Source organism: Cajanus cajan, chromosome 6, assembly GCF_000230855.2.
Source record: "Cajanus cajan strain Asha chromosome 6, NIPB_CcT2T_4, whole genome shotgun sequence".
Classification (NCBI taxonomy): domain Eukaryota; kingdom Viridiplantae; phylum Streptophyta; class Magnoliopsida; order Fabales; family Fabaceae; genus Cajanus; species Cajanus cajan.
The window spans coordinates 24,751,073-24,823,161 of NC_138522.1; the positions used below are offsets into that span (position 1 = coordinate 24,751,073).

Consider the following 72,089-nt stretch of genomic DNA (forward strand, 5'->3'; position numbering starts at 1 on the left):
TTCCCCAAGCGGAATTCGGCATCTAGCCAAACCACTAAACATCAAGATGATTTACCTAACAGAAGAGGTCAATCAAAAATCAACATCCAGAATCCCCAGCGGATAACAGCCTACACAGAGGCAGCAAAAATCAGAAAATCCAAAAGAGTCACCCGAATAAGGATAACCGGGATACTCCACAACGTCGAAAAGACGTCAGCCAATCATAAGGCATCGCTCACATCAGAAAGAGCATCTTCGTGTCTACACCCCAAGGAAACAGAAATTCCTCAATGGGCACCAACTATGCAAAGGGAAGTTGGGACACAAGAACCTATGAGTAACTGCACATCCTCTAGACGGATCCCTGCGTTATCCAGCCCTCAGCGGCGCCAAAATCAAAAACAAATCGTCAAAGCAGCATCGTGGACTGTGGAGACAAAACCATCACAGATCCCTGGAGAGGGCAAACTCACATTGCCAACGTCGTCAAAAACACGGAGGCAGACCCTGGGGAGGGCAAACCGCAGACCCTGGAGAGGGCAAACTCAACTGCCTAGGTTGTCAGAAACACCAAAGCAGAGCCTGGAGAGGCGGTACTCACGCTACCAAAGTGTTCAGAAGCGCGGAGGTATGCAGCTTCTAGCTCGGGCGGCGAGCGAAGCAAAGCCTGGAGAGGCAATACTCACAACTTCCAGCTCGGGCGTCGAGTGAAGTTGAGCCTGGAGAGGCGGTACTCACAGCTTCCAGCTTGGGCGGCAAGCGAAGCTAACCCTGGAGAGGGCAAACTCAACTGCCTAGGATGTCAGAAACACCGAAGCAGAGCCTGGAGAGGCGGTACTCACAGCTTCCAGCTTGGGCGGCAAGCGAAGCTAACCCGGGAGAGGGCAAACTCAACTGCCTAGGATGTCAGAAGCACCGAAGCAGAGCCTGGAGAGGCGGTACTCACAGCTTCCAGCTTGGGCGGCAAGCGAAGCTAAGCCTGGAGAGGCAGTACTCACAACTTCCAGCTCGGGCGTCGAGTGAAGTTGAGCCTGGAGAGGCGGTACTCACGCTACCAGAGTGTTCAGAAGCACGGAGGTATGCAGCTTCCGGCTCGGGCGACGAGCGAAGCAAAGCCTGGAGAGGCTACTCAGCAATTTTCCACCGGAAGACACTACAAGTCGGAAGGATGGCCTTATTCCCCGGACAATTGGGTCAACTCCTTTACTTATCAACCGGTACACTAAAAGGCCGTTTGACTAAGTAAAGGGGGGGGCAGCTGTAGACCCCTAAAATTGTCCGGGTCGGAAATAAGACTCGAAGACTCTCGAAGATCAAAGGAAAGTCACCCGGAAGGACTCCTGGAAGACCCTGGAAGACCCTAGGATGACAATCTGTAGGTTTAGAGGTCTTAGAGTAGCAAAAAATAAGAAAGTGGAGGGAATGAAGCCCAATACGGCCTCCCAGAAGTTCAATACGGCCGTATTGAAGTTTCTGAACTTCAATACGGCTGCATTGAACTCAATGCGACTGCACTGAACTTCAATACGGCCGTATTGAGGTTTTTGAACTCAATACGGCTGCACTGAACTTCAATACGGCCGTATTGAGGTTTTTGAACTTCAATACGGCCGTATTGAATTCAATACGGCCGTATTGTAGTTCAAAACTTCAATACGGACCGTATTGACCCTCATATACCGTATTGAGCCTCTTCCCTATAAATATGACGTCAATGGGACGTCATTCTACACTTTTGGACTGAGTTTTAACCCTCTTCTTGAGTATTCTGGGTTTTTTTTTTAGCAGTGCTCTGCCTAGAAATCACTCGGAGAGTTGATCTGACGAAGTTTTTGAGTTCTGAGCATTTTGCTTGAGTCTCAAACTAAGTCGAAGGGAAATCCATCGGATTTCCAAGTCAAAAATTATTTTTTAGGAGGGAGTGAGCAGTCTTGTAGAGGGAGGGAACGCCAAAACGCTTCCCAATTTCTGTCAAGATATATAAGAAAGCACGCTTCAAAGGTTTATCTCTTTAAAGTCCCTTCTTTTACCGCTTTTTGTGTGTACATATTTAAACTGTCATCATGTAGATAGTTAATTTATAATTGCTTAGAATAAATAGGGGTAATTTAGTAATTTCGCACTATTATTTTTAAATAATCTGTCATAGGGAACCCGAAAGGGGCGCTGTGGGGTGCTAACACCTTCCCCACGCGTAACCGACTCCCTTACCCGACTCTGGTTGTAGTGGCCGAAGTCGATTTTTGAATCGATTGCCTTAAACTTCTTTTTCCAATGTTTTGAGTAAAACATTGGTGGCGACTCCATGAACCCTTCCTTTTTATGAAAACCGCTAATCCATGGAGGGTCCCGCTTGGGATTAACATGGATTGGTGAGCCTTTTAATAAAATTGCTCGTTTGACGAGGTCTGAGTTTGAGAATAAGTCATTCTATCAATCCATATTTTTAAACAAACAAAAGAGTCCAACCATCCCTCGCGAGTGCCGAAAAGCCCGTTTCGGGCCGGTGGCGACAGGGTGCCCAGTGATCTCATCTATATCAACATGTATCCTCTGTCCATTGAGGCGTTTGGCTGCAACATTTTTCATTCTAGTGGGACCTCTAACTTTCTTCTTGGTTGTAGATTGTGTAGAGGATGTAGACTGTGTAAAGCCTGAAGTAGAGTCTTGAGGTTCATCCATATTTACCTATTAACACAAAAATAAATTGTAAGTCATTAGTATAAATTGAATTGATAACATGTAGTATAAAAATAGAAGTTAATAAAAATACAAAATTATAATAACCTATTTCAGAAATATCATGAAGTTGGAATGTTTTCCCATATTCCTTCCTGATGATCATCACGAGTGACATGTATATCGTCCACATCATCATTTTCATTAAAAGTTGGCAGACATGTTGAGAAGGAAGGAGTATCCATAATATCAATTGAATCCCCAAATTCGTCACCGATATTGTTACTCCTACCTTGCAAAACAACTGACCACCTATTATTAGATGGATCAGTGACATAAAATACTTGTTTTACTTGAATAGCCATGATGAAAGGCTCTTCTTTATGACCAACTTTATTAAGGTCCACCAAGGTAAATCCAAATTCATCAATTTTGACACCACTATTACTATCAACCCATTTGCATTTAAATACAGGTACTCGGAATGGACTGTAATCGACCTCCCATATGTCTTCAATAACTCCGAAATAGCACATGGACACTTTGATAGGGTTCTTATCATTTTTGGTTGAGAAATGCATAGATTGAGCAACTATCATAATCCCACTATTTTGCATGGTACTTTTGTCATCTTGTGCCTTTGTATAAAATGAGTAATTGTTAATGTCATATCCACAAAAAGTAAACACATCAAAGTTAGGTCCTTGAGCTAGGCGTTGTAAAGTTTCAGAAACATTTAAATCTGTCCCAACATTCTTTTTGAACCACTCGGTGAAAGTCTTGTTATGCTCATTCAACACTCATTTTTCAGGCATTCGAGGGTTGTTTGCCTTCACTAAGTCTTTATGGGCATTTAAATAAGGAAGAACCTCATCGGTGTTGTTCAATATATACAAACGTGCTTGAAGCACTTCTTCTCGTGGCATGCTTTTCAATTTTGTGCCTATCGTACCCTTCCCAGCAATTCGTTCCTCATGACAAGTCTTAGGAATGCCTATTGATTCAGCTTGGGACATGTATTCAGAACAAAACTCAATTGCTTCCTCTGCAATATACCTTTCTATAATGGATGCTTCTGGACGATGTTGGTTCTTCACATACCCCTTTAATATCTTCATGTATCGCTCAATTGGGTACATCCATCTCAAAAAGACAGGACCACACAACCTAACCTCTCTGACCAAGTGGATGATTACACTACTAGAAAAGGATTCATCAACATCGCCAATTTTACATCGGTTTTAGTATAACTGATGTAAAAATAAATTGTGGTGGTATTTTACATCGGTTTTAAAAGAAAACGATGTAATATTAAGTATTTACATCGGTTTGTTGGAGGACCGATGTAGTACTGAAAGCACGGTGGCAATGTCGTAAATAAGAAAAAAACATAAATATATCTACATCAGTTCACTTTAAGACCGATGTAGAACTGAATAGCTTTCCTCGATTGCATATGCCACCACCAAAGAAAGCCCTCGCGCTCGTCACATCTAAAGAACGCCTTCGTCGTCTCTGAACCCTTTGCTTCCCATCGTTCTCCAAAGCCCTTTTGTTTTTTTGATTTTGATTCTGCGAGAAAACCCACAACCAGATGACGAAGAGGACGGCGCAGACGAACAAATTGAGGAGGAGGAGGACCTAGATCTGCTTCTTCCAGACGTGTTTGGGGCTTGTGGTGGTGGTGGAGGGGCTTGAGGGAAATGACGTCGTCAGAGCCCACCGCCACTCCACCTTCAAAACGGGCCTCAGGCCCACCCCCACCTTCGTCCCTTCTGTCGTCGCCACGCCCAATTCCTCCCTCCTTAGTGAAGAAGCCTTCAAAGGACTAAGCCAAGGCTTCGACCCAAACGACCACGACTTCGACCAAAATTCCCATTCCGAAACTGCCAAGCCCGACAAACTCGACATTTCCAAGCTCCACTTGCCCACGCACCTTGTCAAAACCCTCCGCACCCGAGGGATTACGCACCTTTTCCCTATTCAGGTTCCTTTTCTTTTTTTTTCTTACTTGTTAGGGTTACATTACGCTACCGATGTTTACCTTCATTTCCTTCTTTATGCATCATTAGAGAGCTGTGTTAGTACCTGCACTTGAAGGCAGAGATATCATTGCTCGAGCCAAGACCAGCACCGGTAAAACATTGGCGTTCGGGATTCCAATTATTAAAGGCCTCACTGAAGATGAACTTGCACCTTCTCACAGGTAATCAATCATCCTTCATGTTCTGCACTTTGCTTTATGTATATATAACACCAATTGATTTTTAAGTGTTTCGATTTTTTATTCTAAAACCAAGTTAGCAGTAAAATAATTATTTATCCAACTCGAAAAACTATTTAGAATTGTTTCAACTCAAAGTTAAATCAATTTTGGACTTGAAAAATTAGTTTCTCAACGTGAAACCTTACAACATGTGGACGTTTACTTAAAATTTCACTAGCTGGTAATTTTAACATGATTTTAGATCATCCAACATGAATCCGGACATACACATGATTACATATCATGCTGATGGTCATGCATTTGATTCTTTGTTGCAGGCGGTCTAGTAAGCTTCCGAGAGCTTTGGTGCTTGCGCCTACAAGGGAGTTGGCCAAGCAAGTGGAGAAGGAGATAAAGGAATCTGCGCCTTATCTCAACACTGTTTGTGTCTACGAGGGTGTTTCTTATGTTACCCAGCAGAGTGCACTTTCACGTGGTGTGGACGTGGTGGTTGGGACTCCAGGGAGAATAATTGACTTGATAAATGGGAACAGTCTTAAGCTAGATGAAGTTATCACTTAATTTTTTCACTTTCTTTTGTGATTTAAAGTTCAAATTCAGAAGCTTATCTTTTCTTTCACGAGCAGGTAGCCAAGGAAACAACTACCACGAATGTTGTTGGGGAAAATTTAGGAAACTGTTCGGAGGATTTACTTGCGGCTAGAGATCTTGATTAAGCCTGTTTTGTTTCTTCACTCAACAAATAGATTGAACTAATATTAAGATTTAGAGATTTAGTACACTCCATTTATATTTATGCAGAATATATTCTTTCAAACAGTTTGTGGATGAATTGTGAGGCTGTGGATGGAGATGGAGGTGGGTCATTGTCTTATCATAAGCAAAGAAGAGGTGGGGAGTTAGTTAATTGGGTGAGGGAAAGAAAGAAAAACACTTCAAATTTCTGTCCCATACCATTTTCATTGGACTAAAGTCCACACACACTGTGGAAAGAATCATCATGGCAAGGGTGGTTGCACTCCAACAGAACCAACTTTCTTTCTCTCCCTTAGCTTCCTCTCTTTCCGACTTCAGTGGAACCAGACTTCAAACTCAACTTCAGGTCCTCATCTCTAACACTTTTTCTCCCTCCTCTTTTATGTAACACTAACATCACTATCATTTCATACAATACCCGTCTCTATTTTAATTCCAAATTCAATGCTACCACGTGTATTTGTACTTTGTATGTGTGCATTTAGTAGCAGATTCTGAACAACATTGTGTATTCATGTATTACTAATCTGGAACAGTAAGCTGCCTAATCTGTCTTTGATGTATTTTAGAAGTCTAATCACCTATAAAAGAAAATTATCGCTGTTCAATTCTTTAATGAATTGCATAGTCGACTGAATTTAAGAAGGAATTTTACACTTGCAAAAAACTCCTCACACAATTCTTGAAATCTAGTTCGTTGTATTTAACGATTCAATATAGAAAATCATTTGTGACAGGTATATAGAGTTCTCCAATTCTTAGCAGTAGTTGACTCATTAAAATAAATCTGAAATCTAGATGAAACTATCTATTGTTCTATTCTGGCATGCCCTTCATTTTCTTTGATATGTAGATGGAATATGCCCTTCATTTTTCAATTATTAATGGATTTAGAGTTAATGCCTTAATGTTGTAGTATCTTATTCAGATTTCAAACATATTGCAAGTCTATACAGTGTGGGTTATTTTGTTGGTAAGATGATTTTAAAAGAAATAAAGCTTGCACTTGCCATTTTTTTGTCCACTTTAGAAAATTCTGATGTGTATTTATTTTAAACGGGTCAAGCATGGTGAATTGCTTTTTGGGCGTAATAAGCTTTTGTCTCTTATGGTCGGCAAGAGTCAAATGTCACGAACCGGAGGTATCACATTGTTCATATTCCTTGATACAATAAAACGTATTTGTTGTGTTTGTTTAGTATACCTTTGTGTGTGTGTAAAATATACTAAACTGTATATTTTCTCTGATCATGAGTAATATCATCAGATGGGCTTTTGACCATTAATTATAAATGTCTTTAATTTTACTTATTTTATTTTTGACCATTTATATTTAACTTGTGTTTATAATCTTTAAAATATATGTCATCCCACCATGTGTTATCCACTATAATGATTTTGGGGATGGCTGCTCTGCACTGCAACATAATGGTTTTTATTTAACTTGTATAATGGTTTTTATTTAACTTGTATAATGGCTGCTCTGCACTGCAACATAATGGTTTTTATTTTCATTAACCACCTCTGTGAAACATAAAAGTCAGTGTGGTTTACTGATTATGTTTTGGGTGGAAGTTGAATTTCCTGTGATGACTGGGAAATATGCATGGATTAAAATTGTATATATAATATATTTAATTGAAGATATGTCATGTGTTTCAACTCTGCTACAGTTTTGGCATTCCTTCATTTCTAAAATGGTTGTGTGCCAAATGTGTTGTTCCCTTTATTTGTTTGGCTCTTTGCATAGGGTTCTGATAAAGTTCTGTCAGTGGCTCAAGGCTAGGCTAGCAGGTGCGTTGTGACCTTTGTTTTTTATATTGTTAAGTTTATTTACTACTGCAATTACTAATATAATTATTTACTGATGTTTATTGTCATGTCAACTCTTGGATTGAATATGACAGTGTCAACACTTCTGTATGTTCAGGACCTTGCTCAAAATTTTGTTGTGTAGTTTGGAAATGAAGGAATGAGAATCAGACTTGTTAAATTAGCGCACTGAATACTCATAAAAGTTTATGTTCTGTTCTCAGTTTTAACAAATTCATGACTAGTTCCTTAGACCTTTTTGGTTGTCCTGTATGTGAACCAAAGTATGACAATAGAGGATTCTTTTAAAACACTTTGTGTTGGAAAGAGTTGGACCTGAAATTCAAAATGTTTCGACCTAAGTGTGTTTTTGTTTTATAGTGGAACCTTAATATGAAAATACTACTTCATTCTATAGATCCTCACATAGTTGTTTGTCATGGTTTTCTACTTGCCTAATTGAATTCAAATGCTCATATTTTGCCTCACTCTGCTGCTTTTGATCTTGTAGGTTCATAGAGAATTCCGTAAACCTCTCATTGTAATGTCCCCCAAGAAACTGCTTTGTAGCAAGGCTTGCAGATCAAATTTATCTGAGTTTGATGATGTCCAAGGCCACCCAGGTTTTGACAAACAGGGAACCAGATTTAAGCGCCTCATAAAAGACCAAAATCTCTACTCAGATGTTGAGGAGGGTATTAGACGTTTAGTACTTTGCTCTGGAAAGGTATGTGGTTCTCATTATAAACCAGCTATCTTCATGTTATTATTAACCAGTTTTCATGTTGTTACATCTGGTGGATTTTATTATTCCGTATATATGAATTTAAGTGGTTCTTCAATTACATCAGACTAGTATATATCCATTGTTTTCTAAATTGCTGTATATGAATATAAAATTCAACTACCACTTGCAGATTTACTATGAACTTGATGATCAACGAAGAAAGGTTGATGCAAAGGACGTTGCAATATGTAGAGTGGAACAACTTTGTCCTTTCCCTTACGACCTTGTCCAACGAGAGCTTAAACGATATCCAAGTATGTACTTTGGAAACAAATTCTGATTTCTTCTATGTTTTTCTTGTTGAAGGTGTGAATGGGGTATAATTTATCTTTTTTTCCTAGCATCTAATTCTCGTTTGTCCTTCTGTTATAGGCAGTATTTAAATTTTCTACTTTTATCTTTGCATCTGTTACCCAAGAGTTCTCCCCATAGGGATATAATTTCACTTTTTTCTGTTAAACAGGACTAACTATTTTGCAATAGCAGTATATCTTCCCCCCCCCACCCTCACATGGATCCATCTTAGCTAGATAGGAAAAATTAGATCTGGTTAAATTCTGATTGATCCATGTTACCCAATTGTTTAATGCATTGAGATGTGGGGAGAATAATGCAACATGAAATTTTATAAAATATGACATATTTTACATCAGTTATGTCAATAACCGATGTAGAAATGATACTTTTTACATCGGTTTTGGAAACCGATCTAAAATGTCTTGCACTTTTTACATCGCTTGAATCTACATCGTTTTCAAAACCGATGTAAAATGCCTAAAACAACCGATGTAAAATGTGCCTTTTGTAGTAGTGTTAAGTGAACCATAATGTCAAAAAATGAAGGAGGAAAATACATCTCTAATTGACACAATATTAGAACAGCTTCATTTTCCAACTCATCTAACTTATGTGGATCAATTACTTTGCTGCATATGCCATTGAAAAACAAGCAAAGCCTAGTTATGACTTGTCTCACATTTTTAGGTAAAACGTCACGTATCGCGACAGGAAGAAGTTGTTGCATTAGTACATGACAATCATGAGACTTCAAGCCAACTAATTTCAAATCTTTCATTGATACTAGACTTTTTACATTAGAAGAGTAACCATGCGGCACTTTAACACCATGTAAGCACTCATAAAAACTTGTTTTCTCCTTTTTTGACAATGTGTGACATGCTGGGGGAAAATATGTTCGCTTACCCTTAGGTTGTGGATACAATTGTTGTCGTATTCCCATTAGTTGCAAATCTAGACGAGAGTTGAGTCCATCTTTTGTCTTGCCTTGAATATTGAGAAGTGTGCCAATTACACTATCACATACATTTTTCTCAACATGCATGACATCAATGCAATGTCTAACATCAAGAACTTTCCAGTATGGAAGATCAAATAATATCAACCTCTTCTTCCATATGCTTCTTTCTTTGGGTTGTTTTCCCTTCTTTCCAAGTGTCATATTTAAATTCTTCACCCATTCATAAACTTGCTCACCAGTTAATGCAGTAGGAGCACTATCATATTCTTGAAATCCATTAAAAGCTTTTTTTAACCTTCGATATGGATGATTAGGTTTAAGAAATCTTCGATGGCCAATGTAAACTGTCTTCTTCCAATTAAGTAGTTGATGGTAACAAGTGTCCTCTTCACATATAGGGCAAGCTTTATGCCCCTTAACACTATAGCCGCACAAGTTTCCATATGTTGGAAAGTCATTGATTGTGCAGAACAACATGACACGCAACCTGAACAATTCACCTGAATACCCGTCAAACACATCAATTCCCTCTTCCCACAACATCTTTAAGTCTTCCACCAATGGACTTAAATAAACATCAATGTCATTTCCTGGTTGCCTTGGACTAGAAATCATCATAGATAACATTAAATATTTGCGTTTCATGCACAACCACGGAGGTAAATTGTAAATTGTCAATAAAACAGGCCATGAACTATGCTTAGTACTTAAGTTACCAAACGGATTCATTCCATCCGTAGCTAGTCCAAGCCTCACATTTCTTGGCTCCTTGCCAAAATTTGGAAACATAGAATCAATTTTTTTCCATTGCAAAAAATCTATTGGATGCCTAAGACTTCCATCACACTTCCTTTCATCTTCATGCCATCTCATTAGCTTTGCGTCATCCGCATTAGCAAACAAACATTTTAATCTCGGAACAATTGGCAAATACCATAAAACCTTCGCTAGAGGACCCTTAGTGCTCACATCATAATCAGAATCATCTTGTTTCTTTTTATATCATGACAACCCACATCTTGGACATTGATGCAACCCTTCAAACTCACCATGATATAACATACAGTCATTTGGGCACGCATGTATCTTCTTATACTCCAAACCCATAGGACACAACACCTTTTTTGCCTCGTAGTTACGATTAGGCAATGTGTTACCCTCTGGAAGCATTTCTTTCAGTAGCTCTAACAATTCTGTGAAGCTTTTATCACTCCATCCATTTCTTGCCTTCAAATTGAACAATCTTAATATCGCTGAAAGTCTTGTGAATTTTTTACAGTTTGGATACAACGGCTTCTCCAAATCATTGCACATAGTTTCATACATATGTGCACGCTTGAATGCTTCTGGACCCATATCACGAAGCATCTCCTCTGACTGATCATCCATATCTATCTCTTGTGTAAATGTTTGAGTTCGAGTTTCGACTGATACACTTGGAATGTCAACATTTTCACCATGCCATATCCAACGTGTATAACTCTTAAGAAATCCATCACACAAAAGATGTTCTCTTATAACATCAAGTTGTAGGCGAGTCGCATTACAACAATTAACACAAGGACAAAAAAACCTTCCATTCATATCATCATTAACATTTCGTATTACATATTCAATAAAATATTCTACTCCAGTCTCATACTCATCACTTATACGTGATGCATGTATCCAACTTCGATTCAATAACCAACTTTTATCCATAACTTCTGTTCTTCATAAAAAAAAATAAACATAGACCATGAATGTTAATCTCACTATTTTAATCATTTGTATTAAATTTTAAATGGGAAACTAAGGCTCACTCAATATGTGAATAAATATAACATCATCATAATAATTTATAAAAATCAAATAAAGCAACTAATTTTTATAAACACTAAATTACTAGGTAGACATTAATTATATCACAAATTATTAATAAAATACAAATATATAACACATACATACAAAGGGTCTAATTTTCTAAGTTGGGTACCTAAACTGGAACAGCCTGTTCCGGAATTCAAAAAATGCCTAAATGAACGGCCCCAGAACGGCCCGTACTGCAAGCAGAACGGCCCGTACTGCAAGAGCAGAACGACCCGTACCGCTTGCAGAACAGCCCGTTCTGCAAGCAGAACGCCCCGTACTGCTTGCAGAACGGCCCGCTCTACAACCAGAACGGGTTATTCTGGGGCCGTTCCACACACAAATTTCGCCAAAAAACAACAAAACAAGAGACAATAGAAGACAATGTTACCTTGATCTTGTATTATTCTGAAAAACTGAGAAGCTGCACACTTTAGATGAGAGTCCGAGAGAGTAAAGAGAGGAGTATAAGAACTTATTGAAGGCAAAGAGTAGAGAATATGGAGCTAGGGGGAGAATGAGAGAATATAGAAGTTTAACTCTGCGATAATACTTTTAAAATCGGTTATAACGTAACCGATTTTAAAAGTAATGCCATTATTTACGAAATTGCCATCGCATCACTTTTAAAATCGGTTACCTTATAACCGATTTTAAAAGTCATTTTTGTACTAGTGGTAGTCTTGTAGACTACTCTATTATAAGCAAACTCTATGTGGGGGAGGCATTCATCCCAAGTTTTCTTGTTCCCTTTTAAAATGACCCTCAACAATGTGGATAAGGACCTATTCACTACTTCGATTTTCCCATCAGTTTGTGGGTGGCAAGTAGTGGAATAGACAAGCTTTATTCCTAGTTTTTCCCATCGGACACAATAGTCTTGGGTAACCCATGCAAACGGACCACCTCTTTGAAGAAAAGTTTTTAGCAATATAACTAGCATCATCTACTTGGTGGCATGGTATAAAATGAGCCATTTTGCTAAAACGATCCACAACCACAAAGATAGAATCAAACTTCCTTTGGGCCCTTGGGAAACCAAGCAAAAAATCCATACTAATGTCAACCCAAGGGGAGCTAGCTATAGGAAGAGGGGTGTAGAGTCTATGAGGCATTACTCTTGATTTTGCTTGAAGGCAAGTGATACACTTGGTGATGGAAAACTTGTTGGAGACCCGGATTGATGTTGAGTTTCCTTCAAGCTCCTCCCTAGATCTTGAACTCCTTGATTCTTCCTATGCTTGGTTAAGGCTTCCTATGGAGGAGGAAGCCTTAAGACCACCACGGTTGGTGGAGGAACACTCCCAAGAGGCGCCACTCCTTGTTGAAGAGATAAGCCCCTTCAATTCTCACCACACTCTTCTATGAAGGGATAAGAGAATTGGATGAACTCAAAGAGGTTTAGGGACTTTTGGAAGAGAGAAATCTGAACTCTATTCAGAATATACAATCTCAATTACATCAAAAGTGTTTTACAATGAAGTAAAAACGAAAATATAGGAGTAGGAAGCTTAGAGAGCAAGCTAGTCTTAACCATGGTTCACTAGGAACCATGGTTGGGTCTAGCTAAACCTTCCAAGGTCAAGAGGCTTAGAGAGCAAGCTTCTCTCTTAGCTTGCTTGGTAAGCTTACTAAGGAGAAGCTTGTGCTTCAAGCTTCCAAGCTTGAGAAGCACCAAGCTATTTGGCCAAGTGTGAACACAAGTGTGAACACAAGTGTGAACACATCTAGGTGGGCGGCTCTTTGGAATTATTTTACTCCAATCACGTTTTAAAATTGTTAATTTGGTTTAGTTAGGTTCATCCAATGTGAATGGAACCTAGCTAAATCAAATCTATGAAAAATTAGGAGTAAAATGAGTCCAATATGTAAATTTTAGCCTAGGACCACCTTTGGCTAAATTGCTAGGAGCACACTCTAGCTTACTAAGGACACTCTCTATTTTGCTATTGCCACTCCTACTAGAAAAACTAAAAAGGAATGTATTTCTAGGTTAGGTTAAATGGAGTCAAAGTGTCCAAGTAACCTACCCTAGAATCCATGTACAAAAGCTACTAGAAAAGAAAACAAAGTGCCTTACAAATACAAAGGCAAAAATGCACCTATACAAGTATCTACTATATACAAGGTACAAAAAGACAACTATACAAGTATATACAATGGAAACTTAAGGGACTAATAAGAGGAACCATAATCAATGCTCATGATGAGCAAAGGTCTAAGAAGCACCTCCTCTTTAGAAGCCTCCTCTAGCTTCCTAACCATGGACCTAGTTAAAGGCCCAATGGTCTTCAAGTGTGAGCATCCTTGGATCACCCTTCACCCTTCTTGGTCTTACCTCTTCCAAAGGGATCATTAGGGATTAGATTTCCATCACTTGGAGAAATCCCTTTGAACGTCTACTCTCATGTGTTGCCAATAAAATTTAGATTTCAAAAGGCTTAGGGTTTTATCAACCCCAAAATGGCCCATGAGACCTCCCTCATGACTTTCCTTAACCAAAAGCTTTCTAATGGATCCTTGGGGTATACAAAGTTTTCCCATTTTAAAAAGGTACCCCTCAAGAAGATAGAACCCATCAAAAGGCTTTTGTAGGCATTTGGTGAAGGTGGATTGGAAATCTTGATCATCCTCATACAACTCCTTTATATTGTCAAAACCAAGAATTTGAGACCCCAAGGAAAAGAGTAATGAGTGCCTTATAGATAAAGCATCCGCCACCACATTATTCTTTCCCTTCTTATATTTGATAATATAAGGGAATTGCTCAAGATATTCAACCCACTTGGCATGTCTTTTGTTTAACTTCCCTTGCCTTCTAATGTACTTAAGTGACTCATGATCGGTGTGTATGATGAATTCCCTAGTCACTAAGTAATGCTCCCAAACTTGGAGGGCTCTAATTAGGGCATAAAGCTCTTTGTCATAGGTGGGATAATTCAAGGTGGCCCCATGAAGTTTTTCACTAAAGTAAGCAATGGGGTGACCTTCTGGAAGTAACACGACACCTATGCCAAAATCGGATGCATCACATTCTAGCTCAAAGGTTTGAGCAAAGTTTGGAAGGGATAGAATGGGTGCATTGGTGAGCTTTTCCTTAAGATCACTGAAATCTTTTTCTTGGGCTTCACCCCAAATGAAAGGAAAATCCTTCTTAACAAGCTCATTAAGAGGGGATGCAAGTGTAGAGAAGACTTTCACAAATCTTCTATAGAAGCTTGATAAACCATGGAAGCTCGTCACATCTCCCACACATTTTGGGGTGGGCCAATCTTGGATGGCTTTCATTTTCTCGGGGTCAACTTGCACTCCCTCTTTGCCAACTATAAAGCCCAAAAAGTTTACATTCTCTTTACAAAAAGTGCATTTCTCCAAGTTGGCATAGAGGTGGTTGTCCCTATGAGTTATTAAGACTCCTCTTAGATGTCCAAGATGCTCATCTAAGGATTTGCTAAAAACTAGAATGTCATCAAAATAAACAACTACAAATTTCCCTATGCAATCCTTAAGTACATGATTCATTAGACGCATTAAGGGGGCATTGGTGAGACCAAAAGGCATCACTAACCATTCATACATACCAAACTTGGTTTTAAAAGAGGTTTTCCATTCATAACCCTCTTTGATTCTAATTTGGTGATAACCACTCTTAAGATCAATTTTGGAGAATATGATGTCCCCATGTAGCTCATCTAACATATCATCTAGCCTAGGGATGGGGTGCCTATATTTTATGGTGATGTTATTGATGGCTTTACGATCCGTGCACATCCTCCATTTGTCATCCTTCTTAGGCACCAAAAGATTGGGGACGACACAAGGGCTAAGGCTCTTTTGAACCCATCCCTTCTTCAACAAGTCCTCAACTTGAGTTTCTATCTCTTTGGTTTCTTGGGGATTAGTCCTATAGGCGGGCCTATTTGGTAGACTTGCTCCCGGAATGAGGTCTATTTGATGTTCTATTCCTCTTAAAGAGGGAAGTCCACTTGGAACCTCTTGGAGGAATAGATCATCAAATTATTTCAAAAGTATTTGGACCTCTTGAGGCAGAGACTCAAGTTCAAGACTAGTGGCAGTGAGTGTCTCTTTGAAACAAAGAAGGTATAAAGGTTGTTCAAGCAAAAGTGTTTTCTTAATATCATTTTTGAGAGATAAGTGACTCTTGTGAACAACTTCTTTAGAGGGGACACTTGCCACTAAACTTGATACCTCCTCTTCTCTTTCTTTAGTCCATGAAGGAGGAACTTTTTTTTTCCTTTTTTTGATTTTTGTTTTTGTTTTCTTTGTTTTTCCTCTTCTTCCCTCTTAGCTTTCATTTTGGTTTGATCCTCACTCACTTGAGAAGGTGATAGAGGACACAAAATGATTTTTCTTCCCAAGTGTTGGAAACTTATCTTATTAGTGAGGCCATCATGGATGGTTTTCTTATTAAATTGCCAAGGCCTCCCAAGCAAAACATGACTAGCCTCCAGTGGCACTATATCACACAAAACTTCATCCTTATATTTGCCAATGGAGATTGGTATGTTTTCTTGTTGGTTGACTACAATTCCTCCTTCCTCATTAATCCATTGCAATTTATAAGGTCTAGGATGGGGTATTATAGTGATGGCTAACTTCTCAACCAATCTAGTGCTACAACAATTGCAAATAGACTCATTATTTACAATGAGAGAAAAAGTATTTTCTAAAACCTTGCATCTTGTGTGAAATAAGTTCTCTCTTTGAGATTGGTCAATATCACTAGTTTGGTTGTTAAGAAGCCTCCTAACCATGAGTAAGACTCTACTACAAGGTAAGATTTCTTCTTCCAAATCTATGGCTTCATCCTCACTACTCGAAGTAGATGAAAAAGAAGTAGCTTTATCAAGGCTACTATAGTGGTCTTGGCCTCTTAAAATCATGGTTTTCTTTGTGGGACATTGAGAAGCAATATGTCCCCTTCCAAGACACTTAAAGCACTTGATGTCACTTGAATTATATTCTTTAGAAGGAGCTTTAAGAGAAGATTTTTCTTTCTCATGCTCTTTTTCTTTTTCTTTGAAATAAGGTTTGGAAGAGGATCCCTCCTTCTTGAAATTCTTGTAATAAGAGGGAGTGGAGTCTTTTCTAAAACTTTTCTTTTTGAGTTGATGCTCCACTCTTGAACAAATTTGAACAAGTTCATTTTAAATCTCTATAAGGCAAAAGTTTAACTTTGTCTCTTATTTCAAGATTGAGACCACTTTGAAATCTAGAAATGGTGGTTCTCTCTTCTTCCCTTATTCCAGCCCTCATCATGAGTAACTCCATTTGTTGCCTATATTCCTCCACACTAGATGACCCTTGTTTCAACCTTTGAAGCTTATCCATAATCTCACAGTCATAGTATGGGGGAATATGCCTCTTTCTTAAGGCACTACACCTCCTTGTCGCCACCGGCCCGAAACGGGCTTTCGGCATTCGCGAAGGATGGTTGGACTCTTTTATTTGTTTAAAAATATGGATTGCTAGAATGACTTATTCTCAAACTGAGACCTTGTCAAACCAGCAATTTTATTAAAAGGCTCACCAATTCATGTTAATCCCAAGTGGGACCCTCCATGGATTAGCGGTTTTCATAAAAAGGAAGGGTTCATGGAGTCGCCACCAATGTTTTACTCAAAACATTGGAAAAAGAAGTTTAAGGCAATCGATTCAAAAATCGACTTCGGCCATGACAACCAGAGTCGGGTAAGGGAGTCGGTTACGCGTGGGGAAGGTGTTAGCACCCCACAGCGCCCCTTTCGGGTTCCCTATGACAGATTATTTCTAAAAATAATAGTGCGAAATTACTAAATTACCCCTATTTATTCTAAACAATTATAACTTAACTATCTACATGATGACAGTTAAATATACACACAGAAAGCAGTAAAAGGAAGGACTTAAGAAGAAACCTTTGAAGCGTGCTTTTATATTCAAGTAAAACTGGGAAGCTTTTTGGCGTTCCCTCGCTCTACAAGCCCGCTCGCTCCCTCCTAGAAAATTTTAACTATGGAAATCCGGAGGATTTCCCTTCGACTCAGTTCGAGACTCAAGCAAAAAGCTCAGAACTCGAGAACTTTGTCGGATCAACTCTCTGAGTGATTTCTAGGCAGAGCACTGCTCAAAAAAACCCAGAATACTCAAGAAGAGGGTTAAAACTCAGTGTAAAAGTGTAGAATGACGTCCAAATGACGTCTTATTTATAGGGAACAGGCGCAATACGGGCCCTGAAGTCAATACGGCCCGTATTGAAGTTTTGAACTACAATACGGCCGTATTGAATTCAGTACGGCCGTATTGAAGTTCAAGAAACCTCAATACAGCCGTATTGAGTTCAGTGCGGCCGTATTGTAGTTCAAAATGTTCAATACGGCCGTACTGAACTTTTGGGAGGCCGTATTGGGCTTCATTCCCTCCACTTCCTTATTTTGAGCTATTACAAGACCTCTAGACCTACAGAGAATCCTCCTAGGGCCTTCCATGAGTCCTTCTGGCTGACTTTCCTTCAGTCCTCAAGAGTCTTCAAGCTTTATTTCCGACCCGGACAATTTTAGGGGTCTACAGCTGCCCCCCCTTTACTTAGTCGGACGGCCTTTTGGTGTACCGGCTGACAAGTAAAGGAGTTGACCCAATTGTCCGGGTGATGTGCCATCCTTCTGACTTGTAGTGTCTTCAGGTGGGAAAATTGTTGAGTAGCCTCTCCAGGTTGGTGCATACCTCCGCGCTTCTAGTCACTTTGGTAGCATGAGTCTTGCCCTCTCCAGGGTGAGTTTGCCCTCTCCAGGGTGAGTTTGCCCTCTCCAGGGTGAGTTTGCCCTCTCCAGGGTGAGTTTGCCCTCTCCAGGGTGGCTGAGTTTGCCCTCTCTAGGGTGAGTTTGCCCTCTCCAGGGTGAGTTTGCCCTCTCCAGGGTGGCTGAGTTTGCCCTCTCCAGGGTGAGTTTGCCCTCTCCAGGGTGAGTTTGCCCTCTCCAGGGTGGCTGAGTTTGCCCTCTCCAGGGTGAGTTTGCCCTCTCCAGGGTGAGTTTGCCCTCTCCAGGGTGGCTGAGTTTGCCCTCTCCAGGGTGAGTTTGCCCTCTCCAGGGTGAGTTTGCCCTCTCCAGGGTGAGTTTGCCCTCTCCAGGGTGGCTGAGTTTGCCCTCTCCAGGGTGAGTTTGCCCTCTCCAGGGTTTTGAGATAAGTTTGTCTCCACAGTCCACGATGCTGCTTCGACGATTTGTTTTTGATTTTGGTGCCGCTGAGGGCTGGATATCGCAGGGATCCGTCTAGGGGATGTGCAGTTACTCATAGGTTCTTGTGTCCCAACTTTCCATTGCGTAGTTGGTACCCATTGAGGAATTTCTGTTTCCTTGGGGTGTAGACACGAAGATGCTCTTTCTGATGTGAGCGATGCCTTATGATTGGCTGACGTCCTTTCGACGATGGTGGAGTATCCCGGTTATCCTTATTCGGGCATCTCTTTTGGATTTTCTGATTTTTGCTGCCTCTGTGTAGGCTGTTATCCGCTGGGGGATTCTGTCGTTCAATTCTTGACTGGCCTCTTCTGTTAGGCAAATCATCTTGATGTTCGGTGTTTGGCTGGATGCCGAATTCCGCTTGGAGAATATTTATTGATATTTTTTTTTTATTTTTCTCCTTTTGTAGGGGTGCCTCTTGAGTAGGCGACTGGGGATTTGGGGATCTTATGTATCCCAGAGTATTATTTACGAAGCCTCTGCAGGCTTAGCCTCACTCAGCGCTTGAGTCAGAGAGCTATCTTCCACTGAGGAAGTTTCAAGTCCTTTGACTGAATATTTTGCTTGGATGATCGCGCTTCCATTGGGGATTTTGACGATCTTGCTTTGATAGCTCTCGCTGGGGATTTGTTCCATGAGCTTAAGCTGAGGTTTCTCTGGGGAGTATTATTTCTGCGAGCCTCTCCAGGCTCAGTTATTCTGAGAGAGTATTATTTCGGCAAGCCTCTCCAGGCTCAGTTATTCTGTGGGAGTATTATTTCGACAAGCCTCTCCAGGCTCAGTTATTCTGAGAGAGTATTATTTCGGCAAGCCTCTCCAGGCTCAGTTATTCTGTACAATTTGTTGGGTTATTTTGCCTTTTTTGTTGATTTTTGGCTTTTTCTGTATTTTTGCCTTTTTTGTCGATTTTTTGGCTTTTTCTGTATTTTTGCCTTTTTTTCGATTTTTCGGCTTTTTCTGTTGGAGGGATCTCAAACACACTCACAGATGAAGTATGCAGAGGAATGAAGATGTTGTGATGAATGAGAATGGACCAATACGGGCCGTATTGAATTGAATACGCCCGTATTGGTGTGGACGTTATGGCCAATGCGGTCGTATTCATTTCGGTATGCCCGTATTGAGTTGAAAATTTGTTCATAACCCTGATTTTAGTACGGGTGTACTGAACATGATACGGGCGCATTGTTTTTTTTGAAGTTTATATTTTTTTGTTTTTTTGTTTTTTTTTTGTTTTTTTTTGTTTTTTTTTGTTTTTTTTTGTTTTTTTTTGTTTTTTTTTTTTTTTAATAAACAGAGAATAAGTGATCTTCCAGTACACCTATCATCTGTATGCATGTATGCGGTATGATGCACCTAATTCTATTTGATTTATTTTTTCAAAAGAATTAACCGATGCGTTTCTTTGTTTGGATCTTGTCATTCCTCTAGACGGGCTGTGCGCTGCCGATTTATGTAACCGAGAAATGATGCGTGTTATATCAAGATGGGCGTCATCAACCCAGTGATTCTTCCCTTCCTTTAGAAGACATGTCAACCCTCCTATTGACCACTATATCTCCATGTTTCCACTAGATTATCCTAAAATCGTTTGGGACAAGAGAGAAAAGAAGGGAAGGATATTTTTTGTTCTGAAGTTTGTGTTTTAGAGGGGTTTTATTTTTATTTTGAAAAATGGTTTTTGTAAGAATGGCTGGCCAAGGTAGGCTTATTGTGTTTAGGCTTGTTTGATTAAACACTTATGAAGTTAAGAAAATCTTTGTTTATTGACGTTGTGATTTTGACAACTTAGATAGCTTCCCTTGAACCTTTCTTGAATTCGGCTCGTGGTACCATCATGGATTTCTTTTGTTTTTTTGATTGTCCTTATTTTTGCCTAAAACACCCTCTTGTGGCGTTTTGGCGGACTTTTGTTTTTGTTCATTTTTGCAACCCTAACTTTTGCCTAGGTCACCCTTTCGTGGGATTCCTAGCGGGTCTTTTGCTCTTATTTTTGCGCAGCCCCCTTTTTGGGTTTCCTGCCGAGCTTCTTTTATTTTAAAGGATTTATTTTTATCCATGATGGCACTTGTCGAGGCCAAGGGAAGGTGCTCTAAGTTGTCGCGCACACTTCCACATAAAAATGATGCGGGTTTATTGTTATTAAGACAATTTTAACCTCATTCATGCTTATTCAAACAGGGTTAAAATAATGTGGTCTAGAATTTTATTATAAGCAAGAAAAGAAGCAATGAGAAAGAATAAAGAATGATTTTATTATAATCATAATGGAAACATGTGCCCTATCGAGGCTCGGGGGTCGGGCTGTCCCCGAGGAGTAATCTCTAATAGTCATCGGGTCTATACATCCCTATCGGAAGAAGAAGAGCACTTGATGACGATGACCGGCCTTGACGCTTGTGAACCGGCCTTCCTAAAGATCTGGCTTAAAGAACGTCGAGAAGGATCTTGGTTCCTCTTCGTCCTTTGATCTTTATTAGGGTTGTATCCTAACCCTTGTTTCCCCGGATTGTCCTTGATAATAGGTAGCTCGGGAATTCCTTGGGAATCCTTGCCAAGTCTTTGTCTTGGCAAGTATCCGTTCTTGGTGAGCATGGAGGCTACCTTCTTCATTTCTCGGGGAAACGTTTCAACATTGGCGATTTCCAATGCTTGGAAGGCGGTTTCTAAAGCTTCCTCCGCTGTATCCACGTAAGGTATGGTGGATGGTTTGCTGATGAGTATGTCGTCTTCAGCTTGTACAGTCACCAGCTTGTCACCCACAATGAATTTGACTTTCTGGTGGAGCGTAGAAGGAACAGCTTTTGCATCATGGATCCAAGGTCGGCCAAGGAGACAGCTGTATGCGGGAGTAATGTCCATCTCTTGGAATTCGACATTAAAGATAGTGGGTCCAATTTGGATTGGAAGATTGATCTCTCCCACCACTTCTCTTTTAGAAACGTCGAAAGCTCGAACGATCATGTTGCTCGGGCGCATTTGGACTCCCTTGATTGCCATTTGATCGAACATTCTTTTTGGCATCACATTCAAGGAAGATCCATTATCCACCAAGACTTTAGGGATGTGGTATTCCTTGCACTTTACAGAGATGTGCAAGGGCTTGTTGTGGTTTGATCCCTCAGCGGGGATTTCTTCATTAGTGAAAGAGAGGTGATCACTAGCCGTGATGTGACTAACAATCCCCTCAAATTTGTCTTGGGAGATAGTGTGCGACACATATGCCTCGTTCAAGACTTTCAACAGAGCTTGTCGATGCGGTTCGGAGCTTAGGATCAACGACAACAGAGTGATCTTTGCTGGTGTCCTATGAAGTTGATCCACGATGGAGTACTCGCTCTATCGGATAAACTTTAACAGCTCGTCTGTCTCCTCCTCGGATTCTTTATTTTCCTCGGTTTTTTCTTCTTTTTCTTTCCCTTTATTCTTGGGAGCTTTATCATGAAGATCTTCGGGAGTGTAGATCCTGCCACTCCTAGTCATGCCCCCAAGTCCAGCGATGTTAGAGATATCGCTGTCGGGAGAAAAATGGATGTCGTATATCCATGGCACAGCCTTATTTGATTCGTAGGGAAAAGGCCTTGGAGTAGTGATCCTTAACGGTGTCGGACCTTCCCCTTTGTTTGTCTTGATTACCAACAACGGAATTGACGTGTGTTCGCTTGACGCGGTTGTTGGCTTGCATTTAATAACGAACGGCGTGCGATCCATTCTTTGAACATACGCATCGCTTAATCCTTTCTTTTTATTAATGTTTATTAATGAATTACTAGGAGGGATGTATGAAATGCAAATCTAGATCCCTCCATGATCTTTGATAAGAATGCATGATATGAGATGATGACGTTGAATATGCATGCATTGTGTTTATTCAACTAAGCATTATCATGTTTTTAGGATGTCCCTAAGATGATGCATGATATTGCTTGGTTTGGATAAATAACCCCTTTTTTCTTTTTTTGGGTATTTTGTTTTTTGTATATTTTTTTGGGTGAAAAGGGAATCTACCTATATGAATGTGATGAAGGTAGATGTTAACACCATGTAAAGGAAGATTCTTATTCCTATTTATTCTTTTTTTTTTTTTAAAAGGAAATGTTGTATGTTTCAAGAATGCAATGTATGCTCAAACAATGTCACATAAACAATGCACAAACAATTCACTCATCCACGAACAGTCACGAGCGAATCACGAGGTAGGGGTATCCTGCAGAAAAGTGCATATTCAAGGTGGTTCTAACTGTTCTCACCGGTCTGAGGCCCCCAAGGTGCCCCCATTATAGGGACCCAATTCCTCTCGTCGTAAGCCGATGGAAAGCTCCAACGCACTGTCGGACTCGAGTTCATGGTTATCACCTTGAGTGATGCTTTCCGACAACGGTCTACGGGCACCTATAGACCCATTCGACAACCGGCCGTACTAACATCCACTCCCTATGGCTTACCACTCATGCCCCCGGGTATAGAGGGAACTGTTGTGTGCAAAGGTTTGTGTGCAATTTATATTTCAAACAATTGCGGAAAATTAAACAAACAACAGTTATTAAAGCCAAATAGATAAACATGTTATCATACAAGTGAGGGGTAATGAAGTAATTTTAAACTATTATTTTAGGAATAATCCATCACTAAATGGGACTGACTCTCGAGGCTTCCCCAGTGGAGTCGCCATCTGTCGCCACCGGCCCGAAACGGGCTTTCGGCATTCGCGAAGGATGGTTGGACTCTTTTATTTGTTTAAAAATATGGATTGCTAGAATGACTTATTCTCAAACTGAGACCTTGTCAAACGAGCAATTTTATTAAAAGGCTCACCAATCCATGTTAATCCCAAGCGGGACCCTCCATGGATTAGCGGTTTTCATAAAAAGGAAGGGTTCATGGAGTCGCCACCAATGTTTTACTCAAAACATTGGAAAAAGAAGTTTAAGGCAATCGATTCAAAAATCGACTTCGGCCATGACAACCAGAGTCGGGTAAGGGAGTCGGTTACGCGTGGGGAAGGTGTTAGCACCCCATAACGCCCCTTTCGGGTTCCCTATGACAGATTATTTCTAAAAATAATAGTGCGAAATTACTAAATTACCCCTATTTATTCTAAACAATTATAACTTAACTATCTACATGATGACAGTTAAATATACACACAGAAAGCAGTAAAAGGAAGGACTTAAGAAGAAACCTTTGAAGCGTGCTTTTATATTCAAGTAAAACTGGGAAGCTTTTTGGCGTTCCCTCGCTCTACAAGCCCGCTCGCTCCCTCCTAGAAAATTTTAACTATGGAAATCCGGAGGATTTCCCTTCGACTCAGTTCGAGACTCAAGCAAAAAGCTCAGAACTCGAGAACTTTGTCGGATCAACTCTCCGAGTGATTTCTAGGCAGAGCACTGCTCAAAAAAACCCAGAATACTCAAGAAGAGGGTTAAAACTAAGTGTAAAAGTGTAGAATGACGTCCAAATGACGTCTTATTTATAGGGAACAGGCGCAATACGGGCCCTGGAGTCAATACGGCCCGTATTGAAGTTTTGAACTACAATACGGCCATATTGAATTCAGTACGGCCGTATTGAAGTTCAAGAAACCTCAATACAGCCGTATTGAGTTCAGTGCGGCCGTATTGAAGTTTAAGAAACCTCAATACGGCCGTATTGAGTTCAGTGCGGCCGTATTGTAGTTCAAAATGTTCGATACGGCCGTACTGAACTTTTGGGAGGCCGTATTGGGCTTCATTCCCTCCACTTCCTTATTTTGAGCTATTACAAGACCTCTAGACCTACAGAGAATCCTCCTAGGGCCTTCCATGAGTCCTTCTGGCTGACTTTCCTTCAGTCCTCAAGAGTCTTCAAGCTTTATTTCCGACCCGGACCGTATTGAAGTTCAAGAAACCTCAATACAGCCGTATTGAGTTCAGTGCGGCCGTATTGAAGTTTAAGAAACCTCAATACGGCCGTATTGAGTTCAGTGCGGCCGTATTGTAGTTCAAAATGTTCAATACGGCCGTACTGAACTTTTGGGAGGCCGTATTGGGCTTCATTCCCTCCACTTCCTTATTTTTAGCTATTACAAGACCTCTAGACCTATAGAGAATCCTCCTAGGGCCTTCCATGAGTCCTTCTGGCTGACTTTCCTTCAGTCCTCAAGAGTCTTCAAGCTTTATTTCCGACCCGGACAATTTTAGGGGTCTACACTCCTTCTTAAGGCACTACGTAGTTCATTCCAATATTGTATTGGGGGCTCATGATGCAATCTTCTTTCTTTTTCCAAGGATCCACCAATACATAGCATGCCCTTGGAAGCTAAGGGTTGCCAAAGAAACTTTTTTCTCTTCACTTATTCCATGGCAAGAAAAAAGTTGTTCAACTTTCATTTCCCAATCTAAATATGTTTCAACATTGTCTTTGCCATGAAATAAGGGAAGAGTAATATTAGGTTCCTTATTGGAAGACTCCCTTGGTCTTTGTGTTCTTGGTGGCCTTTGATAGTGATCATCATTGTGATGACTACTACAATGGTTATCACTTAGGGGGTTTGTAGGGTGTTGACTACCCTCATTTTCACTTCTAGGGGTTCTCACCCCATTGCTTCTTTGAGGCCTAGTTGGGGGAACCCTTGGGTTGGATCCCCCAACTTCCCCCCATGACTAGTTTTGCTAGCATATCTTTTATTTCCTTATTATTTTTCTCATTTTCTCTCTCTTTTCTCTTATATTATTCCTTTCTTTTTCATTTTCTTCTTCTTTTCTTTTTATGTATTCCCTAAGTTCTCTATTCATCCCTAAGACTATGTCTACTACTATGGGTATTTTGACCACGTACACTTGAATGATCACTCATCTTTGATCAAGAAAGGTTTTCACAAAGTGGTTCTTGAAAATATTTTCACAAAGAATGAGTGATAAAAGGTTTTCACAAAAGATTTTGAGTGCAAGAGTAGTGATAGGAGGCCTAAGTTCACAAAGTGAGCTATCAAGGGAGGTGAACTACAAAGAGTCTCTTAAAAACCAAGCCTTTTCAAGTAGAAATCACTAAGCCTATTTTCACTTTTCTCACAAAAACATTTTTAGCACAATAAGAGTGAGTATGTGTTCGGACCCTTAGTAGGAAAATTTGGAAGCCTCTAAACGAACATACAACAACCTAAGGAATTATACTAACAACTAAGAGAATTAAAGGAAAACAATAAAGCATATACTAGTCAAAAGTCCTTGGACGGAAGCTTGAAGTGACCTTGGGGTTTTCAAGACACTTCCACAAGTACTAAACGAAACTACTCCTAAAACTAATTAATTTAAGAGGCAAATTACAACCCAATTGAATGAATAAGGACCAAGATACAAGTGGTCCACTAAAAACAAACACAAATAGGCGCAAAAACAAGAGTAAAGAAATAAGCCAGAAAAATTCTTCAAACTCCAATTTGGTGCTCCCTTCACAATGAACAAACTTGGTTAGCTTCCTTCCAATGTGTTTGGCACTCTATGTTTGTAAGAAATTCTTCCCAAAGTTCTTTGAAATTCACGACCAAATCCTCCAACTCAATCTTCCCCAAAATTGCTTGGAAATGTGGAAGTAGGCTTCATCTACACCAAGTGAAACAAATCACCAAGAGAAAGAAAGAAGGCCAAAGAAATGAAAACTAAAAATGCTCAATTATGAAGGCTAAACTCAAGAGGAATATTGATGAGACAAAACACAAGGAGTTCCAAGAAAGACAAGCAAAAAATTAAGGCACATTTATGAAGGCAAGCACTCAAAGGGAAATCTTAGAAGGGTTCTAGAATAGAATTAAATGTTTGATGTTCCTTGTCCTTAAAAATTAATGTGAGGTCTCTTCCTTAATGTCCAGCCACATTTTTTGGTCTCAAAATGGGTACAAAAATGGTCCAAGTCCACTCTAAGTGTGCAAGGGTAAAAATGGTAATTGTCCACAAGTCTATCAACAAATTCCCTTGAATTTTTCTTTTCTTTTTCTCTTGTATTTTCATGCCAGCTTTTGGCAGCCCCTTGGCTAGTTTTTTTTTTTTTTTTTTAATTTTAATCTTGTTAAGTTGCTTGGTTTTTACACTTGTGGGAGAATTAAAAGTAGTACAAAAAAGTAGGAGACAAAAAGGACAAGTGGCATGCAAAAAAACAACTTTTGTAACGTGGAATGTGTCTTGTACTATGTACTAATTTGGTGCAGATTTTTCAGCAAGCACACACACATTCTTGACAGATTTTTCAGCACAAAAACACTACATGGTTGTCATACAAAGGACAAGGGATAATCATGTAATGATAAGCATGTAGGAGTGGCTAACCATGCATGTATAGGAGACAAATCCACTTGGAATTCAACAAACTTTTGGAACATGTTGTAGACACCTAATTTCGTCCAGGGGCATACAAACAAGGAAATAGACCTCTGTTATGAAGGAAAGGAACTCTCGAAGCATGCAAACAACAAGATAGGACATCAGAAGGCCTAAAGCCCAAATAAATTGGTTTTAGTGGCCCGGAACGGGCTATTCCAAAATCGAAACGAGCCGTTCCAAGCCACAAAAAAGGCCTAAAAACCTAGTCTGGAACGGGTCGTTCCAAAACCAGAACGAGCCGTTCCAAACCAGGCAAAAGATCTAAAAATCTTAGGCTGGAACGGGTCGTTCCTAAACCAAAATGGGCCGTTCCAAACCACTAGATAGCCTAAGAAACCTAGTTAGAACGGGTCTTTCTAGCAATGCATTTGTGTTAATCTCAATCCCAGAACGGGTCGTTCTGGTTTCAAAACAGGCTGTTCCAGGGTAAGAATTTAACACAACGTTCAAATCTAGAATAGGCAGTTCCAAATTTGGAACGGGCCATTCTGGCACCCTTCTTATGCATATGAATAGACAGCTTGGGCACAGTTCCCAGTGGCCCCAAAATTTCGTCCAAGACTCCTTAGAGCTCGAAATTTCTCTCTCTTTCTCTCCTATTGTATTTCTTGAGTTTTGTGAGGCTTATTGTAGTGTGAAAGGTTGCCACAAAGCACCTAAAAATCTCCATATTTGAAGATTCAATAGAGCTCGTTCAAGAGGTATTTCAGTCAATCTTCTTCTCTCCCCTTTATTTCTTATCTTTTATAAACATTATTATAATAAAAGCAATCATGTAGAAATTTTAAGGTTAATTGTATAATTTAAATTTCAAGCATGTAAATAGTCATCAATAAAAGGGGATTAAATATTTATATTATTATTGTTTATAATACTAACTTCATCATAGGATACCAATTAAGGGCGTTGTAGGGGTTCTTAATACCTTCCCTACACGTAACCGACTCCCGAACCCAATTTTGGTTATCAAGGCCATTATTGGACCTTTAAAAACCTTTTATTTTTTCAATGTTTTGAGTAAAACATTGGTGACAACTCCATGAACCTATTTTCAAAAACCATTAATTAAGGATTAGTCTGACGTTTGGGCATTCCTTAATTGATGAGATTTTCAAAAGGATGTATAAACCATAGGTCGCGAGATCAGAAATTTTCGGGTTGCGACAGATGGCAACTCAACTGGGGACGTTTTAAGAGGGTCAGTGATGGAAATCTAATCCCCAAGGATCCCTTTGGAAGAGGTAAGACCAAGAAGGGTGAAGGTTGATCCAAGGAGGCTCACACTTGAAGACCATTGGGCCTTTAACTAGGTCCATGGTTAGGAGGCTAGAGAAGGCTTCTAGAGAGGAGGTGCTTCTTAGACCTATGCTCAATATGAGTATTGAGTATGATTCCTCTTTTTAGTCTCATAGTCTCTATTGTACATACATTGTATAGTTTCATTTCTTGTACCTTGTATATAGTAGATACTTGTATAGGTGTATTTTTGCCTTTGTATTTGTGAGGCACTTTATTTCCTTTTATAAGCTATTGTATATTGTTTCTAGGGTAGGTTACTTGGACACTTTGACTCCATTTAACCTAACCTAGAAATACACTCTTTTCTTAATTTTCTAGTAGTAGGATTGGGAGTGGCATTAGCAAGCTAAAGAGTGTCACTAGCAAGCTAGAGAGTGTTACTAGCACTTTAGCCAAGAGGTGGTCCTAGGCTAAAATTTTCATATTGGACTCATTTTACTCCTAATTAATTTTTCATAGATTTGATTTAGCTAGGTTCCATTCACATTGGATGAACCTAACTAAACCAAATTAACAATTTCAAAACCGGTTGGAGTAAATTAAGTCCAAAAAGCCGCCCACCGTAGTTGTGTTCACATTGGCCGGATTGCTTGGCTCTTCTCAAGCTTAGAAGCTTGAAGCACAAGCTTCTCCTAAGCTTGCTTACCAAGCAAGCTAAGTGAGTAGCTTGCTCTCCAAGCCTCTAGACCATGGATGGTTAGCTAGACCTTACCATGGTTCCTAGTGAACCATGGTTAAGGCTAGCTTGCTCTCCAAGCTTTCTACTCCTATATTTTCGTTTCTCCTTCATTGTAAAACACTTTTGGATGTATTGAGATTTCATTTCTGAAATATTGTTCAGATTTCTCTCTTCTAAAAGTCCCTAAACCTCTTTCATATTCATCCAATTCTCTTATCCCTTCACTAGAAGAGTGTGGTGAGAATTGAAGAGGCTTATCTCTTCATCAAGGAGTGGACCCTATTATGACAAGATGATAGGGAAAACGTCGTCCCTTTTTTCTGACATAGTCACCATAGGTGAAAGGGTTGAGCAAGGCTTAAAAAGTGAGAAGATAGGGAAGGCTCCGACAAGTTATGACCCCAGGAAAATCTATGAAAAGAAGAGGGAAAAAGGGGTTCACGCCGTCATCTTTACTCTAAAAAGTCAAGCCACACCACAGGCAAAGCCTAGAGATGACAAGGTAGTAGACAAAATCCCCACCACATACACAGAGCTACTACCTCAACTCTTAGAGGCTTCGATGTTAGTCTGACTTCCTCCAACGAAGAAGATGGACCCTCCTTACCCGTCGTGGTACAAACTCGAGGAAAGGTGTGACTATCACTCTAACTCTCCGGGGCACTCCGTGGAACGATGCAATACCTACAATTCCGTGTGCAAGGACTTATAGATGTTGGGTGTCGCCACCAGCCCGAAACGGGCTTTCGGCGGTCGCGAAGACGGTCGAGCTCGCTTTTATTTTAGTTTTGAAAATGTATTGGATTATTAGAACGACTTGTTCTCAAACTGAGACCTTGTCGATCTTATCCAATTTATTTATTAAATGTCTCACCAATCCATGTTAATCCCAAGCGGGACCCTCCATGGATTAGCGGTTTTCACAAAAAGTAGGGTTCGTGGAGTCGCCACCAATGTTTTACTCAAAACATTGGAAAAAGGGATAAGGCAATTGATTTTATAAATCAACTTTGGCCATTACAACCAGAGTTGGGTAAGGGAGTCGGTTACGCGTGGGGAAGGTGTTAGCACCCCACAGCGCCCCTTTCGGGTTCCCTATGACAGATTATTTCTAAAATAACAGCGTAAAATTACTAAATTACCCCTATTTATTCTAAGCAATTATAAATTAACTATCTACATGATGACAGTTAAATATACACACAGAAAGCAGTAAAAGGAAGGATTTAAGAAGAAACCTTTGAAGCGTGCTTTTATATATTTCGTAAAACTGGGAAGCTTTTTGGCGTTCCCTCGCTCTACAAGCCCGCTCGCTCCCTCCTATAAAATTTTGACTACGGAAATCCGGAGGATTTCCCTTCGACTAGGTTCGATCCTCAAGCAAAATGGCTCGGGGCTCAAGAACTTCGTCGGATCAACTCTCCGAGTGATTTCTAGGGCAGAACACTGCTCAAAAACCCCAGAATACTCAAGGAGAGGGTTGAAACTATGTTCCAAAGTGTCTAATGACGTCCAATTGACGTCATATTTATAGGGAACAGGCGCAATACGGGCTACAGAATCAATACGGCCGTATTGAAATTTTTGAACTTCAATACGGTCGTATTGAAGTTCAATACGGCCGTATTGAAATTCAGAAATTTCAATGCGCCCGTATTGAGTTCACTGCGGCTGTATTGAAGCTTCAATACGGCCGTATTGATTTCAGTACGGCCGTATTGAAGTTTCAGAAACTTCAATACGCCGTATTGAGTTCACTGCGGCCGTGTTGAAGCTTCAATACGGCCGTATTAAGTTTAGTACGGCCGTATTGGGCTTTATTCCCTCCACTTCCTTATTTTAAACTACTCTAAGACTTCTAAACCTACAGATAGCCATCCTATGGTCTTCTAGGAGTCCTTCTGGCTGACTTTCCTTCGATCTTTGAGGGTCTTCGAGTTTTATTTCCGACCCGGACAATTTTAGGGGTCTACAGCTGCCCCCCCCTTTACTTAGTCGGACGACCTTTTGGTGTACCGGCTGACAAGTAAAGGAGTTGACCCAATTGTCCGGGTGATGTGCCGACCTTCTGACTTGTAATGTCTTCCGGTGGAAAATTGTTGAGTAGCCTCTCCAGGTGGGTGCATACCTCGGCGCTTCTGACATCCTCGGTAGCTGAGTTTACCCTCTCCAGGGTCAACTTCACTCGACGCCCGAGCCGGAAGTTGGACATCAACGCACCTCTGATGACGCTGATGGTTGAGTACCGTCTCTCCAGACCTAGCCTCACTCGACGCCCGAGCCGGAAGCTAGACACCAGTGTGTTAACATCACCCTGATGATTGAGTACCGCCTCTCCAGGCTCTGCCGCTTAACATTTGGCAGTTGAGTTTGCCCTCTCCAGGGTCTGCGTCTTAACATCGGCAGGTGAGTTTACCCTCTCCAGGAACTGCGTCTTAACATCGGCAGCTGAGTTTGCCCTCTCCAGGGACTGCGTCTTAACATCGGCAGCTGAGTTTACCCTCTCTAGGGACTGCGTCTTAACATCGGCAGCTGAGTTTGCCCTCTCCAGGGACTGCGTCTTAACATTGGCAGCTGAGTTTACCCTCTCCAGGGACTGCGTCTTAACATCGGCAGCCGAGTTTACCCTCTCCAGGGACTGCGTCTTAACATCGGCAGCTGAGTTTGCCCTCTCCAGGGACTGCGTCTTAACATCGGCAGCCGAGTTTACCCTCTCCAGGGACTGCGTCTTAACATCGGCAGCTGAGTTTGCCCTCTCCAGGGACTGCGTCTTAACATCGGCAGCTGAGTTTGCCCTCTCCAGGGACTGCGTCCGTGTCTTCTGATCACTTCGGCAATGCGAGTTTACCCTCTCCAGGGACTGCGTCCGTGTCTTCTGATCACTTCGGCAATGCGAGTTTACCCTCTCCAGGGATTTGAGGTAATTTTTGTCTCCACAGTCCACTATGCTGCTTTGACAGTTTTTCTGATTTTGTGCCGCTGAGGGCTGGATAACGCAGGGATCCGTCTAGGGGATGTGCAGTCATTCATAGGTTCCTGTGCCCCAACTTGCATTGCATTGTTGGTACCCATGGGGAATTTCTGAATCCTTGGGGTGTGGACACAGATGCTCTCTCTTTGAGTTGAGCGATGCCTTTTGTTTGGCTGACGTCCTTTGACGTTGGTGGAGTATCCCGGTTGTCCTTATTCGGGTGACTCTTTTCAATTTTCTGATTTTGTAGCCTCTGTGTAGGCTGTTTATCCACTGGGGATTTTGTCATTCATTTCTTGACTGGCCTCTTCTGTTAGGCAAATAATCTTGATGTTTGATGCTTGGCTGGATGCCGCATTCCGCTTGGGGAATATTTATTGAGATTTTTTATTTTTTCTCCTTTTGTAGGGATGCCTCTTGAGTAGGCGACTGGGGATTAGTTCAGTGTTCGGCTGAGTGCCAGATTCCGCTTGGGGAATACTTATTGATATTTTTGATTTTTCTCCTTTTGTAGGGATGCCTCTGAGTAGGCGACTGGGGAATGGGGGATCTTATGTATCCCAGAGTATTATTTAGGAAGCCTCCGCAGGCTTAGCTTCATTCAACGCCTGAGTTGGAGAGCTATCTTCACTGAGGAAGTTTAAGTCTTTTTGACTTGGATATACTGCTTGAATGATCATACTTCCATTGGAGATCTTGACGATCTTGCTTGATAACTCTTGCTGGGGATTTTGAATCCAAGAGCATGAGTTGAGGTTCCCTCTGGGGAGTATTATTTCTGCGAGCCTCTCCAGGCTCAATTATTCTGTTTACTGAGGAGTATTGTTTCGGCAAGCCTCTCCAGGCTCAGTTATTCTGTACAAACTGATGAGTATTGTTTCGGCAAGCCTCTCCAGGCTCGGTTATTCTGCGGGAGTATTATTTCGGCAAGCCTCTCCAGGCTCAGTTATTCTGTGCAATCTTTTTGTTGGATTTTCTATATCCTTGCCTTTTTCATTTTCGGCTTTTTCTGTATTTTGCTTTTTTTTCAGATTTGGCTTTTGCTGACTGCTGTCATACACAAGCAATTTTCTATTTTTCTATTTTATGCAATTGCTTCATGATAAGGTCTTTGAATGTGCAACTAATGTGTGTGATGCACGAAATGCAAGCTTTATTATTTGTTTATTATATATATTTTTTTTTTTTAGAAAGATGAATGGCTCTCCCTATCCTCTTCTTCTATTTAGAGGAACTTCTGTCATTGACGCGAGGGAATATTTTCATGAGCCTTTGAATGCAGGAGTTTAAAGATTTTATAGGAACCCCTCCAGTTTTCTTTTATTGACCGATTATTAAGAGTTTCGTACAATTTTTAGAAACATCAATTTAAAGGCATAATCACAAGGTCAAGAGAGAAAAGAAACAAATGGATATTTTATTGATATTCAAATGTTTGTACAGAAAGATTTACAAAGGGATTTTCTGAAGAATGGCTGGCCAGGGTAGGCTGTACATTTTTTGGCTTAAACAATTACATCTGTGATTGCTGCCCTTCCCGTTCCCTAGTTGCTTCGGGTGAGATGCCTGAGCCAGGAGTGTAGATGCTGCAAGACGCTTGCTTCTAGAAGATTATCACTTGAAACGCCTTTTCGGTTTTCGATTCAAGTGATCGTTGCTTGCTTTACTTTTTGCATCTTATTCTTTTGCCCCTAATTTTTGCCTAGGACATGTCCTAGCGGGGATAATTTTGCCTTTGTTTTGCCTAGTACCCTTGTATTGGCGGGCTTTTCGTTTTGCCCTAACTTTTGCCTAGGATGCCCTTTTTGGGTTTTCATCCTAGCGGGCTGATGCAAGCAACGTCTTCAAGCATAATACTTCTTTACCACGTCAGCGTTGACTGGGTATCGAAGTTCTTCTCCATCCATGTCTGTGAGAATCAATGCTCCTCCAGAGAAGGCTCGCTTCACCACGTATGGTCCTTCATAATTTGGGGCCCACTTTCCGATTTTGTCCTTTTGAGCTGGTAGCAATTTCTTCATCACCAGCTCTCCCTCATGGTAGATTCGAGGATGGACTTTCTTGTCAAAAGCCTTTTTGATCTTCCTTTGGTAGGCTTGACCATGGCATATGGCGTTCAGTCGTTTTTCTTCGATAAGGTTCAATTGGTCGTATCGACTTTGAACCCATTCTGCCTCAGAAAGTTTTGCTTCCATGATTACTCTCAGAGAAGGTATCTCGACTTCAACCGGCAGAACTGCCTCCGTTCCATAAACAACGGAGAATGGAGTAGCTCCTGTGGATGTACGTACTGAAGTCCTATAACCATGGAGAGCGAAGGGTAGCATCTCATGCCAGTCTTTGAATGAGACAACCATCTTTTGTACTATCTTCTTGATATTCTTATTGGCTGCCTCGACTGCCCCATTCATCTTTGGTCGATATGGGGAAGAGTTGTGGTGCTGAATTTTGAACTCTTTGCACAGTTCTTCCACCATCTTATTGTTCAAATTGGATCCATTATCAGTGATGATTTTGTCGGGAATACCGTATCTGCATATGATATTCTTTCTGATGAAGGATGTTACCACCTTTCGGGTCACATGAGCATACGATGCCGCTTCTACCCATTTGGTGAAATAGTCAATGGCTACAAGGATGAACCTATGTCCATTGGATGCCTTTGGCTCGATGGGTCCAATAACATCCATGCCCCACATTGCGAATGGCCATGGTGAAGCCAACACATTGAGTGGCGTTGGTGGGACATGAATGTTGTCAGCGTATGCTTGACACTTGTGGCATTTCCGGACGTATTGGTAACAATCCCTTTCAATGGTTGACCAATAATATCCTGCTCTGAGGATTTTCTTAGCCATTGCAGGCCCGGGAATATGGGTACCGAAAACCCCCTCATGTATTTCTTTGATTACATTTTGAGCTTCGACTTGGTCTATACATCTCAACAAGACCGAGTCATAATTCTTTTTGTAGAGGGTTTCTCCAATCAACAGAAATCCCATGGCCCTTCTTCGGATATGCTTTTTATCATTATCGCTAGCCATATCAGGATATTCCCCTTTTGACAGATATTGTTTGATGTCATGGAACCATGGATGAGCGTCAACAGCTTCATCTATCAGTAGGCAGAACGCTTGCTTATCGTGCCGCCGGATATTGATGATGGGCATTTCATGCTCCTTATCCAAGGCGAACATCGATGATAGTGTGGCAAGGGCGTCAGCGAACTGATTTTCCTCCCTTGGGATATATTCAAAAACGACATTTTGAAAGAATTGTATCAGGTCTTTGATATGCTCAACATATGGTATCAGCTTGGTATTTCGGACTTCCCATTCACCTCGCAGTTGGTGGATGACTAAAGCCGAATCTCCAAATACTTTGAGCTTTAGGATACCATTGTTGATTGCTGCTTGGATTCCTAATGCGCAAGCCTCGTATTCGGCCATGTTATTTGTACAGTCGAAGTTGAGTCTTGCCGTTAAGGGGATATGCTTTCCTTGTGGGGAGATTAATACTGTTCCAATCCCCTGTCCAAGCATGTTGGAGGCTCCATCAAAGTACATGATCCACGTATCATCCTTAGGATCTTCATGTTGTAAATGCATTATATCCTCATCGGGGAAATCTTCCTGAAGGGATTGATAGTCATTGGTCGGCCCGTGTGCTAGGTAATCAGCTAGGGTACTACCCTTGATGGCCTTTTGTGTGACATGTATGATGTCAAATTCTGATAATTGCACTTGCCATCGGGCAATCTTCCCAGTGATTATCGGTTTGTCGAACACGTACTTAATTGGGTCCATTTTGGAAACCAACCAAGTAGTATGCCTAATCATATACTGCCTGAGCCGTTGTGTTGCCCATGCTAACGCACAGCACGTCTTTTCTAGTGGCGTGTAGCGGGTTTCATAATCAAGGAACTTTTTGCTCAGGTAGTAGATGGCTTGTTCTTTCTTCTTTGTTTCATCTTGTTGTCCTAGCACAGCTCCCATGGACTCATCAAGTACCGTTAGATAGAGGATTAATGGTCTTCCCTCGACAGGTGGCACCAACACTGGTGGATTGGCCAAGCACTGTTTGATCTTATCGAAAGCTTGTTGACAATTCTCATCCCAAGATTCGGAATGATTTTTTGCGCAACAGCTTGAATATTGGCTTGCACGTGTCAGTCAACTGTGCAATGAACCTTGCAACATAGTTCACCCTGCCAAGGAATCCTCTTATTTCTTTCTCAGTTTTAGGAGGAGGCATTTCCATTATTGCCTTTATTTTATCGGGGTCCACCTCTATGCCTTTTTTGCTGACAATGAACCCAAGAAGCTTACCCGACCGAACTCCGAAAGTACACTTAGCCGGATTTAGCTTAAGCTGATACTTGCGAAGCCGATTGAATAATTTTCTCAAATACTGGATGTGGTTCATTTCGTCTTTTGACTTTGCGATCATGTCATCCACGTATACTTCAATTTCTTTGTGGATCATGTCGTGGAATAACGTCACCATCGCTCGTTGGTAGGTGGCACCCGCATTTTTCAGTCCAAAAGGCATTACCCTGTAGCAGAAAGTTCCCCAGGGTGTAATGAAAGAAGTTTTCTCGCGGTCTTCTTCATTCATCTTGATTTGATTATACCCCGAGTATCCATCCATAAAGGAATAGAGTGTGTTTGTGGCAGTGTGATCCACAAGTGTATCGATGTGTGGCAAGGGAAAATCGTCCTTTGGACTGGCACGATTCAAATCCCTATAATCAACACACACTCTAACCTTCCCATTCTTTTTGATGACTGGCACAATGTTAGCCAGCCATTCAGGATATTGGGATACGACCAAGAATCCCGCATCTAATTGCTTTTCTACCTCCTCCTTGATCTTTAAAGACCATTCGGGTTTGATTCGTCGAAGCTTTTGCTTAACGGGTCGAAACCCTTCTTTTAATGGCAACTTATGCTCGACGATGTTAGAGTCCAATCCGGGCATATCACGGTACGACCATGCAAATACGTCCTTGTATTCCCTTAATAATTGGATCAACTGTGTTCTTATTCCATCACTGATATGGGTCCCAATGTTGACCTCTTTCAATTCTTGACCCTGCCCCAAATTCACGGTCTCCAATTCTTCTTGATACGGTTGGAGTAGACGAGCTTCTTGATCTAGCAGCCTTTGCAGATCCGGAGAGATGGTCTCCTCCTCACTGTCCAACTCAACCCATTCATCCTCGGCTTTCGGATTCCGGTCAGAGCGAGCAATCACAGACATAATTATTTATTGGTTCTGTTTAGGTTTAGAGTTTATTAATATTAATGAGAGAGAGAGAATAGAACAAAATGAGAGAATAATGTGTGAAAAATGCCTCTTTATTGATATATGTATGATGTACAAAACCCTTATTTACATGAAAGGTCCTCATGATCTCGGGTACTGATCATGAGTCCCTAAAAGAAAATTAAGAAAATTAAGGAGAGGCCCTATTGTGGCTTGCCCTTCTCTCTACTCCTGCTTCGGCAGAGGGTTCTTGCTCACGTCGGGCGCTGTCGAATCGAAAGTGACCCACCCAGCATCAATAAGGCCTTGGACCTTGTGTTTGAGAGCTAGACAGTTCTCTGTTGAATGCCCTGGTGCTCCCGAATGGTATAGACATTTGTCTTGAGGCTTGTACCAATCGGGGTAAGGTGGGTCGATCTTTCTTGGTGGAATATAGGCTAGAAGTTGGGCTTCTACTAGCTTCGGCAGGAGATCGCTATAAGTGGTCGGAAGTTTGTCAAACTTCTTCACAGAGTTGTATTGCGATTTGCCTGACTTCGAAGTGGAAGAAGATGGAGAAATGGTTACAGCGTTGACTCCTCCCTCTTTCTTCTTCCCGAAGGCCTTCTTAGCTTCATATGGTTGGGTAGGCTTAGCCAGCTTCCCACTTTTGAGTCCTTGTTCCACTCTTTCCCCAATAGTGATGATGTCCGAGAAGAGTGTCGTTGTGTTCCCTATCATTTTATCGTAATAGGGACCAGTCAACGAGTTGATGAATAAGGACACCGTCTCCTTATCCGACAGCGGGGGCTCTATCTGGGCCGCCAACTCTCTCCAACGTTGGGCGTACGCCTTGAAGGATTCATCATTCTTTTTACTCAAGGCTTGAAGATCTGACCTATCGGGTGTTAGGTCGATGTTGTATTTGTAGCGCTTGAGGAAGGCGTCGGCCAACTGCCTCCATGTGTGTACTAGATTTCCATCTAGCTGCATATACCAGTTGAGCGCGGTATCAGCTAAGCTCTCTTGGAAGCAGTGGATCAAGAGCTTTTCATTTGTGGCATATGCAGCCATCTTGCGACAGTACATGGTGAGATGACTTTTGGGGCAAGTCGATCCCACGTACTTTGGGAAATCCGGCACTTTAAATTTAGGAGGGAATTGGATGTCCCTCACTAAACACATGTCGGCGGCATCCTTGATGTCAAAATCATGCCCCTCCATAGCCCTTAGCCGATCCTCGAGGGCGTGGAATTGTTCCTTTGATACTTCGGGCTCTTTAATCATAATTCCAGCCCCAAGGGGTACAGCGTGTGGAGGATCTTTTTCATGCTCTTCCTCCTCTCCCTCATGATGGGACCCATGATCACTGTGATGAGATCCATGGATATTGTGATGACGCATGAGTTCCATCATTTGCGCCATTTGGTCTTTAAGTTGTGAAAGCTCGGTTGTGAGCTTTTTGTTTTGCTCCTCCAATGCTTCCATTTTCTTGATCTTCTTTGCGCGTGTGAGGACAGAGAGATGACCAGCCACTTTCTAAAATGAATTTTTTAATCTAATTAGTTTATTCATGAATACGCTCTTGACATGGGTTTGATAACCCTCCATTTTTAAGGCGCTGCCTTTTTAAAACAGAGTGTTACCACCCTCCTTGACTTATGATCTCTCCTCAACGGAGAATCTCGATAATTATGGGTCTCTTTTACTCATGTCAAGAGGTATTGGTGAACCTAAAATGCATGGTCTATGAGGATGCATGATGTCTTATTGGTAATGATGTACATGCTCCTCACTTTTATTATATTTCCACACATGGTCTTTCCTCTCATGTCATGGTATTTTCATGCATGGAGATTATTCTTTAGACCTTATCACGAGGTTATTTATTAATGCACAAACAATTGCACATAAGCATTTACACAAACAATTCACTCATCCACGAACAGTCACGAGCGAATCACGAGGTAGGGGTATCCTGCAGAAATGGTGCATATTCAAGGTGGTTCTAACTGTTCTCACCAGTCCAAGGCCCCCAAGGTGCCCCCATTATAGGGACCCAATTCCTTTCATCGTAGGTCGATGGAAAGCTCCAACGCACCGTCGGACTCAAGTTCATGGTTATCACCTTGAGTGATGTTTTCCGACAACGGTCTACGGGCACCTATAGACCCATTCGACAACCGGCCGTACTAACATCCACTCCCTATGGTTAATCACTCATGCCCCCGGGTATAGAGGGAACTGTTGTGTGCAAAGGTTTGTGTGCAGTTTGTATTTCAAACAATTGCGGAATTTAAACATACAACAGTTATTTAAAGTCATATAGATAAACATGTTATCATACAAGTGAGGGGTAATAAAGTAATTTTAACTATTATTTGTTAAAAACAATCTGTCACTAAATGGGACTGACTCTCGAAGCTTCCCCAGTGGAGTCGCCATCTGTCGCCACCGGCCCGAAACGGGCTTTCGGCGGTCGCGAAGACGGTCGAGCTCGCTTTTATTTTAGTTTTGAAAATGTATTGGATTATTAGAACGACTTGTTCTCAAACTGAGACCTTGTCGATCTTATCCAATTTATTTATTAAATGTCTCACCAATCCATGTTAATCCCAAGCGGGACCCTCCATGGATTAGCGGTTTTCACAAAAAGTAGGGTTCGTGGAGTCGCCACCAATGTTTTACTCAAAACATTGGAAAAAGGGATAAGGCAATTGATTTTATAAATCAACTTTGGCCATTACAACCAGAGTTGGGTAAGGGAGTCGGTTACGCGTGGGGAAGGTGTTAGCACCCCACAGCGCCCCTTTCGGGTTCCCTATGACAGATTATTTCTAAAATAACAGCGTAAAATTACTAAATTACCCCTATTTATTCTAAGCAATTATAAATTAACTATCTACATGATGACAGTTAAATATACACACAGAAAGCAGTAAAAGGAAGGATTTAAGAAGAAACCTTTGAAGCGTGCTTTTATATATTTCGTAAAACTGGGAAGCTTTTTGGCGTTCCCTCGCTCTACAAGCCCGCTCGCTCCCTCCTATAAAATTTTGACTACGGAAATCCGGAGGATTTCCCTTCGACTAGGTTCGATCCTCAAGCAAAATGGCTCGGGGCTCAAGAACTTCGTCGGATCAACTCTCCGAGTGATTTCTAGGGCAGAACACTGCTAAAAAACCCCAGAATACTCAAGGAGAGGGTTGAAACTATGTTCCAAAGTGTCTAATGACGTCCAATTGACGTCATATTTATAGGGAACAGGCGCAATACGGGCTACAGAATCAATACGGCCGTATTGAAATTTTTGAACTTCAATACGGTCGTATTGAAGTTCAATACGGCCGTATTGAAATTCAGAAATTTCAATGCGCCCGTATTGAGTTCACTGCGGCTGTATTGAAGCTTCAATACGGCCGTATTGATTTCAGTACGGCCGTATTGAAGTTTCAGAAACTTCAATACGCCGTATTGAGTTCACTGCGGCCGTGTTGAAGCTTCAATACGGCCGTATTAAGTTTAGTACGGCCGTATTGGGCTTCATTCCCTCCACTTCCTTATTTTAAACTACTCTAAGACTTCTAAACCTACAGATAGCCATCCTATGGTCTTCTAGGAGTCCTTCTGGCTGACTTTCCTTCGATCTTTGAGGGTCTTCGAGTTTTATTTCCGACCCGGACAATTTTAGGGGTCTACAGCGGGTGGTTGAAATTTGACACCAACACACCTAGCATCGACAAGCACCCACTGCACAAGCATGACGAGGAGTGACCTTGGAGTATAAAATTGAGAGATTACTAGAGTAAGGGGCTCTCTTTCTTTTTCAAAAATAAATAAATAAATAAAATAAAATAAATTGCTTTAAATTCATGCTCAACTCATGACCTTCACCCACGGTCATGAGTTCAAACAAAATAAGGGTGTGTATAAGTTTTTACATTCATCAATAACATACGTCATTTCCATAAATCCCTTGTGTTTATTCTTTTCTCCCTTCTATCACTAAAATCTAAAACCAATCATAGCGACAAAAAAAAACAAAAAAACAAAAAAAAAAAGACATGATTGAAGATAATAATATTAATCAAAGCTTTGAACATCTAAGACGCATTATCTGAGTCTAAGATAGAAAAGGAGATCACTTCCTCGAATCACACAAAGATAAGAAAGTGATCAGAAGAGTCTTACATAAGATTCTCATTGCCTAAGAAGAGACTTGCAAAAAAAAATTCAACTCAATTTGGCTGACAAAGGAATCAAAAATCTCGGTTCATGAAAGAACTCTTAACACTCGTAGACCGGGGCAACATCTTTCTCCTTGGTGTACGGGACGGGGGTAGTGTTAATCACCAAAGACACTAGTCCTCCCAAACGCAAATGGCAGGAGGTTTCGTCAAAGCAAAGAAGTCACTTGCAAAATATTGCTAGGATGAAAAACCGCAAAGGGCGTCCTAGGAAAAAAAAACAAAAAAAAGGACCAAAAGTTCCCGCTAGGATATGTCCTAAACCCTAAAAAGATTAAAAATAGCAAGTGACGACTTTCCAAGTTGAAAACCAAAAGGCGGCTTGAATACTCCTGCAAAAGGCCAAAACTTTTTGAAGACTCTACCCGAGACTCAGACATGTAGTCCAAGATAATTAGAATAATGATTATAATAATTATCCAAGGAAATGTTTGTTTAAAAACTTAAGCACTGACCTACCTCAACCACCTATTCATTCTAAATAGTCCTTTCTTTTCTTTCTGTCTTGTCCCATCCTAATGACGTATATTGTTGATGGTTGTCAAAATTTGAACATGTCCAAAAAAAAAAAATAACCCGTTGGGATGAAAACCCGCAAAGGGCATCCTAGGCAAAAATTAGGGCAAAAGAAAATAGTAAAGAAGAAAGCAAAAATACCCGCTGGGATACATCGTAGGCAAAAGTTAGGGTTTCTAAACAAAAAAAGAAAAGAAAGAGAGCCCTAAGACGGTTCAATACATCAAACGGCCAATACAACTAAATGTTGTGCATCAAGCAAAGTAATTTATTCGTGAGAAGGAGAAAAGGGAAGCCACCTTCTAAAAAAAACTAAAATCAACATGCATTGCATGCATCCAAAAGAATTTCACACACTTAGAAAGCTTTCTTTATCCAAGGGGGATTATTCAAAAATAAATAAATAAAAATCTTGCATGAATAAGCATCCAGCATTTTTTTTGCATCCTGACAAAAGAGCAAAACAACGACATGAGAAAAAGGGAAGCTTCGTAAATGTTGAAAGAGCCAAAGCTAAACAAAAATGAAATTAAAACAAAACCTACCACAAGCAAACGCTTGGAGAGGCATGACAATACTCACATGACAGGGGTAGCACCAGAATCCTTGTCACCCATCTACTCATTTGCCCACCAACACAAAGGCACCACCTACCAGCAATCCTTATCTTCATCAAATGTCCTCCCCAAAGGAAAGGGGAAATTACATCATCATCACTAGCAGATGGCCTAGAGAGGCTATGAAAATACTACGGCCTGGAGAGGCTATGAAAATACTATGGCCTAGAGAGGCTATGAAAGTACTATGACCTGGAGAGGCTATGAAAATACTACGGCCAGGAGAGGCTATGAAAATACTACGGCCTGGAGAGGCTATGAAAATACCACGGCCTGGAGAGGCTATGAAAATACTACGGCCTAGAGAGGCTATGAAAATACTACAGCCTGGAGAGGCTACGAAAATACTACAACAACAAAGAGGGTGATGGAAATCTAATCCCCAAGGATTCCTTTGGAAGAGGTAAGACCAAGAAGGGTGAAGGTTGATCTAAGGAGTCTCTATTGTAAATACATTGTATAGTTTGATTTCTTGTACCTTGTATATAGTAGATACTTGAATAGGTGTATTTTTGCCTTTGTATTTGAGAGGCACTTTATTTCCTTTTATTAGCTATTGTATATTGTTTCTAGGGTAGGTTACTTGGGCACTTTGACTCCATTTAACCTAATCTAGAAACACACTCTTTTCTTATTTTTCTAGTAGTAGGATTGGGTGTGGCATTAGCAAGCTAGAGAGTGTGACTAGCAAGCTAGAGAGTGTTACTAGCAATTGGACCAAGAGATGGACCTAGGCTAAATTTTACATATTAGACTCATTTTACTCCTAATTTTTCATAGATTTGATTTAGCTAGGTTCCATTCACATTGGATGAACCTAACTAAACCAAATCAACATTTTTCAAAACCGATTGGAGTAAAATGAAGTCCATGAGCTGCCCACCCTGCCTTGTGTTCACATGGCCGGATTATTTGTTCTCTCTCAAGCTTAGAAGCTTGAAGCACAAGCTTCTCCTTAGCTTGCTTATCAAGCAAGTTAAGTGAGTAGCTTGCTCTCCAAGCCTCTAGACCATGGACGGTTAGCTAGACCTTACCATGGCTCCTAGTGAACCATGGTTAAGGCTAGCTTGCCCTCCAAGCTTCCTACTCCTATATGTTTGTTTTTCCTTCATTGTAAAACATTTTTGGATATATTGAGATTTATTTTCTAAAGATTACTCAAATTTCTCTCTTCTAAAAGTCTCTAAACCTCTATGATATTCATCCAATTCTCTTATCCCTTCACTAGAAGAGTGTGGTGAGAATTGAAGAGACTTATCTCTTCATCAAGGAGTGGCGTCTCTTGGGAGAGTTCTCCACCAAACCGTGGTGCCTCTAAGGTCTCCTCCTCCATTGGATACCTTAGGAAAGCTTAAGAAGAATCAAGGATCTGAAGATCTAGGGAGGAACTTGAAGAGGATTCAACATCAATCCGGATTCTCAACAAGTTTTCCATCATTTGGTATCAGAGCTAGGTCTCCTTGGTAAATTCGTTCTTGAGCTTTTTCTTCCAACTTTTTTCAGTTCAAATCATGTAAAAGTGTGCCTAAACTATTCCTACATGTATTTCCTTTTATTTTCTTGTGTTTTTGTGCCTTGAGTTGTTCTTGTGTCACACCTATAAATCTATAGAATACACTCACTTTGTCTTGCTTATTCTTGATTCATGTTCTAATTTCTTGTGAATCAATCTTTGTGCGTGCCTTAGGAATTATTTGTATGTATTTTTAAATGTTTTAGGATTGCTTTTATCTTCCATTGGACTCCTTAATATTCGGTCTAAAAAGAAATTCCCAAAAAGAAACAAGAATACAAGCATTTTACATTTCTTAATCTACTAGTTTTGTCTTAGAGTCATGTGTAGTTGTTTTACTTGTCATTAAATCCTTGTTGTGCCTTTTTATATTTGAATCTATATGAATTGATATCTGTTCTTGTATGGTGTCATTGCTGGCTGAACATTAAAAAATCTTAGAGTGCTCATAAAATGATTCCAATGCATGTTATTAGTCCTAACATGTTCTAGAGTCAATTTTTTGTGAACTTCATTTGCTATTAGTTTCTTAGCAATTTGTGGTCAGAAATTCCTTGTGTGTCTTGTGCTTGTTTGGAAAAAAGAAAACAGAGTTAGAAGTGTATTAAAAACGAAAATCAAAGTGTACAAAAGATAAGAACAAACTAGTACTAAAACTAGTAACATTTTGTGGTTGAAATTTTTGACTAGTACACTTACACTTCTTACTCTTTTTACTTATCTTTTCTCCACCACTTGGAAACCTCTTTATTAATTGTTTGGCCTCTGTTTTAAGTGCTAATATTCTTTATTCAAAATAAAAATAAAAGAAAGAGACAAAAAGATAAGAAAAAGAAAAGAAAACAAAAGAGAAAAACCTAGAAAAAGCAAAGTGAAAACAAAACACTAATAGTAGCACTTGGCCTTGAATTTTTGTGTAAATTTTCTTGAGGTTTGCTTCCTGTCCAGTGGTTGGAAAAAGACTTTCAAATACTCAAAATCATATCACAATTTTTGTTTTGTTTTTATAATCCATTCTAGAGCTATTCCTAGGGTTATTCTTTTGTGTGCTAGCTTTGAAATAAATCCTTAATTGTTGCTTTGTGTCTTCTTGGCTTTCTTTGTTTTGTCACATCAATTCCTATAAAAGTGTAGCCTATTCTAATTGTTCATTTTCAGTTTTAATTTCTTGGCCTCTACTCTCTCTTGTTGATTGATAAGCCTTGGTGGGATATAACTCTTTTTCAAGCCATTACACTTGGAAGGAAGAGTTAATTGAGACACATTGGATTAATCTCAAAGGGGTCAAGACTTGAAGAAGATTGAGGTATAGATTACTTGAGTGAAACACCTTGGAAAGGCTCACTTTGTTTTTTCCTTTTTGCAGCCAAGACTTGTTCCTAATTTTAGGTCAAAATTTGGAGACGGATTTTGGAAGGAAATTAGAGACGAATTTGAAGAACTAGTGATGGATTTGGAGGCTTAGAGACGGATTTGTGAAGACCAATTTTCCACCTTCAAATTGGCCATTCAACTTGAATCCAAGGCTGTTCTAAGCTTGTTACCAACCTCCCTTGGTGGAAGTTCTTCAAGAAGTCTTGATTTGTGTTGCTTCCATTGTTTGTAACTCCTTAACCCTACCTTGGGTTAACCTTTTAATTTCCTTTTGTTAAAACAAACTTACATTTAGGAGTGGTTGTTTGGGAAATTGATTGAGTCCCACCACTTCCTAAATAGTTCTAAATAAAGATTCCTAGATACGTTTAGTACTTGTGGAAGGGTCCCCAAAGGCTTCAAGTGTTATTTGGGCTTCCACTAGGAGACGCCTAGTTTACTTGTTTTTCATAAATCGTTTAGTACTTATGGAAGTGTCCCAAAAGGCTTCAAGTGTCACTTGGACTTCCACCCTAGGGCCATACGACTAGTGTATGCTTTACTTGCTTTCCTTTAACTTGTTTTAATTCTAAGCTCGTTTAGAAGGCTCCCTTTGCCTAATAGGGGTTGCGTGCACACATACACAACTACTTGACTTGTTTGTGTGAAAAGTTGTTTTGTGAGAAAATTATAAGGGAGTTTAGTAATTTCCACTTGAAAAGGCTTGGTTATTAAGTGGCTCCTTGTAGCTCACCTCCCTTGATAGTGCAACTTGTATACTTAGACCTCCAAGTACTTAGTCTCACACCTAAAAGAGAAAACCCTTTTGTGAAAATATTTATCACTCAATTTGCAAAATTCTTTAAGATTTGTGAAAACCTTTCCCTTGCAAAAATGAGTGATCATTCTCATGAAAGTAGTGTGCATGGTCATCATTCTCCTAAGAGTCATAGAAGTACTAAAAATGAGCTTAGAGAACTTAGGGAATATATTAGAAGAAATGACATAGAAAATGAAAGAAACAATGAAACAATAAGAGAGTTGTTGAGTAAGCTTGTGGTGGGGGTGAGACTAGCAAACCCCATGCCAATGAGGGTCATGGGCCTTCTAGGCCCAAAAGACATGATGGTGAAGGGCCTTCTAGGCCGCATAGAAGCAAACATGAGGAAGAACCATCACGACCCAAAAGCCAACATTCACACACTCATTATTCTAAAAGTGAAGGGTTTTATAGTAGTCACCATGATGATGGCTACTATATCAAAGACCCCCTAGGCAACATAGGCCTAGGCATGAAACAACTTCTCTTAGAGAACCTAGGTTTTACCTTCCTCCCTTCCATGGAAAAGACAATGTTGATGATTATCTAGATTGGGATATGAAGGTTGAACAACTCTTCACTTGCCACAATGTGAGTGAAGAGAAAAGAGTTCCTATGGCCACCCTTAGTTTTCAAGGGAGTGCCATGCATTGGTGGACTTCCCTAATGAGAGAAAAAAAAATTATGAGAGAGCCCTCCATTAAATATTGGAATGAACTTAGGAGTGCCTTAAGGAGAAGGCACATTCCTCCTTATTTTGAGAGGGAGTTAGTGGACAAGCTCCAAAGACTCCAACAAAGGAACCTTAGTGTGGAGGAATATAGGAAAAAAATGGAGTTGCTTATGCTAAGGGCTGGAATTAGGGAAGAAGAGAGAATCACCATTGCTAGGTTCCAAAGTGGTCTTAACCTAGAAATTAGGGACAAGGTTGAACTACTACCCTATAGAGACCTTAATGAATTAGTTCAACTTTGTGTGAGGGTAGAACAATAACTTAGGAGAAATCCTAGCCTTAGGAAGGAATCTACCTCATACCCTAGGAAGGACTTCAAGAAGGAGGGTCAATCCTCCTATTCAAAGGATAGACCACTAGAAAAAGAAAAAAAAAAAACCTTCCAATGAGCCTAAAACTAGTTCTACTAAGTTCTTTAAATGCTTAGGGAGGGGACACATAGTTTCCCAATGCCCCACAAAAAAGACCATGATCATTAGGGGCAATGAGATCTTAAGTGAGGAAAACACTTCATCTTCTTCATCATCCTCAAGTGAAGAAGATGCTAGTCTTAGTTCTAGTGAGGAAGCACCATGTGAAGGTGACCTATTCATTGCTCAAAGGTTACTTACCAACCAACCCAATGATCTAGACCAATCACAAAGAGAGAACCTTTTCCATTCTAGATGCAAAATTTTTAAGAAAACTTGTTCTCTCATTGTTGATAGTGGATCTTGTAATAAATTTGTAAGCCAAAGGTTGGTTGATAAGCTTAACCTAACTACTATAGCCCATCCTAAATCTTATAAACTTCAATGGCTTAATGAGGATGGACCTATAGAAGTTAAGGATCAAGTAAATGTTCCTTTCTCCATTGGAAAATATAAAGATGAAATTTTATGTGATATAATTCCAATGGATGCAAGCCATATTTTATTTGTTTATTAGATACATTTAATGGTGTCTTATTTTCTATCTTTGATCTTAAGGGAAGTTCAAACTTCTTTAAACTTAACTTGACTACTTCCCTTCAAGACCAAATTAGATTCTATGACTCTTCTAAACTCTTTACACCCTCTTCCATGATGTATCTAACATATAATATGATCAAGGGTTGTTTACGTAGTTTCCTTATAATATTCACTTTGTTTTCTTATAGAAGCCTAGGTTACTACATAGGGTACTTTAGGCAAGATACCTTAGTATGTAGGAGTACTTCATTAGTTTCTTATAGTTTTAGTACTTTAACATTTATAGGATTTAGTTTTACACTTAAACTACACTATAGTGAGGATCCTATTCTTATGCTTAGAGAACCCATCCTTCCTAGTCTAAGGACCCTTGCTAGGACTATAAAAGGAATTCCTCATAGGGTGCACTTTCCACATATGTTATATGAATATTTCATCCCTAATGCTTTGTTTCTTGTTTTCATTATAGGTGATGCTATCTTTGTGGAAGGACCACTGGATTTGAGGACAAATCCTTTCGAAGGGGGAGGGTATGATGGAAATCTAATCCCGAAGGATCCCTTTGGAAGAGGTAAGACCAAGAAGGGTGAAGGGTGATGGCTTCCTCTTTCCATGATTGACGTAGAGTGTGAAGGGGGGAGACCTTGCCCTTGATCTAGGATCACCAAAGGGTAGACAAAGGGAGAGTTATGGTGAAGAAATGAAGATAGGCGTGAAAAGGAGGTGTTTGGGCGGAAGTGTTTAGAGGGGGTGGTGTATGGTTGCTCAAGTTGGCTCACTCCAAGTGTAGGTGGAGGCCACTCTAGGGTTTCACTCTCCAAGGGTGGAGAATGAAGGATGCTAGCCGAAACTTCCTAGTGACTAAGGATGGGATTTTGAGGCATAAAATGCTCACTCAATATCATATAATCCAAAGTATTTACAAGTGGTGGGATGTTGGGTATTTATAGGAGGGGAGGCATCTAGGGTTGCATTTGGGACATGCATGGCCGAAATTCATAAGGCAAATGCACTCCAAATGACATGCCAAATGAACCCTAGATGCTACTTGGTGACCAAGTTTGGAATCTATGGGTCTAGATTGGCTACATCAAGGTGCATGATATGATCATGCAACCTTTACCCTCCACTTGGGCCTAAGCCTTTTTATCACCAAAAATAGATCCAAAACTCACCAAAAATACGTCACCCTTCTAGTGTAATACCCTAGCCCAAATTAAAAACCTAATCATCTAAGCACCCCATAATACAAGGATAAAATGGGAAATACAAGGAAAATAAATCCTATGACTAAAATACCCCAAAATACAAGGGTAAAATTGGAATAAAGCAATAAATTCTATACTACTCAAATTGGCCATAGCCATGAACCATGTGATGGGTCTCACATGAAGTGAAGTACCAAGGATGGTCCTCCATCACCTTGTATATAGTAGATACTTGTATAGGTGTATTTTTGCCTTTGTATTTGAGAGGCACTTTATTTCCTTTTATTAGCTATTGTATATTGTTTCTAGGGTAGGTTACTTGGGCAATTTGACTCCATTTAACCTAATCTAGAAATACACTCTTTTCTTATTTTTCTAGTAGTAGGATTGGGTGTGGCATTAGAAAGCTAGAGAGTGTGACTAGCAAGCTAGAGAGTGTTACTAGCAATTGGACCAAGAGATGGACCTAGGCTAAATTTTACATATTAGACTCATTTTACTCCTAATTTTTCATAGATTTGATTTAGCTAGGTTCCATTCACATTGGATGAACCTAACTAAACCAAATCAACATTTTTCAAAACCGGTTGGAGTAAAATGAAGTCCATGAGCCGCCCACCTTGTCTTGTGTTCACATGGCCAGATTGTTTGTTCTCTCTCAAGCTTAGAAGCTTGAAGCACAAGCTTCTCCTTAGCTTGCTTATCAAGCAAGCTAAGTGAGTAGCTTGCTCTCCAAGCCTCTAGACCATGGACGGTTAGCTAGACCTTACCATGGTTCCTAGTGAACCATGGTTAAGGCTAGCTTGCCCTCCAAGCTTCCTACTCCTATATGTTTGTTTTTCCTTCATTGTAAAACACTTTTGGATATATTGAGATTTATTTTCTGAAGATTACTCAGATTTCTCTCTTCTAAAAGTCCCTAAACCTTTTTGATATTCATCCAATTCTCTAATCCCTTCACTAGAAGAGTGTGGTGAGAATTGAAGAGACTTATCTCTTCATCAAGGAGTGGCGTCTCTTGGGAGAGTTCTCCACCAAACCGTGGTGTCTCTAAGGTCTCCTCCTCCATTAAAGGCCCAATGGTCTTCAAGTGTGAGCCTCCTTGGATCAACCTTCATCCTTCTTGGTCTTACCTCTTCCAAAGGGATCCTTGGGGATTAGATTTCCATCATTCTCACTTAGCTTTCTTGGGAAGAAAGCTAAGTAGAAGCTTGTAGAACAATCTTCTCAATGCTTTGAGAAGAGAAGAGCAATTCAGCCAAAGAAAGGAGACTAGGCAAGGTGGGTGGCCAAAGGTCCATTTTGTCACTTTGATTATTTAAAAAATGTTTGATTTGGTTTAGTTAGGTTCATCAAAAAATGATGAGACCTAGCTAAATCAAATCTATGAAAAATTAGGAGCAAAATGAGTCCAATATGAAAAATTTTGCCTAGCCCTAATTTTGGCCCAATTACTAGTCACACCCTCAAGCATTGCTAAATGCCACCCCACTTCTACTACTGAAAAAATAGAAAATTTGTGTACTTCAAGGTTAGGTTAAATGGAGTCTAAGTTCCCAAGTAACCTACCCTAGAATCAATATACAATGACTAATAAAATGAAATAAAGTATCTCCCAGATACAAAGGCAAAAATAAGCCTATACAAGAAAATACTATATTTACAAACATAAGAAAAGGTCTTCAAGATCATCTCGAGGGTTTTCATGATAGTCATCTACACCTACAAGTATATAATACCATTCATTAGAGGTGTCATTGTCAATCAATAAATGTGAAAGGTATATCCTAATAGGAATCCTTTCATAGAACCTAATAAAGAAATTAATGATACTAGACCTTCTAAGATAATGAATAGGATCATTTCCTAAACAAAACTAGATATATTTCTAAATCATAAGAATGTGCTAAAACTAAGACTATAACATCCTAAAGACTTAATCCTAACAACTAGAATATCTTGCCTAAAGTACCCTATGTGGTAACCTAGGCATTCCCTAGAAAATAAGGAAAATACAACTAGAAAATTTTCTAAACAATTTTGGATTATATTATTTGTTGGATAGTTATCAAAAGGATTTGTATCAAGGAACCTTGAAGGTTCATATGTTATATCCAACAAATAATATATTCCAAAAATTGGGTGCTTTATTGAAACAACTAAAGTAGGAAGAGTCCTACACAAAGGAGGGTTATCTACCTTGGGCACCTCCAAGGAAGTAGCACAAGAAGTAGAACTAAGTCAAGTCCACTTCTTCTTCACTATATCTTGAAATAGATATTATTTTTCTTTACAAATAATGGACATATGAATCTCCTTCTCAAGACTAGTGGCAACATGACGGAAAGAGTTAAGGTCTTTATGAATAAAGAGAATATTTCTCGTAGTATTTTTAGTGATAAAACAATTCTCTTTAGTCATAACTTCCTTAGAGGATACACCTTCCTTTTTACTCTCCCCTAAAAGTGATTTCTTTTTTTCTTTTTCTTGTTTTCTTTTGATTTTTATTTGTGCTTGATCCTCAGCCACTTGTTGAGGTGAGAGAGGATAAAGCACAAATTTCTTTTCCTTATGAGTGAAGGTGATTTCATTAGTAAGACCATTGTGCATATTTTTCTTTTCAAATTGCCATGGTCTTCCTAATAAAATATGACAAGCTTCCATCGGTACTATATCACATAAAACTTGGTCCTCATACTTTCCAATGGAAAACTTAACCTTCATTTGTTGGTTAACTACTATGTCTTTATCCTCATTGAGCCATTGTAAATGATAGGGTTGAGGATGTGGCATAGTAATTAAACTCAACTTTTTAACCAACCTAGTGCTACAACAGTTGCACCATGAACCACTATCTCCAATGAGAGAACATGCTTTATTTGAAACATTACATCTAATATGAAAAATGTTCTCTCTTTGAGATAGAGTACCACTAGGTTGACTATTAAGGATTCTCCTAAGCATTAGGAGTTCTCCTTCATAAGGATAAACGGACTCCACTTTGGACACTTAAAGTCTTGTTTCATCCTCACTCTCACTTGAAGAGGAGGTAGTAGTCTCTTCTTGACTACTATAAATGTCATGCCCCATTAAGATCATGACTTTCTTTGTAGGGCATTGAGAAGAAATGTGGCCTCTCCCTAGACACTTGAAACATTTAATATCACTGGTCTTTGTGCTAGTGTGTGGAGTGATGAGACCTTTACCCTTATCTCTACTCTTCTCTTTATTCTTAGCCAATTCCTTGGAGGGTTCTAAAATAATTTTCTTTTTAAAAGATTTTTCCTCCTCCATGTAGTCTTTCTTATGAGATCTAGAGTGGGAGCTTTCTTTTTTAGAAGAAGATTTTCATAACATTTGTTGTTCTTACCTTACACAAAGTTGGACTAAGTCATTTAAGTCCTTGTAGGGTAGTAGCTCCACTTGGTCTCTAATCTCTAAGTCAAGACCACTTAGGAATCTAGCTACAGTGGTGGCTTCCTCCTCTCTAATACATGCCCTCATCATGTATAGCTCCATTTGTTGTCTATATTGTTCAACAGTCATATCTTTTTGTTGGAGCCTTTGGAGCTTATTCATAAGCTCCCTACCATAATAAGAGGGAATGTGTATCCTCCTCAATGCACCCCTAAGATCATTCTAATATTGGATAGGAGGATCATTGTGGAGGCGCCTCTCTCTTTCCAAAGAGGTCCACCAATACATTGCATGCCCTTGAAAGCTAAGGGTTGCAAGGGGCACCTTCCTCTCTTCACTTACCCTATGGCAAGCAAGAGTTGTTCTACCTTCATCTCCCAATCAAGGTAGGCTTCCACGTCATCCTTCCCAAAAAATTGAGGGAGATCCACCTTGAATTCCCTAGGTTTAATAGTTCTTCTAGGGGAAGGTTGATAATGGTCACCCATATTAAGGCTTTCATTAGGAGATGTGTATTATGAGTGAGTGCTCCTACTCCTTCTCTTTTGTTTTCTCATTTCCTCTTTAAGTTTTTCTTCTTCTTGTCTAAGAATTCTCAAATCCTCTTCTAGGATAGCAAGTTGAGCCTCTCTTTCAATTTTATCCTTCTCTTTTTGAATGGATTCTTGCTTCCTCCATAGTTTAAGTGATTTTATCTCTTTAGTGATATAAGAAAGACTTCTTGGAGAGCCATCACTTCCACTATAGTCAGAGTTTTGAGAAATTTTTAAACAAAAAGTATTTTCACACAAAAATAGTTTTTAAAGAAAATAATAATTTTGAAGTGCTAGACTTGACACTTAGAGGTCTAAGAGTACAAATTGAACTATGGAGGGAGGTGAGCTACAAAGAGCCACTTATTAACCAAGTCTCTTCAAGTAAGAATCTCTAAACCCCCTTGTACTTTTGTCTTGCACAAAACAATTTTCACAAAGATCTTTTCAAAAAGAAAATAACAAATAAGTGCCTAATGTGTACAGTTATAATCAAGACTTGAAAACATAAATTTCTTGAAAACATAAATGGCATGAAAACATAAATTGCTTGAAAACTTAAATTGCTGAAAACATAAATTGCTTGAAAACTTAAAGACAAGAAAACATAAACTAGGCGTTTAAAGCTATAAACCTAAGTGAAAGCTTGGAAAGTACCAAAGACTTCCAAGGACCACTCTCACATGTACTACACGAATTTACCTACTTGAAAACACTAAGGAGAGATGGAGATAAACCAAAGGCACTCCAAGACACTCCTATAAAGGCCTTGTACAAAAAATGAAAGAATTGAAAAATTTACAAGAAATGAAATGTAAATTTACACCAAATGAAATGCAAATATATACCAAATGAAATCTAAATTCACACTCAAATGAAATGTAAATTCAAACTAAATGAAAAGAAGTGGCTGCACCAAATTTTAGAGAACAAAATTTAGCCACTAAATTAGTGACAAACTTAGAGACGGATTTAACAAGGAAAATTTTTGAAACAAAAATTTCCATCTCTAAACTAGTCACTAGTTTTCACAAATTTTCTCAAAAATTATTGTTGTGTCCTTCTCCAAGTTTCTCCCAAGTGCAGAAACCTCTCCAAGTGTATCTCTCCTCTCTTAGGAATAACCTTGATGTTGGTTATTCCTAGGTGTTTGTCTCCCACCAAAGAGAATAGCAATCTTCCAGGCTTCCATAAACACTTCAAGATGCTACCCTTGTACTTGGCTTTCCACACCTTCAAAGAGGTACTCAACACACCTTAAGTTGCTGTAGTTATATAGGAAAAACTGAAAAATCACAATTAGGAAAAGATACACCAAGTGGTAGAATTAAAGAGACAAGACTAGAAAGAGTTCCAATGAAAGACAAGCAACAATTAAGGCACCAATGAAGCAAGCACTCAAAGGAGTCTCCTATCAATGGCTCTAGAGTGGATTACAAAATTAAAAGCTAAGATTACAAAATAAAATAAGACTCAAACAATCAATATGTGGCTGGATATAAAATTTACAAGGCAAGCAAACCAAAATCCGAGAGCAATTTCACACAAAATTTATACTCCTTGGCTTTTTCTTGTACTCTTTCTTTATGAATCATTTTGTAACTTCTTTTACACTTTTTATTTTTCTTTTTATACATGAGTTTAATGCCTTTTAAACATGTAATAATCTCAGAATTAAATAATTAAAACTTCTTCCAAATAAATTCCACAAAACAAGAGGTATGCTAGTGAGAATGTTTTTCTAGTGCTTCACAATTTTGTACAAAATTTAGGTCAATTTTCAAGCACTCTTTTCTTTTCTTTTTTCTAATGCTTTTAACACAATAATACCTCTGTTTTGCCTCTATTTTGAGGACTAAAAATTTGTTATAAGTTTCAGCCACAAAGCAAGACTCAAAGAAACCTAATAGGAAAGTGTTTAACAAATTTTTTTGACAAACTTTTTTTAATGTGACATAAAGGAAACCTAACTCTAGGAAATTTGCTAGAACTAATAGAAAATTATGAACTCAATCATGTAAAGAAAAATCACATTTAGGTAGGTTCAGATTTATAAAGCAAAAAACCACACCAATTAATAGACACAAAACAACACAAAAATTAAGGTTTAACAAGCTAGTCTAGGATTCAATGACATTCAAAGGACTACACATGACTCTAGACAAAACATATGATTCAAAAACAAAAACATACACTAATCATTATCAATGTCCAATCACGGACTCATGTTATAGGAATAGAGAGACTCAAGCAAAAATAAAACCACAAGCACAAGAAACCTAGGCACACAACACAAATTGATTCAAGGAATTAGGAAATAAGCAAACACATGAATCAATTAACAATATGAGACATAAGGATACATCAAAATGTTTAGAAGAACTAGATCCATACAGAAAACACAACAATACATGTAAAATATGGAAGAGACAACACGGATTCACATAAGAGTTTAAGAACACATAACCTCAAGAGCACCAAAGCTCTAGATACCAAAATTGATAGAACTCTCTTGAAGAGGATTGATGTTCTTCAAGAAATTCCACCTTCAACAACCTTTGCTCCTTGAGGTTGAATCTTCAACAATGGAGGAAGCTCCTTGAAGACACCTCCAATGAAGGAGAAGCAAGGTAAGAGGTTTGGTTTCTCTTGAAGGAGAGAAACTTGAGGAACCAAGCACAAAGAAGAAGTTCCTTTATGAAGTTTCTAGGAGAAGGAGATTCTCCACGGTTTTGGACTCTTGATTAAGAGAGAATTTTTGAATTCTTATTCTCATAAATGTCAAAAGTGAGAGCAAGAGTTGGAGTTACAAATATATAGAAGGAGGTAACTTAGGGAGCAAGCTAACCTTAACCATGGTTTACTAGGAACCATGGTTTGGTTAGCTTAACCATCCAAGCTAGTTAAAAAGCTTGTGGAGAAAGCTTCTCACTTAGCTTGCTTGGGAAGCAAGCTAAGGAGAAGTTTGTAGCACAAGCTTCTCAAAGCTTTGAGAAGAGAAGAGCAATTCGGCGAAAGAAAGGAGACTAGGCAAGGTGGGCGGCCAAAGGTCCATTTTGCTCACTTTGATTATTTCAAAAATGTTTGATTTGTTTTAGTTAGGTTCATCCAAAAATGATGAGACCTAGCTAAATCAAATCTATGAAAAATTAGGAGCAAAATGAGTCCCATATGTAAAATTTTGCCTAGGCCTAATTCTGGCCCAATTACTAGTCACACCCTCAAGCATTGTTAAATACCACCCACTTCTACTACTGAAAAAATTGAAAATGAGTGTACTTAGAGGTTAGGTTAAATGGAATCTAAGTTCCCAAGTAACCTACCCTATAATCAATATACAATGACTTATAAAATGAAATAAAGTGTCTCCCAAATACAAAGGAAAAAATAAGCCTATACAAGAAACTACTATATTTACAAACATAAGAAAAGGTCTTCAAGATCATCCTATTCCTCTTGGTTCCTTTAAAGTATCACCTCTTGGATTCCTTGGCCTTGGCATATTTCTATCAGCTACGTCTAGTCTCCTTCAACTGAAGGGTTCCACTAATCATAACGTATTACAAGTATTATCAACCACTTTTGGTTCGTCAACTTCACTTGTCGACGCTAGTATTCTTAAACCACTTCTGGTTCCCCAAGTATTATTAACCACTCCTGGTTCATCAACTTCACTCGTCAACGCTAGTATTCTTAAACCACTTCTTGTTCACCGAGTATTCTCAACCACTCCTGGTTCTCCAAGTATTCTTTCAAATAACCTCTTCAGGCTTTACAAAAGATGAATGGTTTGAGTGTTTGTATAACTCTCACAAAGAGGATAGGATAATTTCTACACTCGCTAAGGTATTCAACCTTAGTTTTACAAAGATGTGTATTCTGAGTGCTTGTGTTACTCTCACGGAGAGGATAGGATAATTTCAACACTCACTAAGATAAGTTATCTTAGGTCTACATAGATATATAAGACTGTACAAGAAGTGATGTAAGTTTGCTTTAACGTTCGCTTTGCTCGTTTCTTCACTTCTCTACCTCATCTCTTATTTGGTCTTGATATTTATAGCCTCGTGGTAAATCTGCACGTTGTTTGAATTTGAAAGTGTTTGTTGGAACGGAGCTTCCCGTTGGTGATAGTAGTTCATTCATGGCTATGTAGATCTTTCATTTAATGCAAATCTGTGTTACATGAAGTCCTTTGCATAGTTTGTTCACTTTTATGTCTGACTTGAATCATAACCTAGGTATTTCTGTTCTCTTTCTGTCATTGTAGCTGTAGAGGCGTTGTCTTTTTCAGAAAAGTATGTGTACTTGCTCTAACACACGCAACTTTGACTTGTGGATTCGCGCTCGTCTATTTTTCTTCTTTCTTTTCACACTTTTGATGACTTCGTGCTCTTCTATGAGTGTAGAAGATATATGATATCTCCGTTGCGAATAGTGGACTTTAAACGCTTTTCAATATTCTTCGTATGCGTCTGGAATTTGAGTCTCCGTTTGAGAGGTAGACTTTGACTTTTCCTTTCGTCTGGTCAGTTGTGAAGATGGAAGACTTTAATTTCATCTAAAATGTTTCTTCGTCTTATATTATCCATCGTCTAATGTAACAGCCCAATTTTCAATGGGTCGTAGGCCCAATTCGTTGCCCATAACGGGCCATTTCAAAAGTGAAACGGGTCGTTTTGGAATAAGTTAAAGGCCCAAAATTGGAGAAGCAGAACGGGCCATTCTGGAGGGAGAACGAGCCGTTCCGGTTTGGAGAACAGGCCGTTCCGGTTTGGAGAACGGGCCGTTCTGCTGGGATTGGGAACGGGCCGTTCTGGTTTTGGAACGGGCCGTTCCAGTTCAAAAAATTGCGTAGATTTGAAGGGTCCAGAACGGGCGTTCCACTTTTGGAACGGGCCGTTCCGGTAGGTGACACCCTTACTACCCCAACACATATATTGTAATAATATAAATAAACTAAGAAAATAAAATTTTCAAAATAGGTAAAAGGGTTCACATGAAACCTTTAGAAACATTCTTCAATATCCAAAATATTCTGAAAGTGAAACTTGGAAAATAAAACGTAAGAGGTTACAAAATATTTTCAAAATAATAGGTTCAACTCCGTATTCAAATACAATTCATGTCCTAGAAATTCACTGCCCCGATGTCACAATATCAGAGCATACCCATAAATCAACTGTTGACATTCTAGATGCCACTCATAGCCGGATCTTCCTCACCTAAAATATCCACAAATTGTACGGTGAGAAAAGAAAATATCTATATGTAAAACACATAAGGAAAGCATAACATAATCTCATCATTATTCATTACTTAATGAAATATTCACAAGCATTTATGTATATCATAATTAACAATCCTTTATCATCTTCACATCTCAATCCACAATTTCATCAATCCATCACAATCCACACAATCTTACACTTCACACTATGCCAAGGTCATGCTACCCATTTAACAATCTCAGGCTGTGCTCACCCCTGATATAACACTGTGCCAAGGTCACGTTATCCATATCCCAGGGTCGTGCTCACCCCTGACATGTTAACCAAGGTCACGATACCCACGTAACAATCCAGAGCCGTGCTCACCCCTGATATAACACTGTGCCAAGGTCACGTTACCCCTAACCTAGGGCCGTGCTCACCCCTGACATGTTAACCAAGGTCACGATACTCATGTAACAATCTCGGGCCGTGCTCACCCCTGATATAACACTGTGCCAAGGTCACGTTACCCCTAACTCAGGGCCGTGCTCACCCCTGTAGACCCCTAAAATTGTCCGGGTCGGAAATAAAGCTTGAAGACTCTCGAAGACTGAAGAAGGATCAGCCAGAAGGACTCCCAGAAGGCCCAAGGAGGGTTCTCTATAGGTCTAAGAGGTCTTAGGATAGCTAAAAATAGAAAATAGGAGGAATTGGGACCAATACGGGCTGCTTGGGGACCAGTACGGCCTGTATTGAAGTTTTGAACTTCAATACGGCCGTACTGGACTCAATACGGCCGTATTGAAGATTTGTGAACTTCAATACGGCCGTATTGAGTTCAATACGGCCGTATTGAAGAACAAATTCTCAATACGGGCCGTATTGACCCCAGCGCCCGTATTGCTCCTATTTCCTATAAATATGGCGTCATTTGACGTCAATACACACTTTCACACTCAGTTTTGACTCCCTCCTTGAGTATTCTGGGGTTTTTGAGCAGTGTTCTGCCCTAGAAATCTCTCTGGGAGTCGACCCGACGAAGTTCTGGAATTCCGAGCACTTAGCTTGGAGATTCGAACCTAGTCGAAGGGAAATCCTCCGGATTTCCATAGTCAAAAGTTTTTAGGAAGGAGCGAGCGAGCTTGTAGAGCGAGGGAACGCCAAAAAGCTTCCCAGTTTTACTCAATATATAAAAGCACGCTTCAAGAGGTTTCTTCTTAAATCCTTCCTTTTACTGCTTTCTGTGTGCATATTTAAACTGTCATCATGTAGATAGTTAATTTATAATCGCTTATAATAAATAGGGGTAATTTAGTAATTTTACACTGTTATTTTAGAAAATAATCTGTCATAGGGAACCCGAAAGGGGCGCTGTGGGGTGCTAACACCTTCCCCACGCGTAACCGACTCCCTTACCCAACTCTGGTTGTAATGGCCAAAGTTGATTTATAAAATCAATTGCCTTATCTCTTTTTCCAATGTTTTGAGTAAAACATTGGTGGCGACTCCACGAACCCTCCTTTTACGAAAACCACTAATCCATGGAGGGTCCCGCTTGGGATTAATATGGATTGGTGAGCCTTTTAATAAAATTGTTCGTTTGACAAGGTCTCAGTTTGAGAATAAGTCATTCTAGCAATCCATATTTTTAAACAAATAAAAGAGTCTAACCATCCTTCGCGAATGCCGAAAGCCCGTTTGGGCCGGTGGCGACAGATGGCGACTCCACTGGGGAAGCTTCGAGAGTCAGTCCCATTTAGTGACAGACTATTTTTAACAAATAATAGTTAAAATTACTTTATTACCCCTTGCTTGTATAAAAACATGATTTATTATATGGCTTTAAATAACTGTTGTATGTTTAAATTCCGCAATTGTTTGAAATACAAACTGTACACAAACCTTTGCACACAACAGTTCCCTCTATACCCGGGGGCATGAGTGATTAACCATAGGGAGTGGATGTTAGTACGGCCGGTTGTCGAATGGGTCTATAGGTGCCCGTAGACCGTTGTCGGAAAACATCACTCAAGGTGATAACCATGAACTTGAGTCCGACGGTGCGTTGGAACTTTCCATCGACCTACGATAAGAGGAATTGGGTCCCTATAATGGGGGCACCTTGGGGGCCTCAGACCGGTGAGAACAGTTAGATCCACCTTGAATATGCACTTTTCTGCAGGAGACCCCTACCTCGTGATTCGCTCGTGACTGTTCGTGGATGAGTGAATTGTTTGTGCATTGATTATGTGACATTGTATGAGCATACATTGCATTATTTAAACATACAACATTCCCTTTTTTAAAAAATAAGAATAAATGGGGATAAGAATCTTCCATTGCATGGTGTTAACATCTACCTTCATCACATTCATATAGGTAGTTTCCCTTTTCACCCAAAAATACAAAAAAAAAATAATAATAATAATAAATAAAAATACCCAAAAAAAAGAAAAAAGGGTTATTTATCCAAACCAAGCAATATCATGCATCATCTTAGGAACATCCTAAAAACATGATAATGCTTAGTTGAATAAACACTATGCATGCATATTCAAACTCATCATCTCATATCATGCATATAGATCATGGAGAGATCTAGGAGTCATTCATACATCTCTCCTAGTAATCCATTAATAAACATTAATAAAAAGAAAGAAATAATCGATGCGTATATTCAAAGAATGGATCACACGCCGTTCGTTATCAAGTGTAAGCCAACAACCGTGCCAAGCGAGCACACGTCAACTCCGTTGTTGGTAATCAAGACAAACAAAGGGGAAGGTCCAACACCATTAAGGATCACAGTTCCAAGGCCTTTCCCTTACAAATCAAATAAGGCTGTGCCGTGGATATACGACATCCACTCTTCTGCCGACAGCGATATCTCCAACATCGCTGGACTTGGGGGCATGACTAGGAGTGGAAGGATCTACACTCCCGATGATCTTCATAACAAAGCCCCCAAGAATAAAGAAAAAGAAGAAAAGAAAACCGAGGAAAAAGAATCCGAGGAGGAGACTGACAAGCTGTTAAAATTTATCCGACAGAGCGAGTACTCCATCGTGGATCAACTTCATAGGACGCCAGCAAAGATTACTCTGTTGTCGTTGATCCTATGCTCCGAACCGCATCGGCAAGCTCTGTTGAAAGTCTTGAACGAGGCATATATGTCGCACACTATCTCCCAAGACAAGTTTGAGGGGATTGTTAGTCACATCACGGCTAATGATCACCTCACCTTCATCGATGAAGAAATCCCCGCCGAGGGATCAAACCACAACAAGCCCTTGCACATCTCTATAAAGTGCAAGGAGTATCACATCGTTAAAGTCTTGGTAGATAATGGATCTTCCTTGAAAGTGATGCCAAAAAGAACGCTCAAGCAATTGGCAATCAAGGGAGTCCAAACGCGCCCGAGCAACATGATCGTTCGAGCTTTCGACGGTTCTAAAAGAGAAGTAGTGGGAGAAATCAATCTTCCAATCCAAATTGGACCCACTATCTTCAACGTCGAATTTCAAGTGATGGATATCACTCCCGCATACAGCTGTCTCCTCGGCCGACCTTGGATTCATGATGCGAAAGCTATTCCTTCTACGCTCCACCAGAAAGTCAAGTTCATAGTGGGTGACAAACTGGTGACCGAACAAGCTAAAGATGACATACTCATCAGCAAGCCATCCAACATACTTTATGTGGATGCAGCAGAGGAAGCTTTAGAAACCGCCTTCCAAGCATTGGAAATCGCCAATGTTGAAACGTTTCCCCGAGAAATGAAGAAGGTAGCTCATATGCTCACAAAGAACGGATACTTGCCAAGACAAGAATTAGGCAAGGACTCCCAAGGAATCCCGGAGCTACCTATTATCAAAGACAATCCGGGGAAACAAGGGTTAAGATACAACCCTAACAAAGATCAAAGGACGAAGAGGAACCAAGATCCTTCTCGACGTTCTTTAAGCCAGATCTTTAGGAAGGCTGGTTCACAAACGTCAAGGCCAGCTGTTGTCATCAAGTGTCCTTCTCCTTCCGATAGGGATGCATAGACTCAGTGACTATTAGAGATCACTCCTCGGGGACAGCCCGACCCCCGAGCCTCGATAGGGCACATGTTTCCATTATGATTATAATAAAATCATTCTTCATTAATTCTTTATTGCTTCTTTTCTCGCTTGCAATAAAATTCTAGACCACATTATTTTAACCCTGTTTGAATAAACATGAATGAGGTTAAAATCATCTTAATAATAATAAACCCACATCATTTTTATGTGGAAGTGTGTGTGTCAACTTGGAGCACCTTTTCTTGGCCTCAATAAGTGCCATCATGGATAAAGAAATCCTAAAGAGCAAAAGACCCGCTAGGAATCCCACAAAAGGGTGACCTAGGCAAAAGTTAGGGTTACAAAATAAGACCAAAAGACCCGCTAGGAATCCCGCAAAAGGGTGACCTAGGCAAAAGTTAGGGTTACAAAATAAGACCAAAAGACTCGCTAGGAATCCCACAAAAGGGTGACCTAGGCAAAAATTAGGGTTACAAAATAATGAATAAAAACAAAAGCCCGCTAAGACACCACAAATGGGTGTTTTAGGCAAAAGTAAGAGCCATCAAAAAAGAAAAAAACAGAATAAATCCATGATGGTACCATCAATTGAATTCAACAAAGGGGCTCAAAGAAAAGCTATCCAAGTTGTCAAAGCACAATCATTAATAACAAAGATGTGCTTAACCTCATAAGTGTTTAAACAAACAAACCTAAACACAATAAGCCTACCTTGGCCATCCATGCTTACAAAAACAATTTTTCAAAAAATAAAATAATCCCCTCTAAAACACAAACTTTTGAAAAATATACCCTTTCCTTCTTTTCTCTCTTGTCCCAACGATTTTTGAATAATCTAGTGGAAACATGGAGATATAGTGGTCAATAGGAGGGTTGACACATCTTCTAAAGAAAGGGAAGAATCATTTGGTTGATGACACCAAATCTCAAATATAATACGCATCATTCCTCGGTAACAGAAATCGGCAGAGCACAGTCCGTCTGGAGGAATGGCAAAATCCAAACACAAAAACGCATCGGTTAATTCTTTTGAAAAAAGAATCAAATAGAATTAGGTGCATCATACTGCATACATGCATACAGATGATAGGTGTACTGGAAGATCACTTATTCTCTGTTTATTGAAAAAACAAAAAAAAAATAAAATAAAATAATAAAAAATATAAATTTCAGAAAAAACAATGCGCCCGTACCATGTTCAGTACACCAGTACCAAAATTAGGGTTATGAACAAATTTTCAATTCAATACGGGCATACTGAAATGGATGCGGCCGTATTGGCCATAAAGAAATTTTCAAAGACCTCGTCATGAGGCAACTACATAAATTAGAAAAAATAGGAAGAATTGCTTGTGTATGACAGCAGCAAACAAAATGCAAAGATTCAGAAAATCAACAGCGTCATACAAAATAACTGAGCCTGGAGAGGCTTGCTGAAAGAATACTCTCAAAATAACTGAGCCTGGAGAGGCTTGTCGAAAGAATACTCTCAAAATAACTGAGCCTGGAGAGGCTTGCCGAAAGAATACTCTCAGAATAACTGAGCCTGGAGAGGCTTGCCGAAAGAATACTCTCAGAATAACTGAGCCTGGAGAGGCTTGCCGAAAGAATACTCTCAGAATAACTGAGCCTGGAGAGGCTTGCCGAAAAAAAAAAAAAAAAAAATATATATATATATATATATATATATATATATATATATACTCTCAGAATAATTGAGCCTGGAGAGGCTTGCCGAAATAATACTCCTACAAAATAACTGAGCCTGGAGAGGCTTGCCGAAATAATACTCTCTCATAATAACTGAATTTAATTTCTTTAGCACTTTTAATTTCTGTACAGCAAAAGCCAAAAACATAAAAAAGGCAAAATACAGAAAAAAGCCAAATCAGAAGAAAAGGCAAAATACAGAAAAAGCCGAAAATGAAAAAAGCAAGGATATAGAAAATCCAACAAAAAGATTGCACAGAATAACTGAGCCTGGAGAGGCTTGCAGAAATAATACTTCCTCAGAATAACTAAAGCCTGGAGAGGCTTGCAGAAATAATACTCCCCCAACTGTACAGAATAATCGAGCCTGGAGAGGCTCGCAGAAATAATACTCCCCAAAGGGAACCTCAGCTCATGAAGCCAATATCCAACAAGAGCTTTCAAAGCAAGATCGTCAAAATCTCCCAAAGGAAGTACGATCATCCAAGTAATATATCCAAGTCAAAGGACTTCAGACTTCCTCAGTGGAAAGTAGCTCTCCGACTCAGGCATTGAGTGAGGCTAAGCCTGTAGAGGCTTCCTAAATAATACTCTCCCGATCAGACAGAATAATTGAGCCTGGAGAGGCTCGCAGAAATAATACTCCTTCAGAATAATCGAGCCTGGAGAGGCTCGTAGAAAGAATACTCCCTTCAGAATAATTGAGCCTGGAGAGGCTCGCAGAAATAATACTCCTTCAGAATAATCGAGCCTGGAGAGGCTCGCAGAAAGAATACTCCCTTCAGAATAACTGAGCCTGGAGAGGCTCGCAGAAAGAATACTCCCTCAGAATAATTGAGCCTGGAGAGGCTCGCAGAAAGAATACTCCCTTCAGAATAATTGAGCCTGGAGAGGCTCGCAGAAACAATACTCTTCCTTCAGAATAGTTGAGCCTAGAAAGGCTCGATTCCCCAGAGATATCTCAAGCTTACACTCACGGGCCAAATTCCCCAGTGAAAGCTATCAGAATGCGATCAGCGAAATCCCCAAAGGAGGCCTGATCATCCAAGAAAAATGTCTAAGGACTTTAAACTTCCCCAATGGAGGATAGTTTTCCAACTCAAAAGCGATGAGTGAAGCTAAGCCTGAAGAGGCTTTCTAAATAATACTCTGGGATGAATAAAAACTTCAAATCCCCAATCGCCTACTAAAGAGGCATCTCTTCAAAAGGAAGACCAATAAACTATTCCCCAAGTGGAATTTGGCTCTCAGCCTAATAAATGAACGTCAAGATGATCTGCCTAACAAAAGAGGCCAATCAACATCAATCCCCAGTGGATGATCGCCTATCCAAGAGGCATCCCCACAAAAGGGGAAGAAAATCAAAAAGATTAATAAAATTCCCCAAGCGGAATTTGGCATCCCGCCAAAACATCGAACATCAAGACTATCTGCCTAACAGAAGAGGCCAGTCAAAATATCAACATGTCAACATCCCTAGCGGATAACAGCCTACACAGAGGCTACAAAACCAGAAAAGTCAAAAAGAGTCACCCGAATAAGGATAACCGGGATACTCCACCAACGTCGACAGGACGTCAGCCAAACATAAGGCATCGCTCATTTCAAAAAGAGCATCTTTGTGTCTACACCCCAAGGAAACAGAAATTCCTCAATGGGCACCAACCATACAATGCAAAGTTGGGACACAAGAACCTATGAGTAACTGCATATCCCCGAGACGGATCCCTGCGTTATCCAGCCCTCAGCGGCATCAAAATCAAAATCAAACCGTCGAAACAGCATCGTGGACTGTGGAGACAAATCAATCACAGATCCCTGGAGAGGGCAAACTCGCCATGCCGAAGTGATCAGAAACACGGAGGCAGACCCTGGAGAGGGCAAACTCGCCATGCCGAAGTGAACAGAAACACGGAGGCAGACCCTGGAGAGGGCAAACTCACTTTGCCAAAGTGATCAGAAACACGGAGGCAGACCCTGGAGAGGGCAAACTCAGTACCGAAGTGTTCAGAAAGCACGGAGGTATGCAACTTTCGGCTCGGGCGGCGAGTAAAGTTGTATCTGGAGAGACAGTACTCACAGCTTCCGGCTAGGGCGTCTAGTAAAGCTACCCTGGAGAGGGCAAACTCAGTACCGAAGTGTTCAGAAAGCACGGAGGTATGCAACTTTCGGCTCGGGCGGCGAGTAAAGTTGTATCTGGAGAGACGGTACTCACCCTGGAGAGGGCAAACTCAGTACCAAAGTGTTCAGAAAGCACGGAGGTATGCAACTTTCGGCTCGGGCGGCGAGTAAAGTTGTATCTGGAGAGACGGTACTCACCCTGGAGAGGGCAAACTCAGTACCAAAGTGTTCAGAAAGCACGGAGGTATGCAACTTTCGGCTCGGGCGGCGAGTAAAGTTGTATCTGGAGAGACGGTACTCACCCTGGAGAGGGCAAACTCAGTACCAAAGTGTTCAGAAAGCACGGAGGTATGCAACTTTCGGCTCGGGCGGCGAGTAAAGTTGTATCTGGAGAGACGGTACTCACCCTGGAGAGGGCAAACTCAGTACCGAAGTGTTCAGAAAGCACGGAGGTATGCAACTTTCGGCTCGGGCGGCGAGTAAAGTTGTATCTGGAGAGACGGTACTCACCCTGGAGAGGGCAAACTCAGTACCGAAGTGTTCAGAAAGCACGGAGGTATGCAACTTTCGGCTCGGGCGGCGAGTAAAGTTGTATCTGGAGAGACGGTACTCACCCTGGAGAGGGCAAACTCTGTACCAAAGTGTTCAGAAAACACGGAGGTACGCAACTTCCGACTCGGGCAGCGAGTGAAGTTGTACTCACAGCTTCCAGCTAGGGCGTTTAGCGAGGCTAACCTGGAGAGGCTACTCAACCAATTTTCCACCGGAAGACGCTACAAGTCAGAAGGTTGGCACATCACCCGGACAATTGGGTCAACACCTTTACTTGTCAACCGGTAAACTAAAAGGCCGTTTGACCAAGTAAAGGGGGGGGGCAGCTGTAGACCCCTAAAATTGTCCGGGTCGGAAATAAAGCTTGAAGACTCTCGAAGACTGAAGAAGGATCAGCCAGAAGGACTCCCAGAAGGCCCAAGGAGGGTTCTCTATAGGTCTAAGAGGTCTTAGGATAGCTAAAAATAGAAAATAGGAGGAATTGGGACCAATACGGGCTGCTTGGGGACCAGTACGGCCTGTATTGAAGTTTTGAACTTCAATACGGCCGTACTGGACTCAATACGGCCGTATTGAAGATTTGTGAACTTCAATACGGCCGTATTGAGTTCAATACGGCCGTATTGAAGAACAAATTCTCAATACGGGCCGTATTGACCCCAGCGCCCGTATTGCTCCTATTTCCTATAAATATGGCGTCATTTGACGTCAATACACACTTTCACACTCAGTTTTGACTCCCTCCTTGAGTATTCTGGGGTTTTTGAGCAGTGTTCTGCCCTAGAAATCTCTCTGGGAGTCGACCCGACGAAGTTCTGGAATTCCGAGCACTTAGCTTGGAGATTCGAACCTAGTCGAAGGGAAATCCTCCGGATTTCCATAGTCAAAAGTTTTTAGGAAGGAGCGAGCGAGCTTGTAGAGCGAGGGAACGCCAAAAAGCTTCCCAGTTTTACTCAATATATAAAAGCACGCTTCAAGAGGTTTCTTCTTAAATCCTTCCTTTTACTGCTTTCTGTGTGCATATTTAAACTGTCATCATGTAGATAGTTAATTTATAATCGCTTATAATAAATAGGGGTAATTTAGTAATTTTACACTGTTATTTTAGAAAATAATCTGTCATAGGGAACCCGAAAGGGGCGCTGTGGGGTGCTAACACCTTCCCCACGCGTAACCGACTCCCTTACCCAACTCTGGTTGTAATGGCCAAAGTTGATTTATAAAATCAATTGCCTTATCTCTTTTTCCAATGTTTTGAGTAAAACATTGGTGGCGACTCCACGAACCCTCCTTTTACGAAAACCACTAATCCATGGAGGGTCCCGCTTGGGATTAATATGGATTGGTGAGCCTTTTAATAAAATTGTTCGTTTGACAAGGTCTCAGTTTGAGAATAAGTCATTCTAGCAATCCATATTTTTAAACAAATAAAAGAGTCTAACCATCCTTCGCGAATGCCGAAAGCCCGTTTGGGCCGGTGGCGACAACCCCTGACATGTTAACCAAGGTCACGATACCCATGTAACAATCCCGGGCCGTGCTCACCCCTGGTCATAGGTGTGAAGAACCACAATCACATTTCATTCACATTCCACACAACATCTCACAGTTCAATTCCATACCACATACACAACAGGAAAGTCCAACAAAATAAGGGTTTACACACCTTTCGAGCTATTTACATCTAGATCATCAATTCTTATCAAATAATATACCAATAACATTCATAAATTAATATTATAAATAATGGAATTATCAATTTAATATAACTTTAACATAAACAATAAAACCCTCAATTCTTTCAAAACCTAACTCACAGGCACTTTTCTACAGTTTCGTTCTCCCTCTCAGATCATCATTCTTATAAATTAAATATATATTTCTAATCCTCAACACATACAGAATCTAATGGTATCATTAATTCCTCAAACAGAAATATTTCAATTTTTCCAAAACCTAGCCTACAGGCACTTTTCTATAATTTCGTTCTCTCTCCTAGAGCATCATTTTTACAAATAAATCATATATTCATAATCCTAAATTCATACAGAATCAAATAAGACCAGTAATTCTCCAAACAGAAATAATTATAAAATTGCTCATAATCCTAAAGGATTCTTCCTCTACCCAATTCCCTCATGTAACTCTACATATAAATAATTCCCTTTTTCTCCCGTACCTGGATAAGCAGCAGTTGAAACTACAACAGGGATCTCTTGGTCTCCTCCTCTAAGTGCCCCATGGTCTTCAGAGAGAAGAAGAGGGGAAGAAGAAAGAGCAGAAGAGAATAGGAAGAGAAAATGAGAGATGTGTGAAAATGAGAGGTAAGGGGCGCTATTTATAGGATTTCAGGCTCACCTACCGGAACGGCCCGTTCCAAAAGTGGAACGCCCGTTCTGGACCCTTCAAATCTACGCAAATTTTTGAACTGGAACGGCCCGTTCCAAAACCAGAACGGCTCGTTCCCAATCCCAGCAGAACGGCTCGTTCTCCCTCCGGAACGGCCCGTTCTCCAAACCGGAACAGCCCGTTCTCCCTCTAGAACGGCCCGTTTTGCTTCTCGAATTTTGGGCCTTTAACTTATTCCAGAACGGCCCGTTTCACTTTTGAAACGGCCCGTTTCACTTTTGAAACGGCCCGTTTCACTTTTGAAACGGCCCGTTCTGGGCAACGAATTGGGCCTACGGCCCATTGAAAATTGGGCTGTTACATCTAATACTTTGTTGACCTTTGTCAATAAGCTTTATTTGATGTTTGTACGGACTTCATCCGGTGTTCAATCAACTTTTGTCTTGTTCTTGATTTAGCCTTGTTTGATACTTGACTTGGCTTTTGATCATTATCGTTTGATACAACTCGCCCAGGCTTCATTTGGTTTAACCATAGTATATGTAATGACACATACTTCATTTTTCAGTTCTATCTGTTCTTATATTTATCTGAAACACTAAACACATATGTTAGAAATAACAATATGTATTATATTTGTCATGTTCAAAATCTTGTTGGGAATTTCTTTGTCTGACTCAACAATATCAATGCATATCAATCATCTAATACACTGTTAAGCATTCACGTAGGAGATCTCTCTAACAACAGAGCAATATAAGTGACATCTCATCCTATCGAAACCACCCCAACCTTTTTCATGCCTAATGCATCATACATCATACATAGTGAATCCACCATTAGGATTAATATCATCCTCATATAAACATACATACATATCATATCATGTGTAAACATTCATATATATAATAATCAAGAATACATATGAATCAAGCACCAATTTACATTATATATCATACATATATGAACCAACTATACAACATAGTATCATACAACTTTTTAGTCCACATGATAACACCTTAGAACATCAAAACAACATGCATCTCCCTTCGACAACTGTCAAAGAAAATAATACACAAAGATTTATACTCATTCAAATAATCTTAAAACATATCTCAAAAGAAATATAAGAGGATAATCTACAACTCTTATGAAGACATGAAATTCTAAACAAATTTTCTACTTAGCTAAAAATGTCAAAAACCGCAACAAATATAACCAATGCTGACAGCTTGACCCCTGTTCACTAAAACAGTCATAACTGGAGTTCTAGACCTCCTTTTTAGGTGATTCCAATGCCATTGAAAATATGACATCCAAGGCTACAATTTTTATGCAGATATCAAAGTCTAATTCGGAAAGAACCAAACTGCTCAACGCCTCCCAAAGTGCCTAACACTTTGCTTCCAAGAATTCTCCCCTGTCACACGGCCCCCAAAGGGCTTAACCATTTCAAAATCGCTCAATCCTTTAAAATGGCACAGCCCTTTTGTTCTAGAAATCCCCCTCTGTCACATGGCCCCCAAAGGGCTCAGCGCTTTAAAATGACTCAATTGTTTGATGATAGAGGGTATTATGTTCTTCACACCATTTTTGGACCTCCACACCTAAAACTCAAAAAAAATTTCACATGCAATCACTACTAGAAATATTAATATTTGTGACGAAAAAAATATCATCAAATAGTAACGAATTTTGTGAGATATTTTTAATTTTTGTGACGGACTACCATTTATTGAAGTTTGTGGCAGATTAAATTTTCTCTAAAAGATCCGTCACAATTTTCATCACTGAATAAAAAAATAAAATTAGTGACAGATTAAATTTTTTCTCTAAAATATTCGTCACAATTTTCCTCACTGAATAAAAAAATAAAATTTGTGACGGATTTTGTGACAGATTAAATTTTGTCTCTAAAAAGTCCATCATAATTTTCGTCACTGAATAAAAAAATAAAATTAGTGACGGATTAAGTTCCTTTATAAATATTCCCTCACAAAAATGAGTCACAATATTATAATAAATAAGTCAGTGACGGATTTTGTGACGGAATTTTCGTTAACATTTGTATTTTGTCACAAATTCTGTCACAAATAGCTTAAAAAATTTTATGAAGAAATTTGTGAGGAATTATTGATCCCTCTCGAAATATTAAATTTTATTTATGAGATTTTTATATGTAAGAATTATGCAGAATTAAAGAATATATGTTAAATTTTTTTAAATTATGACAAATTTATCCGTCGAAAAATTTATATTTTTTTAAGAAAAAAAAATTCATAGGAAAAGTTATATAACTGATGGAATATTTCTGACAAATTTATATTTGTCGAAAATGTAAGGATTTTTTACGAAAATTGACAATCATATATTAAAAAAGGTCCATAAAATTATATATATATATATATATAAGGAGTGTTATAATAACACCGGTATAACTTTTACTAAGTATTACACCGCTCAATAACTTTATATTAAATGAGAATTTTGTAAATCTAACCGTTAAATTGAAAATTCTTTACTCTTAAATCATATATACAAAATTTTATATTAATCCAAGATGATTTGATACTTCATTCTTATAAAACAAAATTAACGTAATATATACATTTCAAACTATACTAAAATATGAACATTTTGATTACCTTCACGTTGTTGTTCAATTTTAACAAAATTTGGTATAAACATATAAAGTGATATGAACTTTTAATCTAACAGTTAGATTTACAAAATTCACATTTAATATAAAGTTATTGAGGTATGTGTAATACTTAGTAAAAGTTACACCGGTATTAGTATAACCCTCCTCGCTCTCTCGAGATAGAGAGTGGAGGAATCAAATAACTTACAAAATAACTCTTCGTAAAGTTATTCTGCTCAATAACTCATGGTGTGTGTTGAATTTCATCGATCCAATTGTTAAATTAAAAGTTATTAAATTTTACTAATAATTAATATAGAAAAAATTAATTAGCTTTGGAATAAATTATTTGCTAATTAAAAATATAATTGAAACATTAGTTATTTTAAATT

At 39.8% G+C, this 72,089-nt stretch overlaps 2 protein-coding genes across 22 annotated transcripts; both read left to right on the forward strand.

The window, feature by feature from the left end:
* The first annotated feature begins 4,117 nt into the window (after window positions 1–4,117).
* On the forward strand, window positions 4,118–5,750 carry LOC109814940 (DEAD-box ATP-dependent RNA helicase 3, chloroplastic). The gene is made up of 5 exons (XM_083076130.1): window positions 4,118–4,147; window positions 4,307–4,648; window positions 4,734–4,867; window positions 5,206–5,437; window positions 5,515–5,750. Exons 1-5 carry the CDS (start codon window positions 4,118–4,120, stop codon window positions 5,602–5,604), a joined length of 828 nt encoding a protein of 275 aa, XP_082932256.1. The 3' UTR covers window positions 5,605–5,750.
* A 98-nt stretch (window positions 5,751–5,848) lies between these two features.
* LOC145959009 (uncharacterized) lies at window positions 5,849–45,780 on the forward strand. 21 transcript variants are annotated; one of them, XM_083076894.1, is made up of 6 exons: window positions 5,926–5,990; window positions 6,711–6,786; window positions 7,395–7,438; window positions 7,968–8,183; window positions 8,374–8,497; window positions 20,019–20,357. In XM_083076894.1, exons 4-6 carry the CDS (start codon window positions 8,001–8,003, stop codon window positions 20,093–20,095), a joined length of 384 nt encoding a protein of 127 aa, XP_082933020.1. In that variant the 5' UTR covers window positions 5,926–5,990; window positions 6,711–6,786; window positions 7,395–7,438; window positions 7,968–8,000; the 3' UTR covers window positions 20,096–20,357. The 21 variants fall into 21 exon arrangements, 14 of the variants coding, with proteins under 14 accessions (XP_082933012.1, XP_082933019.1, XP_082933021.1 ...); XM_083076896.1 differs by having other exon boundaries at window positions 5,976–5,990; window positions 7,417–7,438; XM_083076886.1 differs by lacking the exon at window positions 7,395–7,438 and having other exon boundaries at window positions 5,849–5,990.
* The last annotated feature ends 26,309 nt before the right edge of the window (window positions 45,781–72,089 follow it).

Bases quoted from the DNA above. Each gene is read 5' to 3' on its own strand.
- LOC109814940 (XM_083076130.1), top strand. From the start codon at position 4,118: ATGCCACCACCAAAGAAAGCCCTCGCGCTC. The intron at 4,148-4,306 runs GTCACATCTAAA...AGGAGGACCTAG, and splicing joins CAAAGAAAGCCCTCGCGCTC to ATCTGCTTCTTCCAGACGTG. The intron at 5,438-5,514 runs GTTATCACTTAA...TTTCACGAGCAG, and splicing joins ACAGTCTTAAGCTAGATGAA to GTAGCCAAGGAAACAACTAC.
- LOC145959009 (XM_083076883.1), top strand. From the start codon at position 5,889: ATGGCAAGGGTGGTTGCACTCCAACAGAACCAACTTTCTTTCTCTCCC. The intron at 8,184-8,373 runs GTATGTGGTTCT...TACCACTTGCAG, and splicing joins TAGTACTTTGCTCTGGAAAG to ATTTACTATGAACTTGATGA. The intron at 8,498-20,018 runs GTATGTACTTTG...TCATTCCTCTAG, and splicing joins AGAGCTTAAACGATATCCAA to ACGGGCTGTGCGCTGCCGAT.